The sequence below is a fragment of the Hippoglossus hippoglossus genome, chromosome 14, assembly GCF_009819705.1.
Source record: "Hippoglossus hippoglossus isolate fHipHip1 chromosome 14, fHipHip1.pri, whole genome shotgun sequence".
NCBI classification, from domain to species: Eukaryota; Metazoa; Chordata; class Actinopteri; order Pleuronectiformes; family Pleuronectidae; genus Hippoglossus; species Hippoglossus hippoglossus.
Window position 1 is genome coordinate 6,214,637 of NC_047164.1, and position 60,948 is coordinate 6,275,584.

The following is a 60,948-nucleotide window of genomic DNA, read 5'->3' on the forward strand; positions in this document are numbered from 1 at the left end:
CCTCAGCCTGTGACAAAAAAGATTCTAGTGTCCGTGCCTGAGCCCATGGCAACACAAACACCAAGCACACTATCAGCTGGACCCCAGAGTCTGTCTGTACCAGTGCCTGTCAAAAATCCAGACTGTGATCAGCAGCTGTGTGGCTCGTCTTTGGACGGTTCAGCAGCTCATCCTCCCTCCACTAGTGATTTCATCAGCTATCCCAGTGCCATTCCTCAAGACGGTGAAGTGTTGGTCGGCCCCAGTGCGGATCACATCAACTTTTTCAGTGCCAGGGAAAAGTTCAAGGGGATGAGTCAAGACGGTAAAACTCCTTGTGCTGCAGTGCAGCAGTCGCCCCAGGTGAAGAGTTGTGCCAAGGAACAGCAACCACAGCCTGAGGAGGTCTCCACTGAGGAGGAGAAAGGAAAGGTGAGGACAGCTGCCCAAATTAACGTTTAAGCTCTGGGTCACATAAACTGTCTTCAAAGCGTCTCTCAGGCTCTTCTTAGACTCTGAGGGTCTTAATTTGATTGGTGTGCAGATATTGTGGTCTGTTTTTTCAAAGGGAAATAGATATTTATGTACAATGTAAAATACACTGTCAGAAAAATTGGTAGATAAAAGATATTTTATATATCTATTGAATCCACTGAAGTTAAATTTGGTCTCTGTTGATTTAACAGTTTAGCTCTTGGGATCTTGAGTTTAAGGGCACCACCTGGTGGTATAACGTTAGAATGCAACACATTTGAATCTGAAAATGTTTTAATGACTCCTAAGTAACTTCATGGTTATATTAACACTTTTATTTGATCTCTCTCTTTATTGTAGGAATTGATTGTCCCTGTGCAGGCCACAGGACTGAAGACTGCAGTGCACACAGAGGCTTCATCTTCTGGCCCTCAACCACAGCCTCAGGGCCCTCGGGACCAGGAGGTGAGGACGTCTATGCAGGAAATGGAGGATAGAAATGATCCATTGCAGAAGGAGGCTGAGAATGTAAAAGAGGAAGTGAAGAACAAAGAGGACGATGAGGAGGAAGAGGATTCTGCTCGACTCTACAACGATTGGACGAGGGGCTCTGTGCGGCGGGTCACGCGACAGCTGGAGCAAAAAATGAAAATGGAGCACGAGACTCCAACAACCTCCTCCTCGTCACCACCATCCCTCTCTGGTGGCACATCCAGCTCGCAGCGGCAGGCGGCCAGCATCCATCCGGTGGCTGCGTCTCAACTGCAGGATGCGTCTGATTGCTCGCAGGAGTCATTCGTTAGCACGGAGCAGGAGGAGCAGGAGGAGGGACCAGTTAAAAGGGAGAGTGGTGATGTAGTTGAGATAGGAGCACTAGGAAATAATGACAGAAGCACAAAAGGACACAAACTCCAGCCTGCTGATGGTAGATTGCTCTCTACCTCTTATCCTTCCAATCACTTTGCCCACTCTCCCTTTGCCTCTGTGAACTTTCTGTGTCTGGAGGGCGTGACGGAGCTCGAGTCCGGCACCGACTGGGACTGCTCCCCAGAAGGACCCCACAGTGACATTATCATGAGGGAGACATGGGAGACTCTGTGTGAGCTGGGTGCCTTTCTGCAGCAGGTGAGCACGGCCGGAGCCTACAAGACCAGTTGTGTGGACCAGTTTTTCGGCCTCAGTGCTGGATCCTCTCAGAAGCGAAGTAGCAGCATCCAGAAGAGGGTCAGAGAGGTGGAGGCCAGGATTCGCCAGGCAGGGCTGACCCCTCCGTCCCTGATGAAGCGCTCCGCCTCTCTGGCCAAACTGGGCTGTCTGGAGCTGCTCGCCAACGACCTGAGCGAGTGGGAGCTCAGCCGCTCCTCCGTCTCTCTGCTGTCAGAACAACATCCAGTTCACACGGGCGATGAGTCCAAGAAGCAGCGGGTGCACAACTCTCCTTCCGAGGCCGACCAGCAGCCCGAGGTCCTCGAAGTTGACGTGGAGGGGCTTTCTGAAGCTGGAGAAACCTCAACAGGAATCCCTCCACCCTCATATCAGAGTCAGCAGAGAGGAGACGTCGGCAACATTAGCCCAGATTCCCTGCATTCGCATGCGCTGTCGCTCATAGCCACAAGGCAGCCGTATGGAAGGACTCACCCACTGAGGCGGCTCAAGAAAAGAACTGTTAGCAACCTTTACCACACCATGTAACCCTCACAGTGTGTGTCCGTGTGTGTGTGTGTGTGTGTGAGTGAGAGAGAGAGAGAGAGACAGGGATAATGTGCACCTGTGAGAGATGGAGATTTAGTGTATATGTTGGATCTATTCAGCAAAACAAACCAATGCCTCTTGCCTTAAAGGATATGTTTAATAGTTTCCGTGCGTTTTTCTTGCAGATCCACAACGAGCCTCTGTGAAATCTGCGATACGAGATATTTGTTTCGGTGGAAGGGCAGTGGCGAGGCTATGAAGGTTCCGATTAGAAAATAAAGAGTCAAATTGGAAGATTTCAAACAGCAGCTAACACAATCATCCAGATGTACGTGGGTAACTCTGTTCAAAAGCTAATGAGCCTGAGCCTGCACAAAATCGCTGGTTTCGCCGTCAACATTTTGATATTTACTGAATTGCTGTCGGTTGACTGAAAAGTTCAGCCTGATGTTAAGTGGAATGTAGCCTATGTTTTCCTCTTCTTGTGCTCTCATCTCTCTTCATCAGCATTTGCCAGTTGTGCTGCATAGTTAAAACGACACGGCTGTCCTTCTGGTGCAGTGTGACCATGAATGAATCTGCCCGTCATCAACTCAACGCTCACACAAACTTCTTTTAAAGATCATTTAAATGTAAACTTTGGCTCATTTGGCAAAAATACACAGTCAAAGTATATTATTAAATTATATTCTGCTGTACTTTAATGTATGAATTGTGCTGGCAGCATCAAATCTAAACACCCGCGCTCAGGTGGAACCGCGGACGCTAAAGATCAGTGTTTTATCCCCAGAGACAGTTGATTCCAGACCTGGTGATGGAGAGAGTAGTCATTGAAACTTTGCAAAGAGAAAGAGGCAAGCTGTTTATTTCATGTTTGTTTTGACGACACGATACCTCAGTACGTCTGAACCACATCGGACCTGCACAAACGTCAGGCTCCGGATTTCCTGGAATGTCCGTCTCGATCAGAAACAATTCGAATTTCACTACTTGACAAACTGAACTCGTCTCTCACGTGTCCTCCGATGCCACTCAGACTAGATGTTTGTTTTTCGTACGTGTTGCTGTGTGTGAGAAAGCTTAGGTTAGGGGGGTTGGGTTTTCTGCTTTGTTCTCTTTAAGAAGTAAAGGTCTTTATTGTGAGTGTTGACATTTAATGAACTGTACATGTTTTTATATCTGGTTTGTGTGTGTCTGTGTGTGTGAGTGCGACCGTGTAGCACAACTTTTACCATGTGGGCGTGTACATTTTTTAAAATTCTGGATCGTTATCTCCTTTGTACACGTTAAAGGAGTGTGCCTGTGACTGGCAAGTGAAACTTCTCTGCAGTCTATCAGAAATGTCTGTACAGAGACGACTGTCATACATGCACTTTACTCCCTTTTTAATTTTAAATGTGGCTTAATTTTAAATGTTTTTTTTAATGTGTGGTTGCTACTTTTGAGGAGGAGCATGCTTAGATTGTAGAAGCTGTCGTGTGTGTGTGTGTGTGTGTGTGTGTGTGTGTGTGTGTGTGTGTGTGTGTGTGTGTGTGTGTGTGTGTGTGTGTGTGTGTGTGTGTGTGTGTGTGTGTGTGTGTGTGTGTGTGTTGTCAAAAACCTTTTTTTCTTTATTTTAAACTATCAGTGTAAATATTCTTTTATATCATGTGCTTCAACTGTGACCATTAAACAATGGAAATGATTCCGTCTGGTTTGCTGTGTGTCTGTGAAGCTGAAGAACAAGACGTATAGGTGAATACTTTTCAGGTTTAATCAAAAGGTGACGTCGTAGTGAAAGTTTTCTTCTCTTTAAGATAATAAGTTGATGTTTTCATAGAGTAAACAGGAAAACATCACAATTTCCCAGAATCTAATGAGACGTCTCAACACCCAAACCTATGATGTGAAATATATAATATATATTTCTTATGTAAAAGAAATTAAGTTGTTTGTCGACAGAACAGACCAGGACTCTAAAATATCCTGTATTAGGTACATGATATACAACAACCTCTTAATTGCTAAAGTGAAAGGTTCTTATGAATTTATAAGATGGATAAACATGTGGTTTTCCATTTATTTAAAGGCATTTTTTTCCACATTTAAGAAGCCTGTAAATGTGGGATTAGTGTGTGGATAGACACATGTAATGATCCTACGTGTGTATAATGATCAGATACACATTTCTGTTGCAGTTCATTACTAAAATTACTTAATTCTAGATGAAATATGAAGCATATGTCAAATTTTAACATACACAACAAAGCAATTATACATGTATATTAGTTTTATTGTAATGTAAACTTGATTTATGCAATAAATAAATACATGATAAGATAAGATAAACCTTATTGATCCCATGCCAGGAACATTCACTTGTTACAGCAGCAGATAAGACAAGAGAACACGGGAAAGAATAAAATAGAATAAAAGCAAATGAATGAAATCTAATTCAAATACAGTAGTGATATAATGACACTGGTTGTTAATGTCTTTCAATGTTTTGATCCTATAAGTAATTTAGTATGTGACAATTATTGAGTTTTGAAAAAATACAGGTTTAGAGTTTAACCTGTTGTGTAAATATTATTTTGTTGATGCCTCAAACTACTGTGATGCAAACCAGCAAGTTGCTTTTTCACCCACAGACGCTTTACTGGGCAACTTTTCATTCAAGTTCCTTTTTGTTAAACCCTTCATCACCTTGTGTCTGAACAATGAAGATGATGAATGAGGAGCGTCAGACATCAGTTGACCTGTGTGTTTTTTTCTGTGTAATAAAACCTCAGCTCTTCTATCAGAGCCAAAAAACCTCTGGAGTGACTCGGACGCGTTGACCCCCTGGAACAGGCGCGCGTCACGTTTCCCTGCACTGACAGAGCCGGTTCCAAAATAGACGGACACCCACCCTCACCCCTTCTCTCTCTCTCCCCCCCCCCACCCTGTTCTGCCCCGGTACTCCGACTCGCTCCCCTCTCTCTCCTTCCCTTCCGAGGAGCGTCACGCAGTTGTCCAGTGCGCAACATCTCCTGGAAGCCGGATCACCGGGGAATAATCATCCTAAAGGGGAATAAAAAACAGCAGCAGGAGTACGGAGGAAGAGGAGGTGGAGGAGTCGATCGCCGCAGCACCACCCGGTTCAGAGTCGTCCAGGGAAGAGGGGTCTCCCCCTTAAGAAGCCCGAGGTGAGGACTCTCTGTGTGTCAGTGTGGGTGCTGCAGTGAGGGCAGCCGTGCGTCAGCGTCTTTTCTGCGCCACCGGAGAGGAGCGAGCGCGTCCTGGAGACACTGGAAGTCGGTACAGAGCGAGTGTGCACGTCCCCCCCCCCCCCGTCCCCAGAGCAGGTCTTACATGGCAGCTGGGGGACACTTAAAGAAACGGCTGTACATTACCAACCTCCCCCCTCCTCTCCCCCCCTCTCTCCCTCCTTCACAACCACTGTTCTTTATCTGCGTTTGTGCGCAAAGGCTGTTTAAATTTACGAGCCGCTCATTACGCATAGTGCCATGGCTTCATTCTGGGGCTATTTAGGAGCAGGCCGGCAGGAGGGCGGGTGGGAGGAGCGGCCGGCCCGGGTGGGACAGTGCAGTCTGTCATGTCTATATTAGGAAAGTGGCAGTGTCATTCTTTCGCTCTGTCCCGACGCTCCAGAGCTGCTGTGCCATGCGCCACACAGGAGGCGAGTGGCTGAGATTTAAAGGGGGGGTTCTCCACATTTACTGCAAATCACATCATTCTGCAAAGGCTCCAAGTGTGAACATTGCTGCATGAGACCAATCTCACATTTCTTTAGGTGTCTTACTGTCTATTTTAATCATTTTGTAGTGTTTTATCTTATCTCTAACACTTTCTATTTCTGTATCCGTGCTCTAAATTGCTTTTATATTGTTTACTGTTATTTGCCTTTATTGTTTTTCATTTTTAACCTGTAAAGCACCTTGTAACCTACGGTAACTGAAAGGTGCTATACAAATAAACTTTATTATTTGTATTATTAGTTCAATCTGGGAGCCTTCTTCTTTCAGCTCATTCCAAATGTGTGAAAAGCAACGTTTAGAGTTGAAGCTTTTATTTATTTCTAATCAACTTTACTTTTCTTTATTGTTAATGTTTTTAAAGCCCCACTTTCAAGCTTTCTCAAGTTCAAATCAGATGATAAATATACACATAGATAATTTAGTTTTAATTTGTGTAAATCCTATTGTTGCTATCAACAACTCGCGGACACAGTATCAATACAAATATTTATGGGCTTTGTCGACCAGCAGTATTTATAGAGGTGTGTATGATATTGTGTTCGGCCTGAGACGCCCCACAGCTGGCTTGTTTGAAATGGTCGCTGGAATGTAAATCTCTTGATAGTGGCGAGCTTCCAGGAAAGCAGCTTCTCATCACCGTGGTGGAGTCATGGACCCGGGAGGCTTCACATCTGAGTTTGGGGATAATATGTGAAATATCCCAGTTAAAGCTGTGGTCGCTACATGCTCCCTTCCTCACTGACACAGAAGAAGAACAGTTGGAGTTTATAATCATCCACGAAACACGAGGAAGAACTGAGCTGCTCTTATCAGGCGACTTCAGGGACGGATGCAGGCCTACTTTTACTTTTAGGGATTTAATTGTGGCCTCGTGGAAGCCAGTGCAGTCAGGGAATATATGTTTGATCAGTTTTAAACTACACTCTCATAGGGATTGTATCACTTGAGTGTGTATTTCTAGCTTCCCCCTGGTTGGTATTGTACCATATATGAAGTACAACGTTTTATCAGCTCTCTGTGTCTTAGTGTTTGTCTCTGATGTTTGGCCGCCACATAGCGCGCACTGGGACAATCACCTATTAATAACCACTCTGATGGTCGTGTACTGTTATAGAATAACTCCTGTGATTTGGAGGATTACAGATTCTCTGGCCTGTGGCCTGTGATCTGCAGGACAACAAGTTGTCAGTCAACGACCAAGTCTAAAAACACACAGAGGAGTCAATATGTTCATCACTCGATGACTAACAAGTGGAAACAAAAACATTCACTATCTATTTATAAGGAGTTGCTTTAAAATCCCATTCGACAGGACTGTGGGGAGGTTTGATTAGATTTGATTGACAGTGAACAGACAACCAAGTGGATCCTGATTGGTCCACTGAAGGAGGTGACACACCCACCTTAAGATATCTTTGGTGTAAAATGACAAAAACAAAAACGCATCATCCACAGTAAATAGATTGAAGACATTGTATTGTGTTGTTGTCATGGAGCTAATTGGACAAAAAAACTAAACAACAACTACTAAAATCCTGACAAGAAACAAAAAAAGAGAAAATATAATAATATTATCAATTCACGGTCAAGTAATCAAGTAACCTAATGACCGGATGATAAATATAATATAAAGAGCAGATACTAACTTATTCTCACTTTGGTAGAATTATAATAAACCTCTGCTTTACATGCTGTTTGGCAGTTTAATTTAAGACAGGACTGAAAATCACTATGTAGGTATTTTTATATGACTTTTACAAATATCAATTTGTGAAGTATCAGTAAAACTTTCATGAAATGTAGTCGAGTGTGTACTTTCTATTCCTAAATGTACTTTCCACTGCTGTGGAGGGAGATCTGTGTCGGTGCAGTTTAACAGGGTTTGTCCAGTAAATGTAATTATGAGTGAAGTGGAAAACAAAGGAAGAAGTGGACTCAACCAGTAGCAGGAAACACAAATCTATCTGTGTGATGCAACTTTCAATATGAATGAATAAATACACCACAGGTGAATGAAATACCCTATGAACTTTCACAATAAAATCTGAAAGCAGGTCAAATTACATTGTTAACATAAACATGTTTGTCTTATTCCAACTCTGTTGTTTAAAGTATTCTTCAGTATTTTCAAAAGTAAAATGAGTCAGTGAAGCAACTCACTCTCTCACATTTTTTTAGATGATGCTGAAATGTGTAAGGATGAAAGTTAGTTTTTTCTCTAATAGTCTTTTTTCCATTCATTCAATCCTCTTTCACTCCTCCCTTCCTCTTTCAATATTTTCTGATCTAAACTTCACCACTGCTTCATCCTCCCTCCTCTCCTGCTCTTCACCTCTGTCTCCTCTCTTCTCCTCACCTCAGCCATGAGTCGCAGCATCGTGCGGCAGAGCAAGTTCCGTCACGTCTTCGGCCAGACGGTGAAGGCCGAGCAGGGCTATGACGACATCCGCGTCTCCAAGGTGACGTGGGACAGCTCTTTCTGCGCCGTCAACCCAAAGTTCCTGGCGGTCATTGTTGAATCCAGCGGTGGAGGAGCGTTCCTGGTCCTGCCCCTCTCTAAGGTCAGTGAGGTCGAAGGGGAAACTCGTCCATGACTTCAGAGTTTAATCACTATTGAAACACTATTAAATATTCATATTTGTTTTTATACAAAATAAGTGGAAAGAAGTGGAGGGGAACTTTACAGGAAAAGAGGAAGAGAAAAAAGAGAAGTAAAGATAGTTTACTTCTTTTTTAATTTAAATGGACAACCTGTGTTCTTTTGTATTTCAGTGCCCAGGAGCTGTTTGGATGAATCCTGAAATCACTTCTGTTTCTCTGATCTCTGTGTATTGATCTGTTCAAATATAAATATATACGATCCACCCGATTGAAAAGTGAATCAGTAAGATGGAGAAACTTTTTAAAAAGTGAAAAATATGATGCATTTCTCCAAAAAACAAACACCTTTTTTGTCCATTTTCAACACTGACTCTGGCCAGAGGTGCTTTCAGGTTTCTTAACTAAATATTGTTCCTGTTCTCGTCTCAGAAACTGATCATCTGTAAAATTTTGCAGAATGTAAAGGATAGAGTGAAGGAAAGACACATGTACAGCTTCTTACTGAGGTCAAATAAAAACAGATATGTCTCATCCTCTGAGGTACGGCCCGTTCAGTAAATGTTGTTCCTAAATTCTCAATTGTAATTCCACCAGAATTCATTTTAGAAATAACACAACATGCAATAGTTATGTTCTGGTATGTTTCCCTTCTGATAGCAGAGGACAACATGTTTTGTCTGGGCCCTATGGGACGGACGCCCTGATCACTGAAACTGAATATACAGCGACAGGAAAAGCAACAGGTTGAGACACATCAGACACTTAAAGCTGCGATGGTTCAGCGCGGTGTTGAAGTTCATCACGACGATGACGACAGTGTCTTAAAATAGACACGACGATGGACACGGCCACAAAGACGAAACTCAACTTCAGTCTGTGTTTTGATGTGGATGGAGAAATGTTAGCAAATGCAACCTTTCAAATTAAAACTGATAACCAGGCCTGTACATCACATTTAATAGATTTTAAAGGCTAAAATAGTGAAAAATATGTGAGTTTGATATGATAAAAACCTAGAATCTATATTTATCTATATTTAGGAAGGACGCCCTGAATATACAGTGACAGGTCGAGACAGATCAGACATTTAAAGCTTCGATGGTTCGGCGTGGTGTTAAAGTTACTCGTGCATCATGATGATGACAACATCGCCTTAAAATAAACGCCATGATGGACGCCACAAAGACAAAACTAAACTGCAGTCTGTATTTTCATGAGGAGGCATTAGGAAATGCAACCTGTATCTGTATTTCTCTGTTCAATCGATGATGCTGCAGTACGATTTTTAACATTTTAGCTTTTTGTTCTCACGGCCGGTTTCAGTGAGCTGCAGATCACAGCTCAACGAGGAAATCTCCAAATAGCTGACGACGCCGCTGTAATCAGCCAAGACTGCAACAAATGATCTGACCTGCCCCGAGAGAAGCCTCCACTCAGCAGGTTTCAGTTTGAGCCGCACTGAGTCCAAGGGCTAGAGTCACTTAAGTGAAGAAGCTAACTGAATAATACGAAAAATACAGTTATTTAAATAACAGTTATCAAACAAAGATATATATGGTGTTTGAATAATGTAAATAACGTGTGTACTTTATGTTTCAAACCACATGAGTATTACTCTAGTGTTATAATCGGACTGTACAAAGTGTGATGAGCACTTTTCCCACTTTATGAGATAAACAGTTTATATCCCGGGTGAAACGAGGTGACTGACGCAGCTGGGATTCATCCGCGTGTGTGTGTGTGGTACTAAAGTAGCAAGAAGACGCAGAGTGATTCACCGTTTTTCAGAGACGCTGGGAGGCGGACGTGATTATATACTGGAGTCATAGGGAAAAGACTCATGCTAATAATACTCACCGACGTGCTCTTCAACCTGCATCTCCCCCCTCCGGGTCCCCAACAGGCCACAAGAAAAACTCCCCTTTCAACGCCTCGTCGCTCGGATATAAATACACACTCACTCGGGGTGTGTTTCTGCTGTGTGTGTGTGTGTGTGTGTGTGTGTATATGTGCGGGGTTACATATCTCAAAAGCTGATATGCATGTTCACATAATAAGAACAGGGAAACATTGGATAATATTGATTTAATTTGCATAGTAATTTTAAATATAATCTTATTACAACCTGTCAGGTTTGATCAGTGTCCTGGACGTCGTTTTGAAAGATTTAGTTTTTTTTGTGGAAATTCATAAAAACACTGAAAATTGGTTGAAAGTTTACTCAAAGTCAGACGAGTAACACCGACCTTGTCTTATTACACCACCCTGAATAATAAGGAAATCTATTGATGTCTATGCTGTGCTCACATGGAAATATTCCTAGATATCAAACCCTATATGCATAGTATCGATTTTATTGATTATCTCCCCACGTGATCAGTTTTTCAATCGCATAACGTTATTATCTTCAGCCGAAGGAGTTTCCTACTTGTTGTGCTATGGTGGCTTTTTTTTAAGGCTTCCTCGTTCATGTTGTTTGAAAGTTTGTTCCTGCTTTTGGAAATAGTAGAGGAGAAAATAATGTCACCACTAGGCCCATTTGTATAAGTTGTCAAAAAGTTCCACAACTAAACCCCGTCTGTTTAGGGGGACGTGTGAGACCATGAAAAGCTGGGGAGCAGCTACTGAAAGAAACAGTTTACAAACTTTCACTCTGAACGTATTTGCCTGTTTCTCATTGAAATACTGAGATGCTTTGGAAACAAACAGCTTCATGTGTAGTGTTGGATGTTTAACCTACACGTCTTGACGTTTTATCACCTGATCATCACGAAATCTGTCTCCTGTCATGAGAAATGTGTGAATGTTCGTGGTGAGTTGTTTCACTCACTCACTCCTGTGCGTCTGTGCTGCTGGTGTGTTGCAGTCGGGTCGTGTGGACAAGAACTACCCGCTGGTGGTCGGCCACGCTGGGCCCGTCCTCGATATCGACTGGTGCCCGCATGACGACAACATCCTGGCCAGCTGCTCGGAGGATTGTACTGCAATGGTAAGTGTGTGTGTGTGTGTGTGTGTGTGTGTGTGTGTGTGTGTGTGTGTGTGTGTGTGTGTGTGTGTGTGTGTGTGTGTGTGTGTGTGTGTGGGAGAGAATAGTTGCTAATGCATGTGGAGGAGTTTGTTGTTCGGTGACTCAGATAACAGTCATAGTTTGTCGCCCGCCTGAGTCTAATGAACGATAAGGGACCTGGATCAGTGGAAGCTTTGCTGCGTCTACCTGTGTGTCTGTCCGCCCACCTGCTCTGCCTCGTCTCCTCCTCTTCATCAGTCTGCTCGTCATACTTTGTCCTCCACAGGTTGGTCACAGGCTGGGGTCTGTCCGCAGCCGTCTGTGTCCACAGCTGCTGATGTAACACAGCTGCTAACCCTGCTGCTCAGACCCGTCCCTGTTTGTGTGATAAAGGAACCAGAACGTCAGTCAGCAGAGCTCAGACATCCGCCAACAGTCATACACACGATGGTCTGGTTCCCATGATAGAAATATAAAAGAAAAAAGGAAGTGGTCTGATAACCTAACTGATTTATTTGTCATTAAACACAGTCCTCAAAGAACAGCTATGAAAACCAATGTAACATATTGAACTCTCAACTACGTGCATATGCTTAAAAGACATAAATACACAGTATAATATAATATACTGTACAGTAAAAACAAGAATGTGTTGACTAGAAGAGCTGCAGTTTAACAACAATAAACAACAGTTGTGGAACAAACGATCGAAATATTGATTTGAATAAATGTGAAAACATGCAGCAGTTGTATCCGCTCCAAATTGAACACACTTATAAATATCAGCTCATTAAATATACCTGAGTTTTAAATCAAGATCTGTGCATTATCCTGTGAAAAAAATCCATAGAAATGTAGAATTATCTTGTTTTAAATATCATATCATAAGTCAGGAGATTTTCAAGAGACATTTTCAGCCTCATTGACAGATAAAATTACTAGATAATATGATCAGTAATTGACTTATATTTGCTTTGTGCTTTATGCTCAACTGTGCAACATGTCAAGTACGTCATCATGTGTAAATCATACAATTATTTCAGTTGGAGTTAAGACAACGTGTCTCTCGTCTCAACATGGATCTGTGCATCAGTTCAGTTCACACTTGTTCACAACAACATCACAGGAATGATCGAATCGCTGCCTCTCCTATGGCAGCAGCTGCCGGGATGTTCTCGCTCACTGTGTGTGTGTGTGTGTGTGTGTGTGTGTGTGTGTGTAGTTTATGTGCAGCACACAGACAGACAGTTGCAGCTGTCCGGTCCTGGCTGTGTAACCACTGTGCAGTTACAGTGAGGCCACAACTGTGATGTCAACGGATCATTGTGTCATCTGATAAGCCTCATTAGAGAGTGTGTGTGTGTCTGTGTGTAGTTTGTGTTCTCTATCACACAGCATGTGTGCAGAAAGTAACACCTGTTCATGTAACAAAATGCCATGATTTGCTTTTCACAATAAAGGTTTTATATGAAAGTACTGTGACATGTTAGATCTGTGATGAGGGTTGTAAGAGCTGATTGGTCAAAGGTCAAAGGTCAACATCAACAAAATATCTATAAAACACGTTTAGCAGGATATTTCTGCAAATAATTGAGCCAGAGAGAAAATCTAAAGCATATTTTTAATCAGAAAATGCTTCCTCAGCATATGACGTCACATGATTAGTGACTTCATGGAGAAGTCCGAAAATTATGTATTTAAAAATTCCCTTTTTAAGATATCTCTGCATTTTATAGGACCATAAACAGGATCTAAAGGTTATATAGTTAGAAGCATAATTTTGATAAATAATAAATTCCTTTAAATAATGGACTGATGTCGTCATGACATCACTATGAAGTCACTAAATGATGTCATATATCGAAGTAATGCAGGAACTATAGCAACCATAACATCAGAGACACGATTGACAGCTTAGTTAAATGAACCAGTCATTTGTAATCACATGGTATAAATGATTTGTTATCAACATTACAACACTGGCTCTTCAATCCGACCTCCCTCCTCTCCAGGTTTGGCAGATCCCAGATCATTCTCTGACCCGTCCCCTCACCGACCCAGTGGTGGTCCTGGAGGGACACTCCAAGCGTGTTGGCATCATCACCTGGCACCCGACCGCACGCAACATCCTCCTCACTGCGGGTAGGATAAATACACAAACACGTCCTCTGATGTCTCAGGACACACACACGATTCAGCCTCCATTCCAGACGTCCATCTTTTTATTCTGCTCCCATCACCCCCAACAGGCAGTGATAACCTGGTAATCATCTGGAATGTGGGGACGGGCGAGCCTCTCGTCTCCATGGACGACCACCCCGACCTCATCTACAGCATCAGCTGGAATAGAAACGGCAGCTTGTTTTGCACCACCTGTAAGGACCGACGGCTGCGTGTCTGCGACCCCCGCAAGAGGGAGGTGGTTGCGGTGAGTGAGTAGAGAATAAACATGAAATACAAACATGACAGTACAATTCATTCATATTTACCAAGCAACATTTTGGGGGTTTTGATAAAATGAAGAAAAAACAGCTATTATATTAATAGGAACACATATAGGTAATATTATGAAATCACATTAGCAGAGTTGAATAAAAGAAGTGATACTTTTCTCATATTTGATCTAATAAATATGCATTTATAGCCAGAAGCCAGTTAGCGTAGCTTAGCACGACTTATACTGGAAACACAGAATCAGACATCTCCCAGAACCTCTGAAGCTCAACAACATATTCCATCTAATTCTGTTTTATCAGTACAAAGATTGAAAGAAGCTTCTCTACCAGCCAAGAAAGCAAATACACATAACTCCAGCATGTTAAACTATCTCTTAACCTGTTAAAACCCACCGCGGTGCCAGCAACACGGTTCCAGACTGTATAGAACCGACAAGATAACAGCAATGAAAATAACGGTATCGTTCTCATCTTTTAATGAAGTCACAAGACAAATAGCAGAGTGATATACAATTCAACTAGAGGATAAAAAGGTTAAAAATGGAACATGTTTCATTTTGAATTTTTAGCCCCAAGTTGAGTTTTTATAGTAAAGTCTGTCCTCGGCTGATCTACAGGAACGTCTGGCTCCGCACGATGGGATCCGGCCAATGAGAGCCATCTTCACCAGAGACGGGAACATCTTCACCACAGGATTCACCAGGATGAGCCAGAGAGAGCTCGGACTCTGGGACCCGGTAACAAACCATTATTATATATCTAAGATATTTCATGATATACTGCTCATGCATTATCAAAAAGGGAAACAAATACTATATGTGCACATATATATGCATGTACACAACAAAATATGGGCTCTCTTCATTGTTTTTTTATTCTCCACAGACGAACTTCGAGGAGCCTATCGCCCTGTTGGAGTTGGACACAAGCAATGGAGTGTTGTTACCATATTATGATGCCGATGCAAACATGGTCTACCTCTGTGGGAAGGTAAAAAGAATTTAAGTGTAATAATATGTATAGACACGTGTGCATGTGTGTTAATTATGACAAGGCCAGCTTTTATTTGACCTGTTTTTATTCGTGTTGTGTGTGTGTGTGTGTGTGTGTGTGTGTGTGTGTGTGTGTGTGTGTGTGTGTGTGTGTAGGGGGACAGCAGTGTCCGTTACTTTGAGATCACAGAGGAGCCGCCCTACGTCCACTACCTCAACACCTTCAGCACCAAGGAGCCGCAGAGAGGGATGGGCTTCATGCCAAAGAGAGGAGTGGACGTCAGCAAATGTGAGATCGCCAGGTGAGAACCAAACTGTGCAATGAATCAGACCACAGCTCGTTTGATGGGAGGTAAAGAGAGTAGGAGAGAAAATATGTCGCTCGAGGAAGGTTTTCAAGCTCTAATCCAGTTTTGGGCCTGATGACAAATCAATAATATTATGAGATGTTACATCCAGCAGGCTTGATATTAATATCAACAGTCATTGGAGGTCTTTCTCATATTTTAGGTGTCTTATTACATCTGTCCAGGAGTTTACGGTTTTGACCTTCTCCACTGATTTGTTTTGGATTACGCAAAAAACTATTGAACACAATTTGTTGGAAGGATGAAACATGGGTCAGGAAAGAATCCAATCAATGTTGCAGTGGTTTCTAACAAACATTCAGGAATTATTCTTGCATATTATGAGTTAGGGTCTCTATCAATTTCTGTTTTCTTAGATTTCTCAGGAAATTATTCATGGGTATTGTTGAAAAAGAAACAGGCACATTTAAATGGTCTGTATTTAAATAGCGCTTTTAAAAATTATAAATTTAAGGGACTGATTAGTATGAGTGGGTGTGATTTGGTTCAACTTAATTAAATTTAAGGAAACTGTTGGCAGAGGTATGTGTTTTAATGAATGACTTTCTAGTTTGCTCAGTGGTTATGTCAGTGTGTCACCCTCCAGACTAAAGGTTAATAGCATTCATGAGGACATACACCAGTTATTGCAGTGTCCTCAAAGCCTGATCATCTTTTATTATCCCCTGAAATCATCCCACTAATGTATATGTCGGCTATATGCAGTCCTGTTATATTTACTCACTCTAACACAAACATTATGTATAAACTCTCTCAGGTTATTCAAGCTGCTGGACAAGAAGTGTGAGCCCATCACAATGACAGTGCCCAGAAAAGTGAGTCCCACCGACTCACTGATCAAACCTCCCAACCGAGTACAGTACATTTACTCAAGTACTGTAATTTTGAGATACTTTTACTTTCATATATTTAAATTTTATGTTACTTCCTACTTAGATCTCACGAAAGGTCAGAGTCCATTTTGTACTTTTCACTTCATTACTTTTTTCCACAGCTATAGTTACTAGTTCTGCTCAACACCAGTCTAATGACATAAACTAGGAATCGCAGTAAAGATTAGTTACACATATTGCACTTATCTATATTCCATGAACATATTATACAATAGAAATCTGGCATGTTGCACAATAATTACGTTGTATTTGTAAATTGTTATTGTGTGGACAATACTTCCATATCACCACATCTCCTTAGTGCTGCTACTTTTTGTGCTGTTGTGTCAAATTTCGAGAATATTTGAGACATTGTTTAAAGTAATCTATCGAAAATAGAAATTCAAATCAGCTCCAACTTTATCAGCTACAAACTTAACGTCCTGCTCATGTCAAGACATTTTTTTAACACTGACATTTCTAAAGGACAGAAAGAAAAGTGAACAAGAGATAAAAACAAAGAAAATTGATTAACCCTACAAAAGCAATCACTGTCTCATCTTCTCCTTTTCTGACCTTGACATCTTTCCCGCACAGTCGGACCTCTTCCAGGACGACCTGTACCCAGACACAGCCGGGCCCGAGCCCGCCATGGAGCCCGAGGAGTGGATGGACGGCCGCGACGAGGACCCGATCCTGATGTCTATGAAGGAGGGCTACGTGCCGCCAAAGAGCCGAGAGCTCAAAGTGGCGAAGAAGAACATGCTGGACTCCAGACCCACCACCCGACGTAGCATGTCCACTTTGGACACCAACAGCCTGCCAGTAAGTTCTGGGGCTCACCTGTTGTTACATTACAAAGTTTTTGAGTTTATTTACCTTTGCGGTTTATAACCTAAATGCACTGTTACTCCTGACCTCATCTGTTTGACCCTTTTCTGATCATCTCTTTTCTATTTGTACCCACCCACCACTTTATTTTTCCAGAGCTCCCTTCTTTGTTTTGGTTTAGTTTTGTCTAGTCGCTCACTGTCCTTGACCTATTTTTCCTCTCTCCTTTTCTTTATCCTTTCATTTCCCCCTCCCTGTCGCTGTCTGTTTTCTTTCTTTCCTCTTCTGTTTCCCTTCCCCTCCTTCTCTCCGCTCTCCTCCTGTCCAGCCGCAGTTGCTCGACAGGTTGTTGGAGGAGATTCAGAATCTGAAGGCCACAGTTTTGTCTCAGGAGAAGAGAATCTGTGACTTGGAGAATAAGCTTTCGCAGTACACCAATGGCACTGACTGATGTGCATGTGAACACACCCTCTGAAGAACTGGTCTGAATTTCGTAGAAACACGTTTCCGTTGCACTGTCGAGGACCCGCTCTCCTCAATACTCAGATAACACTGTTGTCCCTTGAAAGGTGCCATTTAAGGGCAGGAATGTGGACAATCTACATGCAAAGTGACTGTGCAACACTTGTTAACAAATCACAACATAATCCCCACTCCGGTTTTATCATAATGTACCTTTAATGCTATTGCCAAAATAGTTTGATGTATTTACACCAGTTAAAGTGATTTGACAAGAGAAGGGTGCACAAGTGGACTGAGGAGGCTGCAGGTTAGAGGGACATGTGCAAGATGTGATAAAGGTCTAAAGTAAGTAGACACTGTATCACTTTTTTAAACAAGTGTTCAAAAAGTATCAACAACGGGATGGCTTTTTTTTTTGTGTAAAATTTAATCTTCAAACTTTTCCAATTACATGGCAGTAAACATACTGGTACCACCACTATGTCACCATTAACATGCATACGAGGGCAGTATATTTCTCAACACATGTATTCGCTTCATGACCCCTTTCCCATAATCACAGTTGATTTAAATGAGCCCCTTTGAAAACTTTTCAAAATGTAAATAGTGAAAAAGGAAACTGGACAGAAATTGTTGAACTTGTAGCAAAATGTGAAAAGCAACGCTTGTTTTCTGTAAAGGATTATACATTAGACACCTATTATGACAACAATAAATTTCTTTTTTTTTAAAGAAATAAAATGTCTGCCATTTCCATTTGTTGGTGAAGCAAACACAGGGGAAGCAACAGGATTTCTCTTCTCAGGATTCACAATGGACGGATCACAAAAGTCCTCATACTTCACATCTGAGGAAAAACTACTTTTACAACAGCAGCAATGCAGATGAAAATCAGTTTTTAATGTAAGACAGCAATAATCAGTTTTGCCACTAGCTTTACTTTAAAAAAAGAAAAAGAAAACACCTTGTGCCCAAACCGTAGGGACCCATCAGATTGCAGTTATACAGCAGGTTTGTCAGAGGTTTCCTGGAATCAGTGAATTCCCCCCCACAGTCGTTACATGGAGCCCGAGCACCACCATGCTCAGGAAAAGAAAGACTGACTGAGTGACTTTGGTGGATGAAGAGAGAGCAACTGGTGAATTCCCCGTGAGAGAGTAGAAACAGAGGCCTACATTTCCCACCCGATCCACAGCCAGGAGCTCCATGTCAGGTGAGCAGCACGACGCCCTGTAGGACACCAGCATTATGTTTGCGTTGCCAGCGGCCAGGCTGGCGTTCATGGAGCCGTTGCCTTGTTTGAGGGTGACACGCTCGACACCCACCCCGTCATCCCCGTCAGTCACCTGCACCGAGAGGTCCCACGTCGATGAGTTGCAAGCACCAACGCACCGGGACTGCAAGCTGAGCAGCTGGCACACCGGCTTAGTGAAATCGGTCACCTATGAAGACAAGAAAAGACAGATGACATCACTGAGTTAATATATTAATTAATGTCATGGAAAAGAAAAACGTGTAATTTATTACAAAATAAAGGGTAAATAGAAAAGATATTTCTGAACTACGAGACATGTGTGGCCCATAAGACAATTTAATCTGAACTGTGGAACAGGTCATGAATACAAAATAAACTACTTAGAAAGAAAGTAAATCTCATGACGGGAAAATAAACTGAAATAAGTAGACAAACATGTCAGGGTGGTGGAGACCCAATGCAACACACAGCTGTATTGCCATGTCCAGAAAAGAAAAGTGAAAGTCATACCACACTTTATCAGAGAAATAGTAAAGCAACTATCTCTTTGTTTAAAGTGAAAGATAAGCCATTCAGGCCTCAGCTGGAAACATGCTGCCAAACCAGATGAGCTGTACGGATGATGCTCTTTGAACAAGTCAACCACATTCTCATGGAGATACAATCCTACGCAGGCGTGTTTTACAGTGATCGAGCTCATCGCTAAGAAGCTGCAGCCTTTTCAAGTTAAAATGTATTTGTCGCCACTGTGGAGCTGGTAGAACCAAAGAAAGTAAAATTGTTCCAAAGGGTCTTGAACAACCTCCCGGAGCAGATTACTGATACGAACCGAGATATTGAAGAAACCACTGAAATACACTGCAAGAAATCTCCAGACAGATCTAACAAATTCCCAAAAACAATCGCCGTATCGTGCAGGATCAATGCCAAGTTTAACATGATGGAGGAATTACTGTCTTCTGATCTGTGTGATGATAATTCCTTTGAGAACGTTGTTTTGCCTGATACCAGCCGGGAGTACCAGCATCATCATCACTATCATCTGACATCAGACAAAGAGAAGCAGATCAAGCTGTCATCTGAAAGATGTTAGAGTGATGTGCTGAGTCATTAAGCATGGCCCGAGAAGGAGGTTGTAAAACAATAAAACACTAAGGAGATTGAAAGGTCCAGTGACAAATGAGTTTTGAAATTTTTTAAAGAGAAGTAACAAGCTATATAATGTTTTCTAACTTTGTTATCTACTAATAAACGTGACTCTTAAGTGGGAGTATTACCGTGTTAAGAACCGAGAAACGCAGCATGACGTAGTTGGTGTCAGCGCCCCCTGGAGCCTCGGCCTCAATGGTCATGGTGAAATCAGTTCCAGATGGCGTGTTGAGCGGTGCTGTGATGTTCACTGTGCTGTCGGTACTGTTCCCAGATACCAGGATTAAAGAGGTTGGAGATACTGAGTTAAAACGTTGTTGGTTGTTGGTGGCTCGGATGGTGAAGTTTCCCCCGGTTCCACCGGACATCACGGAGAAGGGCACAGAGAAGAGTGTTCCTGGTACTAGGATGGGATTTGAATCGGCCTAAATACAGAGAGAAGATAAAATATTATGTTTAGTGAGGAAATGCTAATGTTTGAAATACAGTTTCTGATGGTCTGGGATGGGTACTCACAGTGATAGTCACATTAGAGGCTCTGAAGTTGGTAGGCGTTTGCCTTTGGAAGATGCCCGATGAGGAGCTGCCATCTTGCCCCCTCACCCGCACCACAAACTCCTCCGATGGCATCTGGTCAACCCGGACCAAGAAATTGTCACTTCCCTGTGACTCCACAACTCCTTTTACCTCCTTTGACCCACTCGATTCAACCAGGGCGACTTCCGTCAGCTTGACAGAGTCAGTCCCCGTTAAAGTCACCAACAAGGTACCGTTCACACCTTTTAAAGAAATTCATATTTATCATGTTTGACTTGATGGTGTTGGCGCATCATCAAATTCACACTGAAGCATTCCTTTACCAGCTCTGGGGCGTGTGTCAAGTGTATCGTATCCAGTGAATGGGCCCTGCGACGCCTCCACGAAGTCAAACAGGAAGTCAACAGAACTCTGACCTAAGAAAAAGAGAGAATAAAACAAAAAAGGTGAAGTAAACAACCACCTACGGGCAATTTAGAGTCGCTGATGAACCGAAGCTGCTTGTCTTTGGACTGCGGGAGGAAGCCGGAGTTCCATGCGAGATTACAATGAAAGATTAAGGCTATAATGGAAAAGTAGCTGAACCTGATGTGGTATCTCAAGAAGGAATCTCTTTATAACTTCAGCTGCATTTCTCAGATACATTTGTGACGAGAACACGTAACCTTCCTGCACGTGTCAAGCATACAGGAGGAGAACGTGCTTTCTGAGCTCCAAGCCACAGCAAGGATTCAGCTTTAAGTGTAGGGATTGATTTTGTGATCAATCTTAATCAACCATGGATTTCTCACCTATGACCTTCAGAGTGTAGGGATTAGTCGACACCATTCTTATTTCCCATTTTCCAACTTCTGTTTTTATACGCAGAGTCCTGAAGTTTCCCACTGACTGCGATGAGGTGATCAGTGAGACTGTTGGGTCGCTGCTTTGCTGTGATTTACCTTCAGACAAAACCAAAACAGCTTGTTGGTAAGAAATAACAAATGCATAATATGTGCAGCATCTACTTTTTGTAAAAGAACAGAAATGCAAAGTTGTTACAGCTACATTCACACCAGACCACTTCACAAACCTTCTTGATTCCCGTAGCAAACTTAAAACTTAAACTCTTATATGTCTTAGAATTACTATTTTGGAAGGGAGAAAGATCGTTGAATAAATTAGGAAAATGGATTTGCTGTCTGATGATAACAGCGATTACACGGAAATAAATAGATTTGAGTCCAAATTGTTGCTGCTGCTCTGCTACATAAAACAGCAAATCTGCATATGGTGTAATATGTGGTGTAGTGGAGTAGTGTATGTATTTAGAGAGGCAGTATTACCTTCGGGGCTGATGAGAGTGAAAGTGACAGATCGCCCGGTGATGTAAACTCTCGGGTTTGTTACCGACCCATCGACCCTGAAGAAGAAATTGTCGGTTTTGCCTGGGTTCCTGGCTGCTTGCAGGAGGGTCACCTGGAGAAATCACATGAAACCAGTGACACAGCTGAGATCTTTGAGGTGACAATGCTAACCAGCAGTGAGATGGTTGTGTCATTACCAATGAGGAGCTGGTGGACTCTGTTATGATGCTGGTGGCCACGGGGAGCTCAGTTTTTGTGACTTCAATAGCCAGACCTCCTGAAGCCTGAGCCAGGTCTCTGTACACCTGAGCGTCTGATGAGGCGATCGCCCTCCGTCTCCTGGTTTTGTCGCGCAGAATCCGACGATTGGTCACCGTTGAGTCAGTAATCATGAAGTTCACCTGGAGAACAAAAATGTGAATGAGATCATCGAGTCAGGAAGGACTGAAGTAATGAGTAACGTACAAAACATCCTCCAAATGAAGGTATAATATGGTCATCTATTGCATTATTCTCAAGTTTATCTTTTTATCAGTTTCCTCATTAATTTATAAAAAGGAGACATATTATGGTCTATTCAGGTTCATAGTTTTAATTTGGGTTATTACTTGAAAAGGTTTACTTGCTCTAATGTTCAAAAAACACTTTCTTCACACTTCATTGCTGCAGCTCCTCTTTTCAGCCTCTGTCTGAAACGCTTGGTTTTGGTTCAAAGCCCCCCCTCCTGATAAAGCCCAGTCTGCTCTTATTGGCCAGCTGGCCCACTCTGTTGTGATTGGTTAACTGCTTCCAGCGCATGTATGAAATATCAGCCTCTGCTTAACCTGGCTTTGTTAGGGGGGCGTGTCAGACTAGCTGCCAGGCGTGAGTTATATTCAATTTTGCAAATCATGCAATTAACAAAAGACGGAATACCCGAAGAAAACCTATACAGACATGGGGAGGACATGCAAACTCTATACAGAAAGACCTGAACCAGGGTTTGAACCACAGACAGAGGTAACCGGTGTACCACCGTGCCACCCAAAGCAAAAAATAAACACGCATTGATATCCTATCTGGCCTGGAAACCCTTCAGGATCCCACAGGAAGAGCTGGAAATCGTAGCTAGGGAGAGGGACATCTGGAAAACTCTCGCTACCACCCCAGCCCGGATAAGTGGAAGTTAATGGATGGATGGTTTTTAGTCACATAAAAGAACAGAAAAGTGCATTTGTTACTCACCACTGTTTGAGTTCGCTCTATGAGTGCGATCACTGCACTTTTCAGGTCTTTCATGTCTTTAGCAGGCGCATCAGTGAAGAGGAAGATCTCAGAGTTCAAGGGAGCAGCAGTTAGAGCCAGCTGAGTCAAAGCAAATCAAACAGTTAAAATGGTTTATAGTTAAGAAATTCAAGTTTTCTTAAAGTAGTTGAATCGACTCAAAGACGTCAGCGAACCTTGAGCCCAGAGAGACTCATCTCTGCGTCGTCTCCTCCACCAGTTACCGACAGGGAGTTGATAGCGTTCTTGAACACTTGTGGGTCTGTCGTCTTTGTCAATGGCCCAAATTCTGTACAACATTTGGAAACAGGAGAAATAATTTACATTTCTATGATGACATGAAAATCTACTGATTAACCCATGCCACAGTTTTTAATGAACAGAATGTGCATCTTTTAAAAATAAAATGTCCCAATCATCCTACCTGGGTCACTGAATGGTACAAGAATGTAAGTCGAGGGCTCGTTCTCCGTTCCCACTTCGCTGTTGATTATGGAGGAAGTGACTTTCTTCACTGCCTCAATGTCATCACTCATGCTCTTTGTTGTGTCGATCACAAAACAAAGAGCTTTACTGGATCCTTTGGAGATTCCCAACATCCTGAGGGGACGTAGACAGATGGAAAAGAGATTGGAAAAAGAAACTTCGAGCAACTGTGCACATTGAAATGTGCAGAAAGGGTTTCGTACTGGAGGAAGGCTCTGTCACCAGCGGCCGCTCGAACGTCGTCTAGCAGCTGACCGGTTGCAGCTACGGCCATGTTAGCTGCTGCAGTGTGGAGATGTCCGTGATTGGAGTCAAACGTGTCTTTGTTGATTCCACCTTTAGGCTCGATGGTGCTTGTTTGATCCACCCCTCCTCCGTGGCTGCATTTTCCTGTTCAAAAAACAGTTTTAAAATCAGTGCATGTCTGAATGCAGCTTAAAATATATGTAATAGAGATTTCTTGGTTATATTCACTGCAGCATTAATGGGTAAGTTAACAAATGATTTACCGTCTGGTTTGGTTGAGACCCGAGGCACAATACCAAAATAACCGGAGGTCAGAATCCCCTGCGCTATGACGTCCTCCAGAATATTGTTGGTGCAGTCGTCTCCATCACAGTTTCGACACGTTGCTCTGCTTATATCTGAGGAAAAGTTCATCAACAAGACATTTGGTTTCTTCTTTGAAGCCATTTCAATCACACCCAGACTGCATTCCTCGACTGTTTCATTACCTGCTAGGTTTCCAATGCTGGTGTCGGGTCGGATCAGGTTAGAGTTTGGGAATTTTTTCCCCAGCTCCACCCAGTTACTATGACTGTAGAAATCCTTAACCAGAGAAGATAAGGGCTAGTAACTCATCAAATCTATCTGAATCTAAATGAGTAAACCTTTTAATGATTCATACCTGTAATGGATGTAAAATCTCCCCCAGTTTCTCCCTCGCTGCCTCAAAGTTTTCTTGCTTGTTGCTCGCTTTGACGGCCTGGACTCCCTCTGCGATGATTCTCCTTCCTTGCACAAACATCTCATCGTCAAAGTGGAAGCTCCCGTTGAGTGCATGACGGAGGTCCACCCGTACGTTCCGAAATATGACAGATGTGACGGCCAGCAGGAAACTCCTGGAGGATTTTTTTGCGTTGCATGCAACAGCAACAGCCTCTGTGGTGTAAGGCTGCGACTAAACACACAAACAAACACACACACAGAGTCAACCCATACCGACATTACTAACAGAGACGTAGTAATTTCTAAATTTCTAAAACTTCCAGGGAAGTGAACTCTTACAGGAAATGTGAAGTCTGTCCCTTCAGCTTGAGCCAGGTCACGGCACACTTGCACAACAACTTTTAAAATTGCACCCTCAGTGATTTCCAGGTGACTCTGAGATTTCCCGGGTAATATCGCGAACCCATGAGCCCCAGTGTGCAGGAGCAGGAGGCACAACACGGCCAACTCCGACGACATAACGTACCTGAGGAGAAACAGGTTTATTTCAGGTCTTTTTTGTTTGTTTAATAGCAGTTAATGGCATCAGTCATTTCCTGCTTCCATCAACAAAACAAAGGGTGTGTTACATGTTTCAAATGCCTCCACTGGAAATACTTTTTCATGCCCAGCGAATTTGGATTAAACAGACTGTTGACAGCAAACAGATCGATTATGGCGATCGCACATGACTCTGTACATGTGATCACAAAATCCCTATATCAATCACATGTCATTTTATATTCCAGTGGACACAATCATAATAAAAATAAGCTCACACCTCAACTACCCTCTTACAAATCTAATTCTTAGTCATTCACACACCCTTTTCTATGTATAAACAATAACCATTCCTTTCACGATCGAATCTCTTATTAACGCATGAAAACCTTGTGAAGCCTAAACATTTAAAGTTCATCTCAATATCTTATGCATGACAGTTTTCTTTCAAACAACCTGCATAACCCTTTTAGACAAGAAATTTTATTATATTATATAAATATTATTTGTAGAGGACAGGTACTATGTAGATTTGCATTTATATAAAAAACAGATCCTACCTCTATTCATCAGGTGCAATTAATAATCTTGAGTTAGAGGTGTACGTACCTGAAGTCTTGCTGTTGTCCTCTAAACTCATTATTATTGTGTCAACACCTGCCTCATGTGTCTCGGACAGGGCGTGACCACGCTGCACTTGTTCAACCTGTTACCGACTACTAAACTTCCTCATAGACACAACCGGTTATTAAGAACGGTGAATGAAACTATCTCACACTGAAACTTGCTCTGAGGGACAGACTAAGACACATTCCTGTGTGTTCTCAGCATTTCAAGCCCCCTTAAGGTGTCACCTGCAGAAGGAAGACAGCAGGGTTGAGGTCCGGGCTCGTCGGGGTTATTGGATGTTCCTCTTTCTGTCACATGGCTGCTGTCGGTCACTTCAGGGCATCATCCACTTGTGTTGCTATGGGTGTCACCTGTTTCTAGAATTAAGTAATTTTATGCCATGAACAGGATCTGTTGTGTTTGTGTAATTACATAGCCGGAAAAGATGGCAGCGTTTCAATAAACATTCTATAAACAGTCTATCTGGTATCTTTTTGCCCCATTTCTGGATATTGGGAGGAATTTGAGACGTGTCTGTATATACTTAAGCATCTCTTAATACTGAAGCCCCTTTTCCACTGGTCAAAAAAACCCACTAACACCAGCAAACATCGGGCTTTGTCTGCAATGGGAATGGTTTCAATCGGGATTCCCCCCAGGGTCAAATTACTCTGCAGAGGACACAGGTCTGGATCGACACTAGCTCCGATCGGCAGTGATGCGTTGGAGACATGTTGAGGTCCCCACATCTACAGAGACGTGAATGAGCTAATTGACCCAACACAGAAATGGAGGGTGGCCCCAATGCTGTGTCTTGTCATGTCTCCACAGGGCTTCTTCTACACCTTGTTGCAGTGACCATACTCGTACAGCACGCCCTGCGGACTGTGCACTCTCCCGTGAACACAATACTGAGTGTGTATGTGTATTGTCTGTGGATCGAGAAATTAACTCTTTGTGATTAGATTAAAAATCCTCATGGGTTTGAAACATTACATCATATCAGCTTCTTTATTCTGTATGAGTCAGGGATGCTCATACTTCCTCCACTAGATGGCGCTCTAATGGTTTTGTTCAGCTCAGGAAGGAATCGCTTTGGATCTCTGCTGCTCCCATGTGAAACAACCCAAAACTTAAATGTTCTTATTTCCCCTTTCTTTAATTTTTATATCACATTTTGGTGATAGCCACCAAATAGGATGTTTAATTTACCACCTTGCTTCATTACTAATGTAGTGGTCAAAAGTTTAGGGTGACATTTGAATGCCAATCGGGTTCACCACATATATCCAGAATAAACGGGACGGAAGGCTGATGATTCCAGAAATAGACAATGTATTCAATTCGTACAAATGATTTAAAAAGACTGATCAAACAGCACAGGATCATGTGCAAAGTATGGAGTACTGGCCTGTACTTGATATAAATAAGGGTTTAAAAAGAGAGAAATTAAAGGCTCCAGACCCAATTTAACAAAGCTAAAATATCATGCATAAAACAAGCACAGCACACTTTAAGAATCCGAACACTGGTGTGATTGCACCAGTGGATTATCACTGCAAGCGACATTATACAATGAAATAACAGAAGAGGGCCTCTAGTTTACGGAGCCAATAACTCACCAATATTCAAGCCATTAAACCAGGATTGCACAGTACCCGTCAACCATATTGCACATTACCCATAGAACAAAGAACAAAATATAATAAAACCAGAAATCAAACCAATTAATCAGAAAGAAACTAAATCTAAACAAGGCCCAATAATCTAAATGAAATCTAAATGTGGGAAAAAACAGTGACCGTAAATATCCTGCCTGAAGGCAGCCCTTCAATTCATTAAAATAAAGCAGAGACCCACGCCGTCCTTATTGTCTTGACAAGTAAAGTATCGTTCCCATTAGTTTGTGTGTACACGCTGACTGGAGATTATTACAGCGTGCCTGTATGGCGACGCTGATACCGTCACACACACACGCACGCGCACGCACACGCACACACAGCTGTACGCTGGGCTCGCGACAAACAATTGGCGTCCACACCTGCTGCGCCCACGCTACACTTCCTCACAGACCGGCAGTGGAGGGAGAGAGAGAGAGAGGGAGAGAGCGACTACGGTGTCCCTAAATAAACTTCGCCGACTGCCCTCATCCTATAGGCATCGCCGTCCTGTCAGGTTAATTAGAGCTGTGATTTTATATCTACAATGAAATGTCAGCATAACTGGGAAAGTAACACTGCTAAAACTATCCTGTTTTAGCTAAAGCTTTGTATTAAGGATTGACCCCATTACACTAAGATTAAAGCTGATCCAAAAGTCCCCCCCCCCCCCCTTTTTTTAACCTTTTGTATCATGCCACTAAAAGCTCGACAGTATGGGCTTGAATATTTCCACTTCATTTTGTAATCCATGTTTTGGTTTTATATTCTATTTATCATGATATATTTTTTTATTATTTGTGAAATAAATGAGTCTCAGATGTAGATAACATTTTCATTTAATCAACAGTAACAATCACAGCTTTAATATCAGTAAAGCCCACATTATGAAAGATGTATATAAGTGAATAAATATGTCCAGCATCTTCATCATATGTCCTCATCATACCACAGTGCCTACTTGTAGCAAACAAAGCTTCAAACTCAAAGCTCCCACATTTTAGAAACACCTCCCAGTAGAAAACTGAGATCCTGAGTATATACTGAGGATAAACTGGCAACTGATTTTCAAAACCCCAAAAGCATGTCTTAATATTTGATTCTTGATCCTTGATGTACAGATTGAACTGATCCCGTTTCAGATGGGTAAGCTGAGCCCTAGAATTGTGATGCTGAGGCAAAGAAGAAAAGACTGAACCGCTTGTGCAGAAGCTGCTGTTGTTGTTGCCGGCTGTGCGGTGGTTGTAGTGGTGTTCACGGTTGGTGTCGTTGTCCGGACCGTGTAGGAACAGGAGCCTACATTACCCACCTGATCCACAACTACTATCTCCACATCAGGCGAACAGCAAGACGCATTATAGGACACCAGCGTTGCATTACCAGCGAGCAGGCTGGTGTTCATTGTCCCGTTGCCTTCTCTGAAGCTGATGGTGTCGATGCCCGTCCCGTTCACCCCATCGGTCACCACCACTGACAGCTCCCACATCGACGCGCTGCAGTTTGCAGAGCAGTTGGACTGCAGGTTGAGCAGCTGACACTCTGGCTCAGTGAAATCAGTCACCTGCGGAGAGAGAGAAGAAAAAAGAAGATGAAGTCAAGTGATTTTACATCAGCAATTCAAATCGTTGAAACAAGGATGAAGGGTAGAATGATTTTGAGAGTTACCGGGATGAGGACAGTCAAACGCAGAACGACATAGTTGGCGTCCGTGCCTCCTGGAGCATTGGCCTCGATGGTCAGGGTGACGTCGGTGCCAGATGCAGTGCTAGCAGGTGCTGTGATGTTCACCGTGCCATTAGCCCTGCTTCCAGCGGTCAGGGGTAAAGTGGATGGGAACGATAGCGTAAAACCTTGGTCATTGGTAGCTTGGATTGTGAAGCTGCCTCCTGAGCCATTATTCAACACAGAGAAAGGAACGGAAAGAGGTACTCCTGGCTCCAAGACACCTTCTAAATCATCCTTAAAAATAAACAAAAGGAAAAACATTCAGTAACAGGTGAAACATCAGAACTGCAGTTCAGTTTTTAGTCCGATGTATTTTACGTACAGCAGAAACAGTCACAGCAGAGGCACGGATAGAGTTGGATGTCTGCCTTTGGAATGATGCAGTTGCTCTGGAGGAAGTGTTGCTGCTGTGGCCCTTCACAAGCACCACAAACTCACCCGATGGAATATTGTCAAACCGAGCTAAGAATTTTCCTTTCCCCAGAGCCTCCACGCTGCCATTAACCCTCTCTGACGTTAACGATACCACCAGAAACACTGTTTCCACTACGGCAGACACATCCCCGGTTACCGTCACCCTCAGGCTGGCGTTGGCACCTTCAGGGTAAAATAAAATAAATCCATTCAAGCATGTAGAAGTTGATCGATATCATTTTTTACGTATCACAAAGATCAGGGTCCTTTACCAGCTCTGGGGCGATTTTCCAGGACTTCAAAACCTCCCAATGGGCCCTCGGACACCTCCAGAAAGTCAGAGAGGAAGTCGATGGAACTCTCACCTGCAAAATATAAAAGTTCCGAAAAAGTTAAACATAGCAGCCACATGTAAATCCGCCCGTGACTTAATTCACCGTAACGTCACTTGCAATCAGTAGATGATGAGATATTTCCGCCTGGACCAAGCTGGTCGATATTGTCACAGCTTTAAACACATGAGTAGTTGACCGTTGATTTTATGGCTCAGTGGTTGGGCCGCACATCTTCCATGTTGAAGATCGTAGGTTCAAAATCTGCTTGGCAAGTTTAGCAAGTTTAGCTTGAGGAACAAAAATAGCACTAAACCTTTTCTAAGTAATACCATGTTCTTTTGTGTTTTGAGAAAATTGTCCGGTCCAGATAAAGGATATACAACAATGTAATGTTAAGTACTCATTATGTGATGAAGCAACATAATCCCGGAGGCCTCACCTTTGACCTTCAGCGTGTAGGGATTTGTTGACACTAATCTTATTTCCCACGGTCCCACTTGTGTTGTCAGCTCCAGAGTCTGGAAGTTTCCCACTGACTGGGTTGAACTGATCAAAGGTCCCGTCAGGTTAGTGCTGCTCTGAGACACACCTAGAGAAAACAATAAACAAAGCACACTGGTTAACTATTTAATGAATGGTTAATAAACACACACTAATCGCTTTAACCAGTAACAATGACAGATCACCTGAGGGACTGATGAGAGTAAAGGCGACCGAGCGCCCATTGATGTAGATGGTGAGGTTTTTTACCGACTCGTCCACTGTGAAAGTGAAATTGTCGGATTTTCCAGGACTCCTGGCCGCTTGCAGAAGGAGGACCTGGAAGATTAATTAAAACTGATGACACAATTTAATCTTGATCAATCATCTACAAATGTCTTATGCCAGTGTGAGCGTTTTGTTTGTACCTGAGCAGAGCTGGAGGACCCTGTTACGATGGTGGTGGCCGCGAGCAGCTGACTTTTTGTGGTCTGTATAGCCACACCTCCCGAAGCCTGAGCCAGGTCCGCGTACACCTTGGAAGATGCTTTTGTTATCGCTTTGGGTTGTTGTTGTTGTTGTTGATCGTTGGTATTATTACTCTCTCTTCGGCGACGAAATCCCAGACTGCCAGTTATCATGAAGTTCACCTAAAAAGAAAGTAGGTAAATGAGACACTGAGACAAGATCATGTAAAATTGCAATAAAAACATGGAATGTATTATCAGTCTGTGAGAAGATAAAAGCTAATATTTGGCCAATTAAACAACAGTACTATCTAACCTGGCAAGTAACACAGCCTAGAAGCCTTTACAAAGCTAATTTCAATCCTGCTTTCCTGTTTTAAACGTCATGAAAATGACATAAGTGCTGGTAAGATTGAGTTTTGTGTTTTTGCGTTGGTATAACCAGGGAGTAGACCACTAACTGTGGACTATTGAGTTTTGTGCACACCTTTAAAGCTGAAAGAGCGTGAGGCACACTCACACGATGGTTGCCAGTACAGATGAAACAATATGCTTCATTATTATCATAAATATATGAAGTAGGTCACATAAAGTGGATCATTAATGAAGTCAAAAAGGGCCCAGTCACACAAACACAAATGCAAAACCAATATTGCCGGTCAAAGTTGAAGTCAATGCGAAGCCAAGCTGTGATTTGCCTGTTTTGTTTGCCTCTGAAGCGAACGAGGAGTGAAGGTTTGCCACAGATACACGATGCGTGTGACCGTGCCTTAATCCTGCTGACAAAGAATAAACCTACATAAAAAGAAGTTCTGTATCTTCACCAAACTGCCACCGAGTAAAGCAGGTCATGTTTCTCTGGTCAAGCTTTGCTGTGCTGTGCATTATTGAATTTACAGTAAAGAGTGGAACTATCCAGTTTGAATTTTTCCCACATTAAACTCAAGGACGAGAACCATAGAGTTTTCTTTAGCATCCCAACACTCATTACGGCTGTTTTAGCATAGCTCTGTTATTATGTCATTCATTTTATTATAGGCAGTTATTATTTTGTATTTCTAAGTAAATTCTCTGATACAAATTTACTGCAATATTAATTTCCCCGGCCTGTGCTTTTACTCGGACAAAGGACTATACTCACCACTGATTTGGTTCGTTCTACGAGTGTGATCACTGCACCCAACAGGTAATCGTCTTTAGCAGGTGCATCAGTGAAGAGGAAGATATCAGACCCTGGAGGAGCACCGGTTAAAGCCAGCTGTATGAAGGAGACAGGCAGCACCAACGTAGTTTGTTTTAAACCGTTATCGTGGGATTTTGCGGGGTCAGATCTTGAAGTAGTCTCAAAGATTTCAACAGTACCCGAAGTCCTGAAAGACTCATTTCTGGAAAATCTCCTCCACCAGTTGCAGTAAGTGAATTGATAGCTCTCTTGAAGACCTCTGGATCTGTAGTCCTCGTCAGGGGCCCAAAGGCTGGGTTTCAGGTAGAGACGAGAGGGGAGGAAGTATTTTATTTTTCATCTTGGTGAGTAGTTTACGATTTTTGTTACCATAATCACTTAAAACCCATATTTATACCACGGACATCATGAACTCTCAGTATAAGAAGCTCAAATCCTGTTATTAACTGTTGTACTGCTGTGATTCAGGTTCAAGGTCGAATAAACAGTGATGGAACTTGACAAAACGATAAATCTGATTGGACGACAGCTAATGTTAGCAGTCGCCACCAGGGGGCAATCATAACATTTAACTTTTGGGGCGCTGTCATGTTATCCATGTTCTTATATAGTCTATAGTTAATATGACCTACAACCCGGATCATGGCAGTACAACATTGTTCTGTTAAGAGTATTTGAGCTTCCCACCCTGAGAGTGACAGCAGAGGAGAACGGCCGCTGTGCGAATATGATCTATCGTGGGAATATGTCGTACAAGAAAGCGGCAGATGAAGGTCAACTCATTTCCATTGTGACGGTTTAACAGACATAAAGAGTAAACTCTCTGTAGGAAAAACGACCTATGTACAGGATTATGAAGACTTCAGGTCCCACCTGGATCATTGAATGGTACGAGAATGTAAGCCGAGGGCTCGTCCTCTGTCCCCACTCTGCTGTTGATTATAGCGCTTGTGACGGTCCTCACTGCTGCAATGTCATCCCTCATGCTTCCCGTGGTGTCGATCACAAAACAAAGAGCTTTCCCTTTGTTGATTCCCATCAGCCTGAGGAATGAGTTTTCAAAAAGTTGAAATTAACTTTGTGATTCAGATTTTTAAAGTGCATACAGTAACTGTGACCGATTGGTTTCTTACTGTAGGAATGTGGCGTCACCGGCAGCCCGACGAATGTCCTCCAGCACCTGCCTGGTCGCAGCGATGGCCATGTTTGCTGCTTTAAAGTGGAAATGTCCGTGTTCAGAATCAGTCGTGTCTTTGTTGATCCCACCCGTAGGATCAGTGCTGCTTGTTCTGTCAAATCCACCTCCATGGCTGCATTTTCCTGTTTACCGTTAGAAACAGAATAAGAATGACATGCTCAGCTTGACACGTGCCTCTTCTATCGGTGACAACATTCCTCCGTATGCATTTATATGTATGCGTTTCAGTTTTATTACCCTGGCTAAGGTGGTTATGTTTTTACCCGTGCCTGTTTGTTGGTTGTTTTATTTTTTTCCAGGATTACACAAAAACTATTGAACTGAGAAGAACCCAAAAATGTTGGTGCGGATGCAGATCAAGGTGGTTACTACTGCGTGCTGCATCAGATATTTTATGTCTAACTTAAATTAAAAGAACATATAAGCCATTTATTTATGTTGCATATGTATTGATTTATTAACACGTTTATATATATCGTGTTGGTAAGAATGGGGCGGATGGACAACCCAAAAACATAATGCCTCTGGCCACTGGGTGTCGCCAGCAAGGAGGCATGAAAGCCACAGCATCCACAGGTTTATTATTGTTGGATGTCACAAAAAGTCAACATTTCATTAGAACATGATTCAACTAATATATGTGTAGCTTGCAAACACATTGTTAAATACGGGCCATATCTGCAAAGTGGGTCACTTTAGGCTCACATCCATTTTGTTTCGGCCACAAGAAAGCCAGTATAGTGCTGCATTGTTGCCTGAAGTGGGCCACATCCTTCTGTCATCTGGGAATCACACTCATCAAACCAGCATTGGATTCGGATCCTGTCAATGACCCAGTCAGGTACATGAACACATTTACCATTAGGTTTGGAGACTCCAGGCAAAAATTCAAAATATCCTGTGGTGAGTATCTTTTCACGCAGGATGTCCTCCAGAATGTTGTTCCTGCAGTCGTCTCCGTTGCAGCTGCGACAGGTTGCTCTGCTTTTTGCTGTAGATTGGATGAGATTAGATTCAGTTTAGTTGCTGTAGAACACAATCAACACCAGTGCAGTGAAATGCAGTTGAGCATCAGCCCACATTGAGCAAAGAGGAGTAAAAGTGCATGTGGACACACAAATCAGTGTAAAGGACAATAAGCATACACTTTTTAAATGTTCTATACAATTGGTTAAATAAAGTGCAAGAAAACAAGGTGGTGAAATTGTCACACACACACTGACATTATAGCTATGATGCTTTTACCTGCTGTTTTTCCGATGCTTCCTGGTTTGATCAGCTTGGAGTTTGGATTTGTTTCTCCCATTTCCACCCAGTTGCTGTGACTGTAGAAATCCTTCAGATTTAAAAAGGTAAGACACAGTAGTTATTTTCACCCAGATCCCCCCAAAAAATATTTCATGCAATCGAAGCACAATTTTACTTCATAAATTACCTGCAATAGAAATAATCACAAATAGAAAGTACCTGTAAAGAATGCAGCAGTCTTCCCACATTTTTCCTTGCCGCTTCAAAGTTCTGGAGCTTATTGTTGGCCTTGACAGCTGATAATCCGTTCGTGATGAGTCTCTTTCCCTTCGTGAATTCCTCGTTGTCGAAGTGATGACGGGCGCTGTAGAAATACCGCTTGTCTATACCCACATTTTTGTCTTGGATAAACTCGATGGTTTGGCTGAAACTCTTGGAGGATTTTGACGCATCACAGGCACGAGCAACAGACTCAGCAGTGTAAGGCTGTGTCTAAACACACACACACACACACACACACACACACACACACACACACACACACACACACACACACACACACACACACAGTTTTATTGCAGTGTGAATTAATAATTATTATTTGTTAGTATGAAATCTGTGTAATTTAGCTTGATTCAACCCTTACTGGTGATGTGAACTTTTTGCCTGCAGCCAGAGCCACATCACGGCAAACACCCAGCGTGGTTTCAAGGATGGCCCTCTCAGTGATCTCCTGATGATTCAGAGAGTCTCCATCAAAAATATCAAATGCATGAGCCCCAGTCTGCAGGAGCACGAGACACAGCGCAGCCAACCAACCCATCACTGCAGCACCTGTGCGATAGACACGAGGGAGAGATTACAAACTGGTACAATTTCATTTGTATAGTGCCCAAACACAATATGTACTCCGTGGTACTCCCAAAAGCTGTGCAGCCAGAATGTGTTTGTTTCATTTTATTTGCTGAACAGCATTTTTCTTTGATTTCTAACATGATAACATAGGTGACTGTCTCGTTATTTAATTTTTCAAGTGTTATGAAGAAACTTTGTAAATGTAAGCAGCAACTTTTGGCACGGGATTACCATTATTATTAATGTACTTCCTCCTCCTAACGTCGGAGTTTCTACCATGACAGTCTTATCTGTCAGTGAAAAATTATCCGCCTATTCTTTAGAGCATTACGTTTATTAAAGATAATCATTAAATCACTGGGACAACAACAACCACCAAACCTGTCATACAAGTTCACGTCCATTTTTCAGATTCACTTATTCACAGTGATGAATTTTACTGAAGTTTTTTTGTACAACTTTACTTCAACATGACTTTGCATATTCACGTAAATGACACCAAAAATTAAACCAACAAGTACATAAGGATTATGTTATAAGAAAGTTACCTGATGTTACATGATTTTCACACTTTTAACTAGAATAAATTTAGCAAAATGTAAGATACGAAAACACACAAATGTTCATATTCAGGGGATCAATCAAAAGCAGAGAAAGCGGGGGTGAGTTGTTACAGATATTATATATATATATATATATATATATACAGATATTATATATATATATATATATATATATATATATATATATATATATATAATATCTCTGATTACTTAACCCCATCTCTTCTATTTCTGTGATCAGAATTAAATGCTTGAGCTGGTTGAATTACCAAGGGCTACCATTTACATACATACCGTGCTTTAATTATTTGACTGATGGTATTAATTGTAAAGATCTATAATAAATCGATTATGTTCTTATTAATTAGTTAAAGCATAGTATGTACATGAATAGTAGCCTTTGGTATTTGCACCAGCATAAGCATTTCATTCTGATATCACAAACATCCAAGATTTGGGTAAAACAAACATAAGAACGCTAGTGCAGTGAAAACAAGAGTTAGGCGCATATAATAATATTCTGAAAATCTAGGCTCTGGTTAGTACAAGAAATTGTATTAAAATCTAAAAATGTGACAGATGTCACTTTATATATATATTTGTTTTAACATCACTAATGATTGTTAGATATATGAGTGTAACCTACCTTATGTCTTGAAGTCGTCTTGGAGACTTTATCTCTCATGGAAACTCTGACATATATAATAATTCACATCCGGGGTGGAGTCACTTGTTTGACCGGTTTTCTTTGTCACATTATGCAGGTTTGATTTTAATCATACTTTCATTCATGGGAACTTGCATTACCTCCTCAATTGATTTCTTGTCAATGGACACACCTCAAACTGTTTCTATTGATTTGATTTGATTTATCCTTTATTTTTGCAGGAAGTCTATGGTTTAAATACTGCATGAGCTCCTCAAGCAAAACAAAAAGAATTGCTTCATAGAAAACATGCAAAAGTAGTGCAGAGAATTCTATACCTAAGGCACAAAAACAAATATAAATATATAGTAAACAAGGCTGAGATGTAGGGAATTCACTAATAAAGTCTGTTTTTGTTTTTGAAAGTCTGTTTTTGAACTAAGAGTGTAGATCACTTCGCTGTCATCTCACTGATCTGATCGAGCTTTGTCAAAAAATTCATAGATTTGAACTTTTCCAATAAATGATCAATGTGCATAATAAAGCAAACTTTTCATAGACCCTTGAGAGACAAGGCTTACGTTTTTAAGCCAATTCACAGCTTCACTGAGGCTTATACAGCAACGACTTACACAAACAAACAAGAAGAGATGAGTTGATGGGATCATTTATAAACATATATAAACTTATATAAACTGTTATAAGGCCGTGGTCTGATCTCTAGCCTGATCAAAATTCACAGTTTGTAAATCCAGACTGAAAACGTTTTTGTGTTTTTGAACTGTTTTACTAAATTAACGGTCATCATCATTTTCTTTTGTTTACCTCTTTTATTTTGCTCTTTTTAATCTGTTTGATTTGACTTGAAAGTTGTTTTTAGCAGTGCTACCTGATTTTAAATTGATTTATTCTGTTTATGTCTCGTGTTGTTTCTACCGTCCTTGAATCTACCTCTGTGTGAAATGTGCTTTATAACTAAAACTGCTGTGAGAACATCATTGTTGGATAGAAACTAGGTTATCTTCAAACTTCGTTAAAGTGATCAGAACTAAAGCTGTTTTCCATGAAAAGGGTGTGACATCAGTGTGTGGCTACCACGTGATGAGTCACTGAACACCAGACCTAAAAACATTTATTATAAAAGTGAGTGCATGAGTGTGTTTTTGGCATTCAGTCTGACCTGTTTTCACAAAAGAAGAAATTATATGTTGTCTCTGTGTTCTTTTGTTTTCAATCCTCTTGATTACAGGCTACATGAGGAACTTGCCGTGCTGGTGATGGTATGTGTTTTTGATTAGTGGTTCAGCAACATCTCTGATCACTCACAGTCACAAGTCAGTTATCAAAACATCTGAATGGTTAAACACTGTAGAACCAGAGTGAGCCTGCATTCATTTGTATGTATTCTTTGTGCAGTATTTATGCCGTTTTTCCTCATTATTACTGGTTACCTGGGATTTTATGTGTGACAGAAGTGTATAGTAGTTTTCAAAGATTAAAAACAAGAATCAAAAAAAGTAATGTAAGCAAAGGGATTTTATGTTCGTTCTAACAAGGATCCCTTGACATTGTATTTTGTTCCTTCACGTGTCGCGAAGGAAAACAACTTTCAAGTAAAATAAAAGAGATTAAAAAGAGCAGAATAAAAGAGGTAAAGAGTTTAAAAGAGGTAAACATAAATTAAATGTTGATGACCGTTTATTTAGTAAAACAGTTTAGTTAAAGACACTTGTGGCTGAGGCTGAGGGGGTACAGCAGTTGTCCTCCAACCAGAAGGTCAGCGGCTCGAATCCCAGCCCATGCCAAAGTGCCCCCCCCAAAAATGGCCCCTCATAGATGTTGAATGCACTAACTCTAAGTTGTTTTGGATAAAAACATCAGCTCAATGACATGTAATGTCGTAAAGATGTTAGAATAAATAATTAACATTCTGAAATGTACAAATCGATGGGAATAAAAGTATTAGTTTGTTTTTTTGCATGTCTGCCAACATATATAGGAACATATGTATGTGTGATTATCTAACTTAAATCTTTATACTGTTTGATTCCAGATTGCGAAGTAGGAGTTTTTCTAGTTGAAAGACTGTTATAATCATCTACAATTAGTTATTTCTATCATTTATTCACTCTAATTTAAAAATCCTCTCTGAGTTTATCCCCTTTGTAAAGTTTAAATAGAGTTAGAGTAGAACTCAGTTTCCTGCTGTATCAATAATCCCAAAAATGAATTTCCAGGTAACAACCGGGGGAAAGAATACAAAAGAAATGACAACAGACAAGGTTAAAGAGGAGAATCATACTAAAGTTAATGGGAAACGAGACTTCAGTGAACCTATCAGGTCAGACCTTCACTCTGGTGCATGAAGCAACAGTTTGTAAACGATCGGGGTCAAAGGTCAGTGAGGGAATCACAGCAGAACGTCCCAGAGAAAACCACCGGATTACTTTATGTAAAGATGGCACCGTTTGTATGGGACTGTCTGTCCTGTTTGCTTCCTTCCCTGTTTCTGTTCCTGCTGAGTCTCGTCCTCCGCTGGCTCAGAGCACGTTGTCGGACAGGACGGGCGTCCACGACTGAAGAAGAACCCACGCTCATCTGCAAAACCTCTGCGCTGGCCAAATATCTGCTCCGCCACTGTGGCTCTCTGGCCAGGCAGAGACCGGCCGCCTGGCCCAGGGGAGACCCCCACCTCCAGACCCTGTCCGCTCTGCTGTGTGGACCAGCAGGAGACACAGTAGAGTTCACCAGGGACAATCTGCTGCTGAGAGACGGGGGGATTGTAGCAGTGGACTGGGCTCTGGAGACCGGACTGGCTGAGAGGATTGGGGGGGGGAGGTGGGAGGGGAGGAAGGAGCATCAGTTGGGGGGAAAGGCGCTGGGTTGTTTCACCTCGACGCCTCCCGGAAACTGCAGCTGAGGTGAGAGAAATTCAAGTGTGAAGTGTATAACACCGATATGAATATAGACATGATCATAACTTTTACTTCTCACATGGCTCCGGTGTAAGATACGCAAACTCCTTCAGAGGAGTCGTGGATGTGGACCGGGCCCTCAGCTCTTCCTCCCTGAGAGACTTTGAAGAAGCTCTTTTCTGCTCTTCGGCCCAACATCCAGAGAAACCTCCAGTAAACTCTCTAAACCACTCTGGACCTAGGTCAAGACCTCATTATGAGAGGGAGGTGGCTCCGTCAGCAGCCTGGGCACTGGGGGAAAGGGCTCAGCCAGCCGATATTTTAATTCAGGAAACAAAAAAATCGTTTTTTCTTCAACAATTATTCATGTTGATCATGTGGATATTGGGTTAAGACAAACTAAGATCGCTCATGATAGAATAAATGGTCCACGATAACGATATCACCATACAGCGATTCTGCAGTAATCATGCAAGACAATCGTATAATGATACATCACCAACTAAACAAAACGCCCCTAAAGAGTTGAAGTGCAGGACTCATTCTGTAGTTTGGTCACATGTGCCATCATTCAAATGTAAAATAACCACAAACTAGAGAATATAAATATAACTAAATATTGAAATTTGGCCCCAGCATATTGATAATGTGAGTAAGGACGATAATAAGTTGCAGAATCTGTACTTTGTCCCATTCCTCCACTTTGTATGTATCAAAACATGATGAATCCACGTTCAGAGCCGCTTTGAGAAAAAAAAGTCAATAAAGAAAAAGGTTGTTTAAAGATTTAAATACTTTTACTTTGTCATTCTCCTCAAATACAAAACACCGTAGGACAACGAAATATTAAAATTACTTTATTACAGATGATTCTTTATCCAGTAGCCCTCTTCCAACAAAAAATAGTAATTACAAACAAAATATTACATTTATCCCCTAAACTTTGTGTTGGGACATGGAATTTGTGAAACAAAGTTCGGCCTACATGTGCCGTCAAAAGCCTGAAGCCGCATGTCCCTTTGTTCGGGAGAAAACCAAAGCAAAGGAACTCAGTCTCCCAGGGGGCCTCAACATCACACAGAGGTGTGAAAACCCACCAGAGACACAAGGGTCAACTCCTATTGGTCACTCTGGGCCCCATGACCTGTGAGGTCACCGGGCCAATATAAGGCCTGTTCCCCCTCTCTTCTATCTCTTTCTGCAATCCTTCGAGAGGAGAAGGGTGTCCAGCTCTTTCCCTGCATCGCCGAGGGGAGAAGCCTGGCTTCTCCAGCTCACATCTTCTCTTTCCCTGCAACTTCATGGAGGAGAGTTGCAGCTTCCAGCTCATCTTACCAAGGAAACCTCCTCGCAATCCAAGCTCTACCAACCTCCTAGCAGCGACGCAATGTCCTGCAGGAGAACTTCAAACAGCAACTGAGCTGCACATCCCAACAGAACTACGAAGGCAGTAGCCACACAACCAGCAAGACGACTTCACAGAACTGCGAACTGCACAGCAACCTCTTTTCCCTTTCCACGGACGGGTAACACAACTGGGCTTAATAATTATACTAGGCTAAGCAAAGACTGTTTATTCGATTCTGTGTGATGTTTATAAGTTTGATTTGTGGTGTTGTGATATTTTGGTTATAAGTTATTTGAAAGTTAATGTTAGTTAGTTATGCTCTTCACAGTCTTTCGTTGCATTCACTCTACACTCTTTCTCTAACTTGGCACCGACACACACAGACACACGCATATCTCTTCACCTAATTATCTCTGACCCCTGCTACATGTCGTAAAACACTCCAAAGGGGGGAGGGTGTTATCTCTTTGGCCAGCCGCCATTTTGGAAGCACGCTGACTCACACAGACACACACACATGCATACTCACATACCTATCTTTGTTTAGTAAGTACACCGTTAGTAATTTGTGTTTTTATACTTTATTATATTCATAATAAATGTTTTCTTTCACAAATGTTTTTTTATTAATGTTGCATAAGTGAATTTTGCCAACCTCTACACTGTCAAGAACTCTATATCCTTCAACTTAGCTAACTATCTATATGGTAATTTTGGTTATAGTTATTAATTGAATTGTTAATCAGAGTTCCAAATTTGTAGTTAGTACTTTTATGAGACTTAATCAATAAATTGGCTATCTTTTCCCATCCTTTGAAGGGTGGTGCCCCGAGGTAACTTTAATCAATTAAAGTTATGATTTAATATTAATATTCAATATTTTATTTTGATAACCAAATTTATTGAATGCCGAAAGGCACACCATTTTATGGTATCACGTTTAATGCATTATTGAACAACACTTTGTTTCTGAATTTCTTTTATACATTTTAAATCACTTTGTCATCTGTGAGGAATAGCTTTTCTCTTCTGCTATGCAACATTCAGCTTTTTGCACAATCTATACAGTTTAATACAGTTTAATACAGGTCTCTGGACCAGGGAGAATAAAACAGCAAGATCCACCAAATGACAGGAGAGATATAAGAAGGGGGGGGGGGGGGGGATCACAGTAGACTCTTTAATCTGGTCAATCACTTGTGCAATCAGTGCAACTGATCCAGTTCAGAGTGACCAAGGTCTAAAGCTAGACTCTGCCCCAACTGCCTCGAAAACACAAAACTGGGACTTCTAGTAAACACAAGAGAAATCTAAAAATCTGCCACTGGTTTGGCTGCAGACATCGACTGGAAAATAAAATGACCCTTTCTGGTGTTAAAGGAAATAAAATCTCTACGGAACTGGAAAAATAAAAGTTGTTAAAATATGTTGGATACAATGGCATCCTGGCAGAAAAAGTTTTCTGTGCCATTAAAAAAAAACAACAGGATTGTAAATAGTGAGTTCAGGGAGGTAAGATAAAAAAAAGGCAAATTCTTTTAAGTGCAGTGTGAAAATGCTTTGTGTAAAACCAGAACAGAAGCAGGAACACATTTCATAAGTCAGACGCTCAAGTTCAATAATATCAGTGGATCCCACAACACCTAAGAGTAAGTCTTTGTAGATATCAAACAACAGATATATTTTCACTGTCTTGTGCAAGAACTTGTCGGGTTGTGGAGGAAACCAAATGTTACAGAACTGAGCAGCTTTTCGGACAATTCTTTATTTTTTATGTCACTGTGACCTCAACCTAAAAACCATGAAGAATCTAAGCAGACAGCTTGAGTCTCTATACTGGGTATTGTAATGTCAGTAAAATATAGCCCATGCTAAATCAAAGGCTACACCTAACTAGATTTCAAATGATGTGCAAAATTATCCTCATTCAGCATTAAAAAAAAAAAAAAAGTTGCCGTTACACTTGAGTCAATCAGACCAAGAGCCCTGTTGTTGTCATTCACAACAGAACATCTGTAACAAGTCTCAGAACTCGTGGCTGCAAGTAAGACAGTGAAAACCCAGCGGCTGTAAAACACTTAAAAACCGCTGGTTAAAACCACGTCAGTGTGTCCGCATCACAAGTTAAATTGTCTTGATTTGTCAATTAGGATTTCCATATTTTCAAATTCAAAAATATCAATATAACAGGTTTCCTGTACATTCCACCTCTGAAGATAATATAATGCATAATCTCTGCATTTCACAATAAGACTCCCACCTTTATCTCCATTTCTCTAATAATCCTTTTTTTTCATAGATTCATATAATACATATATTTTTTTATTCTTTTCTTTCACTTGAAGAGCTCTTCTCAAAGACAGGAGCTGGGGGTGGGGGGTGGGGGGGGGGGGGGGGGGGTGGGGGGGTTGAAGACCACAATAGGCTCAGGGGGGGAGGAAACAGAGGAGGAGGAGGGAAGCAGGGAGACCGTTGGTCACCAGGGGTGAGACAGAGCGGGGTGTCACAACCGGGGGAAGTTGCAGGGTCATGGCAGCGGAGATCCCAGCATCACCACCCATGCGCCCACGGATACATTCAGCAGTCACCAACCAGCAGAGCGCCAGTGACGCTCCTCCGTGCATTCAGTGTTCATTCGTTTCAATTTGACCCCTTTTTTAAAAAGTCAGAAACTGCACACTGGGGCATATTTCAGACAAATGTGATGGACATTAGCCGAAGAGTTGCACAGAAACAAATAATTGTTTGAGCGCGTTTGTTTATTTACGACCAACACAGCTATGTGCACCATTTATTTTCACTTAAATGTCCCAATACCACTTTCACAAAATGTGACCCTGTACATGCATTCATCAGTAAAGTGTGCAAAGGGACATAACTGGTGGCCCGGGGAATATAAAAAAACAAAAAAATGTCTATTTCAAGTGAATTTGTGTGTGTAAATGTGTCAGATTCATATTTCCTGTGGGTAAAGGCCTGTGCCAAAGTGCAAGTCATTGTAAAGTCACGACACCTTGTGGTGAAGCTCTACTTGAGGTAGGCAAACAGGCATCGTTCACTTTATCAAAGAACTTCATAGTGCATCGATAAGACAGCGCCAAATTGGAGCAGGCAATTAGGGCATTAAAGTGAAGAGTGAAGAGTGAATGCACAGTTTGAATCTATTCAGGTAGAGGTTGGGTGCTGCTGAAAAGCCACCCTGTCATGACGGCTGTGTAAGGCTGTAGTATCCCTCAGACTGGGCAGGTGTGAGTGAAGGGCAGAGGCCTGTGGAAACCCAAGAGTCGAAGCCATAAGGCAGAGCACAAGCACAGGAAATGAGTGCTTCTCTCCTGCAGTCCAGCTGAAGATGCATCTGTTTGGCCTCATAGTTTGAACTGAACCTCCACTGAAATCTCATAAAAAACTTCACAATACGTTGGCATGAGTAGTTACCACAACAATATCTGACTCTGTACCTTTGGCATCTTCGCAGCCCTGCTAGTAAACAACTCCCCACCCAAGGGTGTTCAACCCATGAGACATTCAGGACTGGGTGTGATTTTTCATCTTAGTGAATCAGATGATTTCACAGGTTACATTTCCACTCGGTGGTAGATACCATCCTCAGTTACATCACTGCACTACATCTTTAAAGGTCAGAGATACCCACTGACATCAACTCGGTTCTGTTCCTTCCATCTCCCTTCTACACCTTTGCAACATGTTCTGAAACTCTGTTCTTTAATCGTCAGTCTCAAGTCCGACCCCTACGTCACCTCCTGCCTTCTCATCTGATCTGCCTGCAACAGTACATGAGCAATAATCTCATAAAACTTTCTCTTATTACGATTTCTGTGCTTTAATCTTGAGCCGTGAGTGGTTTGAAGTAAAAAACATTTAAACGTTATTAAAAAAAAATTGGACTCTGTAATGATGCTGGTGGCCACGGGGAGCTCAGTTTTTGTGACTTCAATAGCCAGACCTCCTGAAGCCTGAGCCAGGTCTCTGTACACCTGAGCGTCTGATGAGGCGATCGCCCTCTGTCTCATGGTTTTGTCGCGCAGAATCCGACGATTGGTCACCATTGAGTCAGTAATCATGAAGTTCACCTGGAGAACAAAAATGTGAATGAGATCATCAAGTCAAGAAGGACTGAAGTAATGAGTAACGTACAAAACATCCTTCAAATGAAGGTATAATATGGTCATATTGCATTATTCTCAAGTTTATCTTTTTATCAGTTTCCTCATTAATTTATAAAAAGGAGACATATTATGGTCTATTCAGGTTCATAGTTTTAATTTGGGTTATTACTTGAAAAGGTTTACTTGCTCTAATGTTCAAAAAACACTTTCTTCACACTTCATTGCTGCAGCTCCTCTTTTCAGCCTCTGTCTGAAACGCTTGGTTTTGGTTCAAAGCCCCCCCCCTCCTGATAAAGCCCAGCCTGCTCTTATTGGCCAGCTGGCCCACACTGTTGTGATTGGTTAACTGCTTCCAGCACTTGTAGGAAATATCCGCCTCCGCTTAACCTGGCTTTGTTAGGGGGGCGTGTCAGACTAGCTGCCAGACGTGAGTTATATTCAACTTTGCAAATCATGCAATTAACAAAAGCCGGAATACCCGAAAAAAACCTACACAGACATGGGGAGGACATGCAAACTCTATACAGAAAGACCTGAACCAGGGTTTGAACCACAGACAGAGGTAACCGGTGTACCACCGTGCCACCCAAAGCAAAAAATAAACACGCATTGATATCCTATCTGGCCTGGAAACCCTTCAGGATCCCACAGGAAGAGCTGGAAATTATGGCTAGGGAGAGGGACATCTGGAAAACTCTCGCTACCACCCCAGCCCGGATAAGTGGAAGTTAATGGATGGATGGTTTTTAGTCACATAAAAGAACAGAAAAGTGCATTTGTTACTCACCACTGTTTGAGTTCGCACTATGAGTGCGATCACTGCACTTTTCAGGTGTTTGTCTTTAGCAGGCGTATCAGTGAAGAGGAAGATCTCAGAGTTCAAGGGAGCAGCAGTTAGAGCCAGCTGAGTCAAAGCAAATCAAACAGTTAAGATGGTTTATAGTTAAGAAATTCAAGTTTTCTTAACCCTTGTGTTGTTCCTGGGTCGAATTGACCCAGAGTGTGTGTGTGTCTGTGTGTGTGTGTGTGTGCGTGCGTGAGTGCATGCGTGTGATCATACGCAAGCCCTGGCCGGTCAGGGTTAGGGTTAGGGTGACCCAAGGATTGTCATTATCCAATTCTCCTGGGGTAATTGAGACCAATGGATTGTCATTCTCGATTGTCATGGGAGGGGTCATTTAGACCCCCAGAGAGGGCGCTGTGGTGCTCTGTGGGGTCATTTAGACCCACACCTGATTCCAATTGAAATCAAGGGGGGGTACATTAGACCCACATATAAGTCTCAGTGTGTCACTCTCTCACGGACCATGGCACGATGTCGCGTCAGGAGCGTTTCACCAGAGAACAGGTTCTCCAAAAGCTATTCTCCCAGCAACCATCCTCTGAACCCGAAGAGGACGCGAAAGAGCCAGACCGAGAAGCGGACGGACAAGGAAATGGAGAAGCAGACCGAGAAGCAGACAGAAAAGCAGACCGAGAGGACGGAGACGGAGACAACGGCGATAGCGAAGAAGACGAAGACGACGACGGTGACTACGAAGACGACGACGGTGACGAAGACTACGACCCAGTGGGTGATGCTTCTGCAGATTCGTCATCCTTGGAAGAAGAAGGAGGACAAGACCACGGCGACACCACCACCACCACCACCGGACTCGTGGAAAGAGAGACCTTCCCCTCAAGAAACGGGGAAATAACATGGTCCTCGAGGGCGTACGGCCGAGAGGAGGGCCACTGCTCCTCCTCCTCCTCCTCTTCCTCCTCCTCTGCTGCGGCTCAAAGCGGGGTCCTCCGGGGCCCCACGATCCACGCTAGGTCCCGCACCGGTGACCTAGCCTCGACGTTCCACCTGTTCATCACACCGACGGTAGAGAACATCATCCTGGAGATGACGAATCGGGAGGGTCGTCGAAAATATGGTGACGAATGGAAAGGGATGGACGAGACCGACCTGCGCGCCTACGTAGGGCTGCTGATCTTAGCGGGTGTGTACAGGTCCCGGGGCGAGGCCACCGCCAGCCTGTGGGACGCCGAGAGCGGCCGGGCAATATTTCATGCCACGATGCCCCTAAAACTCTTCCACACGTACTCCAGACTGCTGCGCTTCGACGACCGCGAGACGAGACGAGCCACGGACAAATTGGCGGCCGTGCGAGAGGTCTGGGACGCGTGGGTGTCGCGGCTACCGCACCTCTACAACCCAGGGCCCGAAGTGACCGTGGACGAGCAACTCAATGTCTCAATGTCATCACTCATGCTCTTTGTTGTGTCGATCACAAAACAAAGAGCTTTACTGGATCCTTTGGAGATTCCCAACATCCTGAGGGGACGTAGACAGATGGAAAAGAGATTGGAAAAAGAAACTTCGAGCAACTGTGCACATTGAAACGTGCAGAAAGGGTTTCGTACTGGAGGAAGGCTCTGTCACCAGCGGCCCCTCGAACGTCGTCTAGCAGCTGACCGGTTGCAGCTACGGCCATGTTAGCTGCTGCAGTGTGGAGATGTCCGTGATTGGAATCAAACGTGTCTTTGTTGATTCCACCTTTAGGCTCGATGGTGCTTGTTTGATCCACCCCTCCTCCGTGGCTGCATTTTCCTGTTCAACAAATACATTGTGAAAATAAAAACCTCGACTGATAAAGTTTTGACCAGTTTTAAAATCAGTTAGCAGTAACACTAGAATTCTAAGTATTTAGAGTATTTATATGTCTAAGTAATTAGGAAGGTTATAATAGTAATATTTATCTAAAGCCGTTGTCAGACATGTACTCTGCAGAATGTCCAGCCAATTGGGTCCGGACTTTCTCCGGGGTTTGTCTTTCACACATGAACAACGCTCAACACAGAAATCTCTGGAGCGTTCTTTGCAAATCTCTCTTGACATCTTCGTCTGTGTCTTCTACGTGTGTGGTTCCACTTTTTCACCCCGAGATTCTTTGTTTTTATTTTTAATATCGTGTCTTTCATGTGTTTTAAAATGTCTTCATCGCGCCTACTCGCTCGCGATGAATCCTCCAGAGGATCTCCTGCTGCTGTCTCACACGGGCTCCTTTGGGCGTTACCATTGAGTTTTATACTAGGGGGGCTAGCGTGAGAAAGTCTGGAGTCTCTCACTTGGAAATTTGCATTCTCACGTACAGGACCTCCGGAGAATGAGAAAATAAGTGCATGTCTGAATGCAGCTTAAAATACATGTAATAGAGATTTCTTGGTTATATTCACTGCAGCATTAATGGGTAAGTTAACAAATGATTTACCGTCTGGTTTGGTTGAGACCCGAGGCACAATACCAAAATAACCAGAGGTCAAAATCCCCTGCGCTATGACGTCCTCCAGAATATTGTTGGTGCAGTCGTCTCCATCACAGTTTCGACACGTTGCTCTGCTTATATCTGAGGAAAAGTTCATCAACAAGACATTTGGTTTCTTCTTTGAAGCCATTTCAATCACACCCAGACTGCATTCCTCGACTGTTTCATTACCTGCTAGGTTTCCAATGCTGGTGTCGGGTCGGATCAGGTTAGAGTTTGGGAATTTTTTCCCCAGCTCCACCCAGTTACTATGACTGTAGAAATCCTTAACCAGAGAAGATAAGGGCTAGTAACTCATCAAATCTATCTGAATCTAAATGAGTAAACCCTTTAATGATTCATACCTGTAATGGATGTAAAATCTCCCCCAGTTTCTCCCTCGCTGCCTCAAAGTTTTCTTGCTTGTTGCTCGCTTTGACGGCCTGGACTCCCTCTGCGATGATTCTCCTTCCTTGCACAAACATCTCATCGTCAAAGTGGAAGCTCCCGTTGAGTGCATGACGGAGGTCCACCCGTACGTTCCGAAATATGACAGATGTGATGGCCAGCAGGAAACTCGCGAACCCATGAGCTCCAGTGTGCAGGAGCAGGAGGCACAACACGGCCAACTCTGACGACATAACGTACCTGAGGAGAAACAGGTTTATTTCAGGTCTTTTTTGTTTGTTTAATAGCAGTTAATGGCATCAGTCATTTCCTGCTTCCATCAACAAAACAAAGGGTGTGTTACATGTTGCAAATGCCTCCACTGGGAATACTTTTTCATGCCCAGCGAATTTGGATTAAACAGACTGTTGACAGCAAACAGATCGATTATGGCGATCGCACATGACTCTGTACATGTGATCACAAAATCCCTATATCAATCACATGTCATTTTATATTCCAGTGGACACAATCATAATAAAAATAAGCTCACACCTCAACTACCCTCTTACAAATCTAATTCTTAGTCATTCACACACCCTTTTCTATGTATAAACAATAACCATTCCTTTCACGATCGAATCTCTTATTAACGCATGAAAACCTTGTGAAGCCTAAACATTTAAAGTTCATCTCAATATCTTATGCATGACAGTTTTCTTTCAAACAACCTGGATAACCCTTTTAGACCAGACATTTTATTATATTATATATTATATAAATATTATTTGTAGAGGACAGGTACTATGTAGATTTGCATTTATATAAAAAACAGATCCTACCTCTATTCATCAGGTGCAATTAATAATCTTGAGTTAAAAGTGTACGGTACCTGAAGTCTTGCTGTTGTCCTAAACTCATTATTATTGTGTCAACACCTGCCTCATGTGTCTCGGACAGGGCGTGACCACGCTGCACTTGTTCAACCTGTTACCGACTACTAAACTTCCTCATAGACACACCGGTTATTAAGAACGGTGAATGAAACTATCTCACACTGAAACTTGCTCTGAGGGACAGACTAAGACACATTCCTGTGTGTTCTCAGCATTTCAAGCCCCCTTAAGGTGTCACCTGCAGAAGGAAGACAGCAGGGTTGAGGTCCGGGCTCGTCGGGGTTATTGGATGTTCCTCTTTCTGTCACATGGCTGCTGTCGGTCACTTCAGGGCATCATCCACTTGTGTTGCTATGGGTGTCACCTGTTTCTAGAATGAAGTAATTTTATGCCATGAACAGGATCTGTTGTGTTTGTGTATCGCCGCTATCCAAATTACATAGCCGGAAAAGATGGCAGCGTTTCAATAAACATTCTATAAACAGTCTATCTGGTATCTTTTTGCCCCATTTCTGGATATTGGGAGGAATTTGAGACGTGTCTGTATATACTTAAGCATCTCTTAATACTGAAGCCCCTTTTCCACTGGTCAAAAAAACCCACTAACACCAGCAAACATCGGGCTTTGTCTGCAATGGGAATGGTTTCAATCGGGATTCCCCCCAGGGTCAAATTACTCTGCAGAGGACACAGGTCTGGATCAACACTAGCTCCGATCGGCAGTGATGCGTTGGAGACATGTTGAGGTCCCCACATCTACAGAGACGTGAATGAGCTAATTGACCCAACACAGAAATGGAGGGTGGCCCCAATGCTGTGTCTTGTCATGTCTCCACAGGGCTTCTTCTACACCTTGTTGCAGTGACCATACTCGTACAGCACGCCCTGCAGACTGTGCACTCTCCCGTGAACACAATACTGAGTGTGTATGTGTATTGTCTGTGGATCGAGAAATTAACTCTTTGTGATTAGATTAAAAATCCTCATGGGTTTGAAACATTACATCATATCAGCTTCTTTATTATGTATGAGTCAGGGATGCTCATTCTTCCTCCACTAGATGGCGCACTAATGGTTTTGTTCAGCTCAGGAAAGAAATCACTTTGGATCTCTGCTGCTCCCATGTGAAACAACCCAAAACTTCATGTTCTTATTTCCCATTTCTTTCATGCTTATATCACATTTTGGTGATAGCGACCAAATAGGATGTTTAATTTACCACCTTTAACCTTTGTATCATGCCACTAAAAGCTCGACAGTATGGGCTTGAATATTTCCACTTCATTTTGTAATCCATGTTTTGGTTTTATCATGATATATCTTTTTATTATTTGTGAAATAAATGAGTCTCAGACGTAGATAACATTTTCATTTAATCAACAGTAACAATCACAGCTTTAATATCATCAGTAGCCTGTAGTCGCCTACTTGTAGCAAACAAAGCTTCAATCTCAAAGCTCCCAGGTTATTAAGGATAAAAACTATTTAAATCAACAAGGGTAGACCAGATTTTAGAAACACCTCTCAGTAGAAAACTGAGATCCTGAGTATATACTGAGAATAAACTGGCAACTCATTTTCAAAACCCCAAAAGCATGTCTTAATATTTGATTCTTGATCCTTGATGTACAGATTGAACTGATCCCGTTTCAGATGGTTAAGCTGAGCCCTAGAATTGTGATGCTGAGGCAAAGGAGAAAAGACTGAACCGCTTGTGCAGAAGCTGCTGTTGTTGTTGTTGTTGCCGGCTGTGCGGTGGTTGTAGTGGTGTTCACGGTTGGTGTCGTTGTCCGGACCGTGTAGGAACAGGAGCCTACATTACCCACCTGATCCACAACTACTATCTCCACATCAGGCGAACAGCAAGACGCATTATAGGACACCAGCGTTGCATTACCAGCGAGCAGGCTGGTGTTCGTGGTCCCGTTGCCTTCTCTGAAGCTGATGGTGTCGATGCCCGTCCCGTTCACCCCATCGGTCACCACCACTGACAGCTCCCACATCGACGCGCTGCAGTTTGCAGAGCAGTTGGACTGCAGGTTGAGCAGCTGACACCCTGGCTCAGTGAAATCAGTCACCTGCGGAGAGAGAAGAAAAAAGAAGATGAAGTCAAGTGATTTTACATCAGCAATTCAAATAGTTAAAACAAGGATGAAGGGTAGAATGATTTTGACAGTTACCGGGATGAGGACAGTCAAACGCAGAACGACATAGTTGGCGTCCGTGCCTCCTGGAGCATTGGCCTCGATGGTCAGGGTGACGTCGGTGCCAGATGCAGTGCTAGCAGGTGCTGTGATGTTCACCGTGCCATTAGCCCTGCTTCCAGCGGTCAGGGGTAAAGTGGATGGGAACGATAGCGTAAAACCTTGGTCATTGGTAGCTTGGATTGTGAAGCTGCCTCCTGAGCCATTATTCAACACAGAGAAAGGAACGGAAAGAGGTACTCCTGGCTCCAAGACACCTTCTAAATCATCCTTAAAAATAAACAAAAGGAAAAACATTCAATAACAGGTGAAACATCAGAACTGCAGTTCAGTTGTTAGCCCGATGTATTTTACGTACAGCAGAAACAGTCACAGCAGAGGCACGGATAGAGTTGGATGTCTGCCTTTGGAAAGATTCAGTTGCTCTGGAGGAAGTGTTGCTGCTCTGGCCCTTCACAAGCACCACAAACTCACCCGATGGAATATTGTCAAACCGAGCTAAGAATTTTCCTTTCCCCAGAGCCTCCACGCTGCCATTAACCCTCTCTGACGTTAACGATACCACCAGAAACACTTCTGTCACTACGGCAGACACATCCCCGGTTACCGTCACCCTCAGGCTGGCGTTAGCACCTTCAGGGTAAAAAGAAAAAATCCATTCAAGCATGTAGAAGTTGATCGATATTATTTTTGAAGCATCACAAAGATCTGGGTCCTTTACCAGCTCTGGGGCGATTTTCCAGGACTTCAAAACCTCCCAATGGGCCCTCGGACACCTCCAGAAAGTCAGAGAGGAAGTCGATGGAACTCTCACCTGCAAAATATAAAAGTTTCAAAAAAGTGAAACATAGCAGCCATATGTAAATCCGGTGAATAATGACTTAATTCACCGTAACGTCACTTGCAATCAGTAGATGATGAGATATTTCCGCCTGGACCAAGCTGGTCGATATTGTCACAGCTTTAAACACATGAGTAGTTGACCGTTGATTTTATGGCTCAGTGGTTGGGCCGCACATCTTCCATGTTGAAGATCGTAGGTTCAAAATCTGCCTAGCAAGTTTAGCAAGTTTAGCTTGAGGAACAAAAATAGCACTAAACCTTTTTGTAAGTAATACCATGTTCTTTGTTGTTTTTTTGTGAAAATTGTCCGGTCCAGATAAAGGATATACAACAATGTAATGTTAAGTACTCATTATGTGATTAAGCAAACATAATCCCGGAGGCCTACCCTTTGACCTTCAGCGTGTAGGGATTTGTTGACACTAATCTTATTTTCCCACGGGTCCCACTTGTGTTGTCAGCTCCAGAGTCTGGAAGTTTCCCACTGACTGGGTTGAACTGATCAAAGGTCCCCGTCAGGTTAGTGATGCTCTGAGACACACCCTAGAGAAAACAATAAACAAACAGTAACAATGGCTTTTAACCAGTAACAATGGACAGATCACCTGAGGGACTGATGAGAGTAAAGGCGACCCCGAGCGCCCACTGATGTAGATGGTGAGGTTTTTTTACCGACTCGTCCACTGTGAAAGTGAAATTGTTCGGATTTTCAGGACTCCTGCCGCCTTGCAGAAGGAGGACCTGGAAGATTAATTAAAACTGATGACACAATTTTAATCTTGATCAAGCATCTAAAATGGCTTATGCCAGTGTGAGCGTTTTGTTTGTACCTGAGCCAGAGCTGGAGGACCCTGTTACGATGGTGGTGGCCGCGAGCAGCTGACCTTTTTTGTAGGTCTGTATAGCCACACCTCCCGAAGCCTGCGCCAGGTCCGTGTACACCTTGGAAGATGCTTTTGTTATCGCTTTGGGTTTGTTGTTGTTGTTGTTGATCGTTGTTATTATTACTCTCTCTTCGGCGACGAAATCCCAGACTGCCAGTTATCATGAAGTTCACCTAAAAAGAAAGTAGGTAAATGAGACACTGAGACAAGATCATGTAAAATTGCAATAAAAACATGGAATGTATTATCAGTCTGTGAGAAGATAAACGCTAATATTTGGCCCAATTAAACAACAGTACTATCTAACCTGGCAAGTAACACAGCCCAGAAGCCTTTACAAAGCTAATTTCAATCCTGCTTTCCTGTTTTAACGTCATGAAAATGACATAAGTGCTGGTAAGATTGATGTTTTGTGTTTTTGCGTTGGTATAACCAGGGAGTAGACCACTAACTGTTAAAAGGGTTTTTTAAGTAGTTTTTCCTTACTCTTGTTGAGGGTTAAGGGCAGAGGATGTCACACCATGTTAAAGCCCCTATGAGACAAATTGTGATTTGTGAATATGGGCTATACAAATAAAATTTGATTGATTGATTGATAACTGTGGACTATTGGAGTATGTGCACACCTTTAAAGCTTAAAGAGCGTGAGGCACACTCACACGATGGTTGCCAGTACAGATGAAACAATATGCTTCATTATTATGTTGGGACCTGGTATTTGTTCGGCCTACATGTGCCGTCAAAGCCTGAAGCCGCATGTCCCTTTGTCCTGGAGAAACCAGACCCTCCAGGACTCAGTCTCCCAGGGGCCATCCAACGTCCACAGAGGTGTGAAAACCCCCCAGGGACACAGGTTTCAACTCCTATTGGTCACTTTGGGCCCCATGACCTGTGAGGTCACCGGGCCAATATAATGCCTGTTCCCCCTATCTTCTATCTCTTTCTACAATCCTTCCGAGGGGAGAAGGCATCCAGCCTCTTTCCATCCCACCTCTTCGAGAGGAGCTCAAAGGTGCAGCTTCCAGCTCATCTCACCAAGGAAACCTCCTCGCAAGCTCTACCAACGTTCCTAGCAGCGACGCAATGTCCTGCAGGAGAACTTCAAACAGCAACTGAGCTGCACAGCTCAACAGAATCACTAAGGCCAGGAGCCACAAACCAGCAAGACGACTTCACAAACTGCGAACTGCACAGCAACCTCTTTTCCCTTTCCACGGATGGGTAACACAACTGGGCTCAATAATTATACTACGCTAAGCAAGACTGTTTATTCGATTCTGTGTGATGTTTATAAGTTTGATTTGTGGGGTTGTGATATACGCATATCTCTTCACCTAATTACCTCTGAGCCCCGCTACATGTCGTAAACATTCCAATAGGGGGGAAGGGTGTTATCTCAAAGTGGCCAGCCGCCATTTTGGAAGCACACAGACACACAGACAACACACACGTTATACTCATATACACATCTTTGTTTAGTCAGTACACCGTTAGTAATTTGTGTTTTTATACTTTATTAATTCATAAATACATGTTTTTCTTTTCACAAATGTTTTTTTATTAATGTTGACATAAGTGAATTTTGCCAACCCCTCTACACTGTCAAGAACTCATATCCTTCAACTTAGCTAACTATCTATATGGTAATTTTGGTTATAGTTATTAATTTAATTGTTAATCAGAGTTCCAAATTTGTAGTTAGTACTTTTATGAGACTTAATCAATAAATTGGCTATCTTTTCCCTTCCTTTGAAGGGTGGTGCCCCGAGGTAACTTTAATCAATTAAAGTTATTATTTAATATTAATAATAAAATATTCATATTTAATATTTTATTTTGATAACCAAATTTATTGAATGCCGAAAGGCACACCATTTTATGGTATCACGTTTAATGCATTATTGCACAACAATTATCATAAATATATGAAGTAGGTCACATAAGGTGGATCATTAATGAAGTCAAAAAGGGCCCAGTCACACAAACACAAATGCAAAACCAATATTGCCGGTCAAAGTTGAAGTCAATGCGAAGCCAAGCTGTGATTTTCCTGTTTTTTTTGCCTCTGAAGCGAACGAGGAGTGAAGGTTTGCCACAGATACACGATGCGTGTGACCGTGCCTTAATCCTGCTGACAAAGAATAAACCTACATAAAAAGAAGTTGTGTATCTTCACCAAACTGCCACCGAGTAAAGCAGGTCATGTTTCTCTGGTCAAGCTTTGCTGTGCTGTGCATTATTGAATTTACAGTAAACAGTGGAACTATCCAGTTTGACTTTTTCCCACATTAAACTCAAGGACAAGAACCATAGAATTTTCTTTAGCATCCCAACACTCATTACGGCTGTTTTAGCATAGCTCTGTTATTATGTCATTCATTTTATTACAGGCAGTTATTATTTTGTATTTCTAAGTAAATTTTCTGATACAAATTTACTGCAATATTAATTTCCCCGGCCTGTGCTTTTACTCGGACAAAGGACTATACTCACCACTGATTTGGTTCGTTCTACGAGTGTGATCACTGCACCCAACAGGTAATCGTCTTTAGCAGGTGCATCAGTGAAGAGGAAGATATCAGACCCTGGAGGAGCACCGGTTAAAGCCAGCTGTATGAAGGAGACAGGCAGCACCAACGTAGTTTGTTTTAAACCGTTATCGTGGGATTTTGCGGGGTCAGATCTTGAAGTAGTCTCAAAGATTTCAACAGTACCCGAAGTCCTGAAAGACTCATTTCTGGAAAATCTCCTCCACCAGTTGCAGTAAGTGAATTGATAGCTCTCTTGAAGACCTCTGGATCTGTAGTCCTCGTCAGGGGCCCAAAGGCTGGGTTTCAGGTAGAGACGAGAGGGGAGGAAGTATTTTATTTTTCATCTTGGTGAGTAGTTTACGATTTTTGTTACCCTTCTCACCTAAAACCCATATTTATACCACGGACATCATGAACTCTCAGTATAAGAAGCTCAAATGCTGTTATGAAAAGTTGTACGGCTGTGATTCAGGTTCAAGGTCAAATAAACAGTGATGGAACTTGACCAAACGATAAATCTGATTGGACGACAGCTAATGTTAGCAGTCGCCACCAGGGGGCAATCATAACATTTAACTTTTGGGGCGCTGTCATGTTATCCATGTTCTTATATAGTCTATAGTTAATATGACCTACAATTAATTTCGGTTTAACAGACAAAAAGAGTAAACTCTCTGTAGGAAAAACGACCTATGTACAGGATTATGAAGACTTCAAGGTCCCACCTGGATCATTGAATGGTACGAGAATGTAAGCCGAGGGCTCGTCCTCTGTCCCCACTCTGCTGTTGATTATAACGCTTGTGACGGTCCTCACTGCTGCAATGTCATCCCTCATGCTTCCCGTGGTGTCGATCACAAAACAAAGAGCTTTCCCTTTGTTGATTCCCATCAGCCTGAGGAATGAGTTTTCAAAAAGTTGAAATTAACTTTGTGATTCAGATTTTTAAAGTGCATACAGTAACTGTGACCGATTGGTTTCTTACTGTAGGAATGTGGCGTCACCGGCAGCCCGACGAATGTCCTCCAGCACCTGCCTGGTCGCAGCGATGGCCATGTTTGCTGCTTTAAAGTGGAGATGTCCGTGTTCAGAACCATTCGTGTCTTTGTTGATCCCACCCGTAGGATCAGTGCTGCTTGTTCTGTCAAATCCACCTCCATGGCTGCATTTTCCTGTTTACCGTTAGAAACAGAATAAGAATGACATGCTCAGCTTGACACGTGCCTCTTCTATCGGTGACAACATTCCTCCGTATGCATTTATATGTATGCGTTTCTGTTTTATTACCCTGGCTAAGGTGGTTATGTTTTTACCCGTGCCTGTTTGTTGGTTGTTTTATTTTTTTCCAGGATTACACAAAAACTATTGAACTGAGAAGAACCCAAAAATGTTGGTGCGGATGCACATCAAGGTGGTTACTACTGCGTGCCGCGTCAGATATTTTATGTCTAACTTAAATTAAAAGAACATATAAGCCATTTATTTATGTTGCATATGTATGATTTATTTACACGTTTATTAATTTACGTATTTATGTGTCATTGCTATCTAACCATACCGTGTTTCGAGCAACAGAAAATGAAGAGGGCTTGCATAAAATCTAAATTAGTTACCAACTACCAGTGGATGTGAGCAGGTGTTAGTGGCCACCAGCGGATGTTAGGGACATAAAATGTCAAATGCTGTGTATTGCTAAAAGCCTGGCATTACGGCCGTCTTGTATGCGATCGTATGCCTCCATCAATCTACAGACATTTTTCTCCCAGGGTCATATGAGGTCACAGTGACCATTGACCTTCAACCACTGAAAAATGATCTGTTCATCTTTGAGTTTAAGTGACAACTGGTCAAAATTTGAAGAAAGTCCACAAAAGCAGATATATCGTGTTCGTAAGAATGGGGCGGATGGACAACCCAAAAACATAATGCCCCTGGCCACTGGGTGTCGCCAGCAAGGAGGCATGAAAGCCACAGCATCACAGGTTTATTATTGTTGGATGTCACAAAAAGTCAACATTTCATTATAACATGATTCAACTAATATATGTGTAGCTTGCAAACACATTGTTAAATACGGGCCATATCTGCAAAGTGGGCCACTTTAGGCTCACATCCATTTTGTTTCGGCCACAAGAAAGCCAGTATAGTGCTGCATTGTTGCCTGAAGTGGCCCACATCCTTCTGTCATCTGGGAATCACACTCATCAAACCAGCATTGGATTCGGATCCTGTCAATGACCCAGTCAGGTACATGAACACATTTACCATTAGGTTTGGAGAATCCAGGCAAAAATTCAAAATATCCTGTGGTGAGTATCTTTTCACGCAGGATGTCCTCCAGAATGTTGTTCCTGCAGTCGTCTCCGTTGCAGCTGCGACAGGTTGCTCTGCTTTTTGCTGTAGATTGGATGAGATTAGATTCAGTTTAGTTGCTGTAGAACACAATCAACACCAGTGCAGTGAAATGCAGTTGAGCCTCAGCCCACATTGAGCAAAGAGGAGTAAAAGTGCATGTGGACACACAAATCAGTGTAAAGGACAATAAGCATACACTTTTTAAATGTTCTATACAATTGGTTAAATAAAGTGCAAGAAAACAAGGTGGTGAAATTGTCACACACACACTGACATTATAGCTATGATGCTTTTACCTGCTGTTTTTCCGATGATTCCTGGTTTGATCAGCTTGGAGTTTGGATTTGTTTCTCCCATTTCCACCCAGTTGCTGTGACTGTAGAAATCCTTCAGATTTAAAAAGGTAAGACTCAGAAGTTATTTTCACCCAGATCCCCCCAAAAAATATTTCATGCAATCGAAGCACAATTTTACTTCATAAATTACCTGCAATAGAAATAACCACAAATAGAAAGTACCTGTAAAGAATGCAGCAGTCTTCCCACATTTTTCCTTGCCGCTTCAAAGTTCTGGAGCTTATTGTTGGCCTTGACAGCTGATAATCCGTTCGTGATGAGTTTCTTTCCCTTCGTGAATTCCTCGTTGTCGAAGTGATGACGGGCGCTGTAGAAATACCGCTTGTCTATACCCACATTTTTGTCTTGGATAAACTCGATGGTTTGGCTGAAACTCTTGGAGGATTTTGACGCATCACAGGCACGAGCAACAGACTCAGCAGTGTAAGGCTGTGGTCTAACACACACACACACCACACACACACACACACACACACACACACACACACACACACACACACACACACACACACACACACACACACACACAGTTTTATTGCAGTGTTGTTAGCACGAAATCTGTTTAATTTAGATTGATTCAACCCTTACTGGTGATGTGAACTTTTTGCCTGCAGCCAGAGCCACATCACGGCAAACACCCAGCGTGGTTTCAAGGATGGCCCTCTCAGTGATCTCCTGATGATTCAGAGAGATCCCATCAAAAATATCAAATGCATGAGCCCCAGTCTGCAGGAGCACGAGACACAGCGCAGCCAACCAACCCATCACTGCAGCACCTGTGTGATAGACACGAGGGAGAGATTACAAACTGGTACAATTTCATTTGTATAGTGCCCAAACACAATATGTACTCCGTGGTACTCCCAAAAGCTGTGCAGCCAGAATGTGTTTGTTTCATTTTATTTGCTGTACAGCATTTTTCTTTGATTTCTAACATAATAACATAGGTGACTGTCTCGTTATTTAATTTTTCAAGTGTTATGAAGAAATTTTGTAAATGTAAGCAGAACTCAGGTGGAACCTTTGGCACGGGAGTACCATTATTATTAATGTACTTAACGTCGGAGTTTCTACCATGACAGTCTTATCTGTCAGTGAAAAATGATCCGCCCATTCTTTAGAGCATTACGTTTATTAAAGATAATCATCAAATCACTGGGACAACAACAACCACCAAACCTGTCATACAAGTTCACGTCCATTTTTCAGATTCACTTATTCACAGTGGTGAATTTTACTGAAGTTTTTTTTGTACAACTTTACTTCAACATGACTTTGCATATTCACGTAAATGACACCAAAAATTAAACCAACAAGTACATAAGGATTATGTTATTAGAAAGTTACCTGATGTTACATGATTTTCACACTTTTAACTACAATAAATTTAGCAAAATGTAAGATACGAAAACACACAAATGTTCATATTCAGGGGATCAATCAAAAGCAGAGAAAGCGGGGGTGAGTTGTTACAGATATTATATATATATATATATATATATATTTTTTTTTTATAGCTCTGATTACTTAACCCCATCTCTTCTATTTCTGTGATCAGAATTAAATGCTTGAGCTGGTTGAATTACCAATTATTTGACTGATGGTATTAATTGCAAAGATCTATAATAAATAGATTATGTTGTAATTAATTAGTTAAAGCATAGTATGTACATGAAGAGTAGCCTTTGGTATTTGCACCAGCATAAGCATTTCATTCTGATATCACACACATCCAAGATTTGGGTAAAACAAACATAAGAACGCTAGTGCAGTGAAAACAAGAGTTAGGCGCATATAATAATATTCTGAAAATCTAGGCTCTGGTTAGTACAAGAAATTGTATTAAAATCTAAAAATGTGACAGATGTCACTTTATATATATATTTGTTTTAACATCACTAATGATTGTTAGATATATGAGTGTAACCTACCTTATGTCTTGAAGTCGTCTTGGAGACTTTATCTCTCATGGAAACTCTGACATATATAATAATTCACATCCGGGGTGGAGTCACTTGTTTGACCGGTTTTCTTTGTCACATTATGCAGGTTTGATTTTAATCATACTTTCATTCATGGGAACTTGAATTACCTCCTCAATTGATTTCTTGTCAATGGACACACCTCAAACTGTTTCTATTGATTTGATTTGATTTATCCTTTATTTTTGCAGGAAGTCTATGGTTTAAATACTGCATGAGCTCCTCAAGCAAAACAAAAACAATTGCTTCATAGAAAACATGCAAAAGTAGTGCAAAGAATTCTATACCTCAGGCACAAAAACGAATATAAATATATATATAAATATAAATATATATATATATATATATATATATAGTAAACAAGGCTGAGATGTAGGGAATTCACTAATAAAGTCTGTTTTTGAACTATAGAGTGTAGCTCACGATCGAGCTTTGTCAAAAAATTCATAGA

The 60,948-nt window shown here is 42.1% G+C and overlaps 5 protein-coding genes and 1 pseudogene across 6 annotated transcripts in view; 2 read left to right on the forward strand and 4 right to left on the reverse strand.

The window, feature by feature from the left end:
• ssh2b (slingshot protein phosphatase 2b) overlaps nucleotides 1–3,656 on the forward strand; it is a 21,438-nt gene extending 17,782 nt beyond the window's left edge. For both annotated transcript variants that reach the window (XM_034605971.1, XM_034605970.1), the window contains 2 exons: nucleotides 1–411; nucleotides 814–3,656. The exon at nucleotides 1–411 is cut by the window's left edge and continues 631 nt beyond it. In XM_034605971.1, coding sequence (XP_034461862.1) covers nucleotides 1–411; nucleotides 814–2,145 — 1,743 coding nt within the window. In that variant the 3' untranslated portion in view covers nucleotides 2,146–3,656. The remainder of the gene's footprint in view (nucleotides 412–813) is intronic.
• A 1,425-nt stretch (nucleotides 3,657–5,081) lies between these two features.
• coro6 (coronin 6) lies at nucleotides 5,082–18,215 on the forward strand. The gene is made up of 11 exons (XM_034605586.1): nucleotides 5,082–5,312; nucleotides 8,247–8,446; nucleotides 11,353–11,475; nucleotides 13,506–13,635; nucleotides 13,743–13,921; nucleotides 14,567–14,686; nucleotides 14,835–14,939; nucleotides 15,098–15,243; nucleotides 16,067–16,124; nucleotides 16,779–17,006; nucleotides 17,341–18,215. Exons 2-11 carry the CDS (start codon nucleotides 8,249–8,251, stop codon nucleotides 17,461–17,463), a joined length of 1,410 nt encoding a protein of 469 aa, XP_034461477.1. The 5' UTR covers nucleotides 5,082–5,312; nucleotides 8,247–8,248; the 3' UTR covers nucleotides 17,464–18,215.
• Nucleotides 18,216–18,357: 142 nt separating this feature from the next.
• On the reverse strand, nucleotides 18,358–25,700 carry LOC117773837 (von Willebrand factor A domain-containing protein 7-like). The gene is made up of 16 exons (XM_034605584.1): nucleotides 25,608–25,700; nucleotides 24,798–24,984; nucleotides 24,418–24,690; nucleotides 24,245–24,338; nucleotides 24,020–24,154; nucleotides 23,714–23,900; nucleotides 23,449–23,624; nucleotides 23,201–23,313; nucleotides 22,986–23,105; nucleotides 21,959–22,162; nucleotides 21,741–21,873; nucleotides 21,207–21,356; nucleotides 20,739–20,831; nucleotides 20,395–20,657; nucleotides 20,007–20,303; nucleotides 18,358–18,916 (listed from the first exon to the last, which is right to left on the reverse strand). Exons 2-16 carry the CDS (start codon nucleotides 24,975–24,977, stop codon nucleotides 18,491–18,493), a joined length of 2,844 nt encoding a protein of 947 aa, XP_034461475.1. The 5' UTR covers nucleotides 24,978–24,984; nucleotides 25,608–25,700; the 3' UTR covers nucleotides 18,358–18,490.
• A 2,570-nt stretch (nucleotides 25,701–28,270) lies between these two features.
• LOC117773836 (von Willebrand factor A domain-containing protein 7-like) lies at nucleotides 28,271–36,506 on the reverse strand. The gene is made up of 16 exons (XM_034605583.1): nucleotides 36,380–36,506; nucleotides 34,962–35,149; nucleotides 34,535–34,807; nucleotides 34,313–34,403; nucleotides 33,927–34,058; nucleotides 33,003–33,189; nucleotides 32,743–32,912; nucleotides 32,049–32,161; nucleotides 31,828–31,944; nucleotides 30,648–30,869; nucleotides 30,426–30,558; nucleotides 30,179–30,328; nucleotides 29,677–29,769; nucleotides 29,313–29,587; nucleotides 28,931–29,224; nucleotides 28,271–28,826 (listed from the first exon to the last, which is right to left on the reverse strand). Exons 2-16 carry the CDS (start codon nucleotides 35,136–35,138, stop codon nucleotides 28,404–28,406), a joined length of 2,850 nt encoding a protein of 949 aa, XP_034461474.1. The 5' UTR covers nucleotides 35,139–35,149; nucleotides 36,380–36,506; the 3' UTR covers nucleotides 28,271–28,403.
• Nucleotides 36,507–46,821: 10,315 nt separating this feature from the next.
• Nucleotides 46,822–48,700, reverse strand: LOC117774804 (von Willebrand factor A domain-containing protein 7). Its single transcript, XM_034607456.1, has 6 exons — nucleotides 48,425–48,700; nucleotides 48,252–48,345; nucleotides 48,027–48,161; nucleotides 47,179–47,365; nucleotides 46,987–47,089; nucleotides 46,822–46,845 (listed from the first exon to the last, which is right to left on the reverse strand). The coding sequence occupies exons 1-6, from the start codon at nucleotides 48,698–48,700 to the stop codon at nucleotides 46,822–46,824; spliced, it is 819 nt and encodes a 272-aa protein (XP_034463347.1).
• A 2,044-nt stretch (nucleotides 48,701–50,744) lies between these two features.
• LOC117774805 lies at nucleotides 50,745–59,280 on the reverse strand (annotated as a pseudogene).
• Nucleotides 59,281–60,948: the final 1,668 nt, after the last annotated feature.

Excerpts from the sequence above, each read along its gene's own strand:
- coro6 (XM_034605586.1), top strand. The coding sequence starts at position 8,249 with ATGAGTCGCAGCATCGTGCGGCAGAGCAAGTTCCGTCACGTCTTCGGC. Across the intron at positions 8,447-11,352 it reads TGGTCCTGCCCCTCTCTAAG|TCGGGTCGTGTGGACAAGAA; the intron begins GTCAGTGAGGTC and ends GGTGTGTTGCAG. Across the intron at positions 13,922-14,566 it reads GCAAGAGGGAGGTGGTTGCG|GAACGTCTGGCTCCGCACGA; the intron begins GTGAGTGAGTAG and ends GCTGATCTACAG.
- LOC117774804 (XM_034607456.1), bottom strand. The coding sequence starts at position 48,700 with ATGTCGTCAGAGTTGGCCGTGTTGTGCCTCCTGCTCCTGCACACTGGA. Across the intron at positions 48,346-48,424 it reads AGATTTTACATCCATTACAG|GATTTCTACAGTCATAGTAA; the intron begins GTATGAATCATT and ends TCTCTGGTTAAG. Across the intron at positions 47,366-48,026 it reads GGTCTCAACCAAACCAGACG|GAAAATGCAGCCACGGAGGA; the intron begins GTAAATCATTTG and ends TTTGTTGAACAG.
- LOC117773836 (XM_034605583.1), bottom strand. The coding sequence starts at position 35,138 with ATGGGTTGGTTGGCTGCGCTGTGTCTCGTGCTCCTGCAGACTGGGGCT. Across the intron at positions 34,059-34,312 it reads AAGCATCGGAAAAACAGCAG|CAAAAAGCAGAGCAACCTGT; the intron begins GTAAAAGCATCA and ends TCCAATCTACAG. Across the intron at positions 33,190-33,926 it reads TGGAGTCTCCAAACCTAATG|GAAAATGCAGCCATGGAGGT; the intron begins GTAAATGTGTTC and ends AACGGTAAACAG.
- LOC117773837 (XM_034605584.1), bottom strand. The coding sequence starts at position 24,977 with ATGTCGTCGGAGTTGGCCGTGTTGTGCCTCCTGCTCCTGCACACTGGG. Across the intron at positions 24,339-24,417 it reads AGATTTTACATCCATTACAG|GATTTCTACAGTCATAGTAA; the intron begins GTATGAATCATT and ends TCTCTGGTTAAG. Across the intron at positions 23,106-23,200 it reads TGAGTCTCTCTGGGCTCAAG|CTGGCTCTAACTGCTGCTCC; the intron begins GTTCGCTGACGT and ends GCTTTGACTCAG.